Source organism: Rutidosis leptorrhynchoides, chromosome 7, assembly GCF_046630445.1.
Source record: "Rutidosis leptorrhynchoides isolate AG116_Rl617_1_P2 chromosome 7, CSIRO_AGI_Rlap_v1, whole genome shotgun sequence".
Lineage (NCBI taxonomy): Eukaryota > Viridiplantae > Streptophyta > Magnoliopsida > Asterales > Asteraceae > Rutidosis > Rutidosis leptorrhynchoides.
In genome coordinates this window covers 257,880,988-257,953,076 of record NC_092339.1, presented here as the reverse complement: position 1 = coordinate 257,953,076, position 72,089 = coordinate 257,880,988, and the positions used below count along the sequence as shown (strand labels likewise).

The window sequence follows — 72,089 nt, the reverse complement described above, 5'->3', positions numbered from 1 at the left end:
ATCAAGTCTTAACAAGTTTGATTGCTTAACATGTTGGAAACATTTAATCATGTAAATATCAATCTCAATTAATATATATAAACATGGAAAAGTTCGGGTCACTACAGTACCTACCCGTTAAATAAATTTCGTCCCGAAATTTTAAGCTGTTGAAGGTGTTGACAAATCTTCTGGAAATAGATGCGGGTATTTCTTCTTCATCTGATCTTCACGCTCCCAGGTGAACTCGGGTCCTCTACGAGCATTCCATCGAACCTTAACAATTGGTATCTTGTTTTGCTTAAGTCTTTTAACCTCACGATCCATTATTTCGACGGGTTCTTCGATGAATTGAAGTTTTTCGTTGATTTGGATTTCATCTAACGGAATAGTGAGATCTTCTTTAGCAAAACATTTCTTCAAATTCGAGACGTGGAAAGTGTTATGTACAGCCGCGAGTTGTTGAGGTAACTCAAGTCGGTAAGCAACTGGTCCGACACGATCAATAATCTTGAATGGTCCAATATACCTTGGATTTAATTTCCCTCGTTTACCAAATCGAACAAAGCCTTTCCAAGGTGCAAATTTAAGCATGACCATCTCTCCAATTTCAAATTCTATATCTTTTCTTTTAATGTCAGCGTAGCTCTTTTGTCGACTTTGGGCGGTTTTCAACCGTTGTTGAATTTGGATGATCTTCTCGGTAGTTTCTTGTATAATCTCCGGACCCGTAATCTGTCTATCCCCCACTTCACTCCAACAAATCGGAGACCTGCACTTTCTACCATAAAGTGCTTCAAACGGCGCCATCTCAATGCTTGAATGGTAGCTGTTGTTGTAAGAAAATTCTGCTAACGGTAGATGTCGATCCCAACTGTTTCCGAAATCAATAACACATGCTCGTAGCATGTCTTCAAGCGTTTGTATCGTCCTTTCGCTCTGCCCATCAGTTTGTGGATGATAGGTAGTACTCATGTCTAAACGAGTTCCTAATGCTTGCTGTAATGTCTGCCAGAATCTTGAAATAAATCTGCCATCCCTATCAGAGATAATAGAGATTGGTATTCCATGTCTGGAGACGACTTCCTTCAAATACAGTCGTGCTAACTTCTCCATCTTGTCATCTTCTCTTATTGGCAGAAAGTGTGCTGATTTGGTGAGACGATCAACTATTACCCAAATAGTATCAAAACCACTTGCAGTCCTTGGCAATTTAGTGATGAAATCCATGGTAATGTTTTCCCATTTCCATTCCGGGATTTCGGGTTGTTGAAGTAGACCTGATGGTTTCTGATGCTCAGCTTTGACCTTAGAACACGTCAAACATTCTCCTACGTATTTAGCAACATCGGCTTTCATACCCGGCCACCAAAAATGTTTCTTGAGATCCTTGTACATCTTTCCCGTTCCAGGATGTATTGAGTATCTGGTTTTATGAGCTTCTCTAAGTACCATTTCTCTCATATCTCCAAATTTTGGTACCCAAATCCTTTCAGCCCTATACCGGGTTCCGTCTTCCCGAATATTAAGATGCTTCTCCGATCCTATGGGTATTTCATCCTTTAGATTTCCCTCTTTTAAAACTCCTTGTTGCGCCTCCTTTATTTGGGTAGTAAGGTTATTATGAATCATTATATTCATAGATTTTACTCGAATGGGTTCTCTGTCCTTCCTGCTCAAGGCATCGGCTACCACATTTGCCTTCCCCGGGTGGTAACGAATCTCAAAGTCGTAATCATTTAATAATTCAATCCACCTACGCTACCTCATATTCAGTTGTTTCTGATTAAATATGTGTTGAAGACTTTTGTGGTCGGTATATATAATACTTTTGACCCCATATAAGTAGTGCCTCCAAGTCTTTAATGCAAAAACAACCGCGCCTAATTCCAAATCATGCGTCGTATAATTTTGTTCGTGAATCTTCAATTGTCTAGACGCATAAGCAATCACCTTCGTTCGTTGCATTAATACACAGCCGAGACCTTGCTTTGATGCATCACAATAAATCACAAAATCATCATTCCCTTCAGGCAATGACAATATAGGTGCCGTAGTTAGCTTTTTCTTCAATAACTGAAACGCTTTCTCTTGTTCATCATTCCATTCAAATTTCTTCCCTTTATGCGTTAATGCAGTCAAGGGTTTTGCTATTCTGGAAAAGTCTTGGATGAACCTTCTGTAGTAACCAGCTAGTCCTAAAAACTGGCGTATGTGTTTCGGAGTTTTCGGGGTTTCCCACTTTTCAACAGTTTCTATCTTTGCCGGATCCACCTTAATACCTTCTTTGTTCACTATGTGACCGAGGAATTGAACTTTTTCCAACCAAAATGCACACTTTGAAAACTTAGCGTACAATTCTTCCTTCCTCAATACTTCTAACACCTTTCTCAAATGTTCACCGTGTTCTTGGTCATTCTTTGAGTAAATAAGTATGTCATCAATGAAAACAATGACAAACTTGTCAAGGTATGGTCCACACACTCGGTTCATAAGGTCCATGAACACAGCTGGTGCATTAGTTAAACCAAGCGGCATGACCATAAACTCGTAATGACCGTAACGTGTTCTGAAAGCAGTCTTTGGAATATCATCTTCTTTCACCCGCATTTGATGATACCCGGAACGTAAGTCAATCTTTGAATAAACAGACGAGCCTTGTAGTTGATCAAATAAGTCGTTGATTCTCGGTAGTGGGTAGCGGTTCTTGATGGTAAGTTTGTTCAACTCTCGGTAGTCGATACACAACCTGAATGTACCATCTTTCTTCTTGACAAACAAAACAGGAGCTCCCCACGGTGATGTGCTTGGTCGAATGAAACCACGCTCTAAAAGTTCTTGTAATTGGCTTTGTAGTTCTTTCATCTCGCTGGGTGCGAGTCTGTAAGGAGCACGAGCTATTGGTGCAGCTCCTGGTACAAGATCTATTTGAAATTCAACGGATCGATGTGGGGGTAATCCCGGTAATTCTTTCGGAAATACATCAGGAAATTCTTTTGCGACGGGAACATCATTGATGCTCTTTTCTTCAGTTTGTACTTTCTTGACGTGTGCTAGAACAGCATAGCAACCTTTTCTTATTAGTTTTTGTGCTTTCAAATTACTAATAAGATGTAGCTTCGTGTTGCCCTTTTCTCCGTACACCATTAAGGGTTTTCCTTTTTCTCGTATAATGCGAATTGCATTTTTGTAACAAACGATCTCCGCTTTCACTTCTTTCAACCAGTCCATACCGATTATCACATCAAAACTCCCTAACTCTACTGGTATCAAATCAATCTTAAATGTTTCGCTAACCAGTTTAATTTCTCGATTCCGACATATATTATCTGCTGAAATTAATTTACCATTTGCTAATTCGAGTAAAAATTTACTATCCAAAGGCGTCAATGGACAACTTAATTTAGCACAAAAATCTCTACTCATATAGCTTCTATTCGCACCCGAATCAAATAAAACGTAAGCAGATTTATTGTCAATAAGAAACGTACCCGTAACAAGCTCCGGGTCTTCCTGTGCCTCTGCCGCATTAATATTGAAAACTCTTCCGCGGCCTTGTCCATTCGTGTTCTCCTGGTTCGGGCAATTTCTAATAATGTGGCCCGGTTTTCCACATTTATAACAAACTACATTGGCATAACTTGCTCCGACACTACTTGTTCCGCCATTACTCGTTCCGACACCATTTGTTCCTTTCGTTCTGTTAACCCCTGGTCCGTAGACCTCACACTTCGCCGCGCTATGACCATTTCTTTTACACTTGTTGCAAAATTTGGTGCAGAACCCCGAGTGATACTTTTCACACCTTTGGCATAGCTGCTTCTGATTGTTGTTGCTGTTGCGGTTATTATTGTTGCTGGGATGATTGTTGTAGTTGCTGTTGTTGTTGTTGTTGTTGTTGTTGGGCCGTTTGTTGTAGTTGCGATTGTTGGGATAATTGTTGCGATTATTGTTGTAATTTCTGTTGTTGCTGTATTGGCGATTCTTATCACCGTTTTCCTCCCACTTTCTTTTGACTTGCTTCACATTGGCCTCTTCAGCAGTCTGTTCTTTAATTCTTTCTTCAATCTGGTTCACTAGTTTGTGAGCCATTCTACATGCCTGTTGTATGGAGGCGGGCTCGTGTGAACTTATATCTTCTTGGATTCTTTCCGGTAATCCTTTCACAAACACATCGATCTTCTCTTCCTCATCTTCGAACGCTCCCGGACACAATAGGCACAATTCTGTGAATCGTCTTTCGTACGTGGTAATATCAAATCCTTGGGTTCGTAACCCTCTAAGTTCTGTCTTGAGCTTATTGACCTCGGTTCTGGGACGGTACTTCTCGTTCATCAAGTGCTTGAATGCTGACCACGGTAGTGCGTACGCATCATCTTGTCCCACTTGCTCTAGATAGGTATTCCACCATGTTAACGCAGAACATGTGAAGGTATGCGTAGCGTACTTTACTTTGTCCTCTTCAGTACACTTACTTATGGCAAACACCGATTCGACCTTCTCGGTCCACCGTTTCAATCCGATCGGTCCTTCGGTTCCATCAAATTCCAAAGGTTTGCAGGCAGTGAATTCTTTGTAGGTGCATCCTACACGATTTCCTGTACTGCTAGATCCAAGGTTATTGTTGGTATGTAGCACAGCCTGTACTGCGGCTATGTTTGAAGCTAGAAAAGTACGGAATTCCTCTTCATTCATATCCACGGTGTGTCGAGTAGTCGGTGCCATTTCCTTCAAAATAGTCAAATGGAACAAGTTAATGATACAGAATAGTAAGAGTAGTTAATAGTATTTCGTAGCATAATATGAACTCATTTATAAAAGCTTTTTCTTCATATTAGCGTTTTATAAGTTTAAATTCGGGTAGTACCTACCCGTTAAGTTCATACTTAGTAGCTATTATACAATTCAACTACTACAATTCTATATGAAAAACTGATTATAATAATATTTCGCGTTCAAACTTTTACACAATATTTTACAAACTTACAATACCGCTTATTTTACATATAGCATGAAATATAGCACACAATAAATTTGATACAAGATGGTTGTGAAGATAATTCTAGCTAGTACACAAGTCGTTCAGCAAAGGCAATAAAGACACGTAATTCATACGTCCAGAAACAAGTCATGCATTCTGGTTTTACTAGGACTACTTCCCATCCTTGGTCTTGTGGAACATAACCGTTATGGCCGTTGATAAGACAGCGTGTTGTAACGTCGTCAAAGGGACGAGGGTTACGTAATGTCCAACAGTCCCGTAATAATCTAAAAACCTCATTTCTTACCCCAATTACCGACTCCGTCACTTGTGGAAACGTTTTGTTTAATAGTTGTAGCTCGATGTTCTTGTTCTCACTTTGGTGAGAAGCGAACATTACTAATCCGTAAGCATAACATGCTTCTTTATGTTGCATGTTAGCCGCTTTTTCTAAATCACGAAGTCCAATATTCGGATATATTGAGTCAAAATAATTTCTTAACCCGTTGCGTAAAATAGCATTTGGGTTCCCCGCAATATATGCGTCAAAGTAAACACATCGTAACTTATGGGTTTCCCAATGTGATATCCCCCATCTTTCAAACGAAAGTCTCTTATAAACCAAGACATTCTTGGAACGTTCTTCGAATGTCTTACAAACTGATCTCGCCTTAAATAGTTGTGCTGAGGAATTCTGGCCAACTCTAGACAAGATTTCATCAATCATGTCTCCGGGTAGGTCTCTTAAAATATTGGGTTGTCTATCCATTTTGTGTTTTTTTTAAACTGTAAAATAGACAAGAGTTAGATTCATAAAAAATACTTATTAATACAAGCAATTTTTACATATATCATAAAGCATAAGCACACTATATTACATATATTACACCACACGAATACAACTATCTTATTCCGACTAGCTTGTTTCTTCTTCTTCGGTTTTGGTTCGTTTTGCCAAGTTTCTAGGGATATATGATGTTCTCCTAATACGAGCCGTCGTGATCCACATTGGTTTAGAAAAAACTGGTGGTTTAGAGGTTCCCGGGTCATTGTTACAACTTAAGGACTTCGGGGGTTGACGATACATATAAAGTTCATCGGGGTTGGAATTAGATTTCTCTATTTTTATGCCCTTTCCCTTATTATTTTCTTTTGCCTTTTTAAATTCAGTTGGGGTAATTTCTATAACATCATCGGAATTCTCGTCGGAATCCGATTCATCGGAGAATTGGTAATCCTCCCAATATTTTGCTTCCTTGGCGGAAACACCATTGACCATAATTAACCTTGGTCGGTTGGTTGAGGATTTTCTTTTACTTAACCGTTTTATTATTTCCCCCACCGGTTCTATTTCTTCATCCGGTTCCGATTCTTCTTCCGGTTCCGATTCTTCTTCCGGTTCCGACTCTTCTTCCGGTTCCTCTTCGGGAACTTGTGAATCAGTCCACGAATCATTCCAATTTACATTTGACTCTTCATTATTATTAGGTGAGTCGATGGGACTTGTTCTAGAGGTAGACATCTATCACATAATATCAAACGCGTTAAGAGATTAATATATCACATAATATTCACATGTTAAAAATATATAGTTTCCAACAAAATTTGTTAAGCAATCATTTTTCAAGTAAACACGGTCGAAGTCCAGACTCACTAATGCATCCTAACAAACTCGATAAGACACACTAATGCAAAGTTCTGGTTCTCTAAGACCAACGCTCTGATACCAACTGAAATGTCCCGTTTTTATTGACTAAAAACGTTCCATATTAATTGATTTCGTTGCGAGATTTTGACCTCTATATGAGACGTTTTTCAAAGACTGCAATCATTTTTAAAACAAACCATAACCTTTATTTCATAGATAAAGGTTTTAAAAAGCTTTACGTAGATTATCAAATAATGATAATCTAAAATATCCTGTTTACACACGACCATTACATAATGGTTTACAATACAAATATGTTACAACAAAATAAGTTTCTTGAATGCAGTTTTTACACAATATCATACAAGCATGGACTCCAAATCTCGTCCTTATTTAAGTATGCGACAGCGGAAGCTCTTAATAATCACCTGAGAATAAACATGCTTAAAACGTCAACAAAAATGTTGGTGAGTTATAGGTTTAACCTATATATATCAAATCATAATAATAGACCACAAGATTTCATATTTCAATACACATCCCATACATAGAGATAAAAATCATTCATATGGTGAACACCTGGTAACCGACATTAACAAGATGCATATATAAGAATATCCCCATCATTCCGGGACACCCTTCGGATATGATATAAATTTCGAAGTACTAAAGCATCCAGTACTTTGGATGGGGTTTGTTAGGCCCAATAGATCTATCTTTAGGATTCGCGTCAATTAGGGTGTCTGTTCCCTAATTCATAGATTACCAGACTTAATAAAAAGGGGCATATTCGATTTCGATAATTCAACCATAGAATGTAGTTTCACGTACTTGTGTCTATTTTGTAAATCATTTATAAAACCTGCATGTATTCTCATCCCAAAAATATTAGATTTTAAAAGTGGGACTATAACTCACTTTCACAGATTTTTACTTCGTCGGGAAGTAAGACTTGGCCACTGGTTGATTCACGAACCTATAACAATATATACATATATATCAAAGTATGTTCAAAATATATTTACAACACTTTTAATATATTTTGATGTTTTAAGTTTATTAAGTCAGCTGTCCTCGTTAGTAACCTACAACTAGTTGTCCACAGTTAGATGTACAGAAATAAATCGATAAATATTATCTTGAATCAATCCACGACCCAGTGTATACGTATCTCAGTATTGATCACAACTCAAACTATATATATTTTGGAATCAACCTCAACCCTGTATAGCTAACTCCAACATTCACATATAGAGTGTCTATGGTTGTTCCGAAATATATATAGATGTGTCGACATGATAGGTTGAAACATTGTATACGTGTCTATGGTATCTCAAGATTACATAATATACAATACAAGTTGATTAAGTTATGGTTGGAATAGATTTGTTACCAATTTTCACGTAGCTAAAATGAGAAAAATTATCCAATCTTGTTTTACCCATAACTTCTTCATTTTAAATCCGTTTTGAGTGAATCAAATTGCTATGGTTTCATATTGAACTCTATTTTATGAATCTAAACATAAAAAGTATAGGTTTATAGTCGGAAAAATAAGTTACAAGTCATTTTTGTAAAGGTAGTCATTTCAGTCGAAAGAACGACGTCTAGATGACCATTTTAGAAAACATACTTCCACTTTGAGTTTAACCATAATTGTTGGATATAGTTTCATGTTCATAATAAAAATCATTTTCTCAGAATAACAACTTTTAAATCAAAGTTTATCATAGTTTTTAATTAACTAACCCAAAACAGCCCGCGGTGTTACTACGACGGCGTAAATCCGGTTTTACGGTGTTTTTCGTGTTTCCAGGTTTTAAATCATTAAGTTAGCATATCATATAGATATAGAACATGTGTTTAGTTGATTTTAAAAGTCAAGTTAGAAGGATTAACTTTTGTTTGCGAACAAGTTTAGAATTAACTAAACTATGTTCTAGTGATTACAAGTTTAAACCTTCGAATAAGATAGCTTTATATGTATGAATCGAATGATGTTATGAACATCATTACTACCTTAAGTTCCTTGGATAAACCTACTGGAAAAGAGAAAAATGGATCTAGCTTCAATGGATCCTTGGATGGCTCGAAGTTCTTGAAGCAGAATCATGACACGAAAACAAGTTCAAGTAAGATCATCACTTGAAATAAGATTGTTATAGTTATAGAAATTGAACCAAAGTTTGAATATGATTATTACCTTGTATTAGAATGATAACCTACTGTAAGAAAAAAAGATTTCTTGAGGTTGGATGATCACCTTACAAGATTGGAAGTGAGCTAGCAAACTTGAAAGTATTCTTGATTTTATGAAACTAGAACTTTTGGAATTTATGAAGAACACTTAGAACTTGAAGATAGAACTTGAGAGAGATCAATTAGATGAAGAAAATTGAAGAATGAAAGTGTTTGTAGGTGTTTTTGGTCGTTGGTGTATGGATTAGATATAAAGGATATGTAATTTTGTTTTCATGTAAATAAGTCATGAATGATTACTCATATTTTTGTAATTTTATGAGATATTTCATGCTAGTTGCCAAATGATGGTTCCCACATGTGTTAGGTGACTCACATGGGCTGCTAAGAGCTGATCATTGGAGTGTATATACCAATAGTACATACATCTAAAAGCTGTGTATTGTACGAGTACGAATACGGGTGCATACGAGTAGAATTGTTGATGAAACTGAACGAGGATGTAATTGTAAGCATTTTTGTTAAGTAGAAGTATTTTGATAAGTGTATTGAAGTCTTTCAAAAGTGTATAAATACATATTAAAACACTACATGTATATACATTTTAATTGAGTCGTTAAGTCATCGTTAGTCGTTACATGTAAGTGTTGTTTTGAAACCTTTAGGTTAACGATCTTGTTAAATGTTGTTAACCCAATGTTTATAATATCAAATGAGATTTTAAATTATTATATTATCATGATATTATCATGTATGAATATCTCTTAATATGATATATATACATTAAATGTCTTTACAACGATAATCGTTACATATATGTCTCGTTTCAAAATCATTAAGTTAGTAGTCTTATTTTTACATATGTATTTCATTGTTAATACACTTAATAATATATTTACTTATCATTTAACATAATTAACCAAGTGTATCAATATCTTAATATGATTCATATGTACCTAGTAAGACGTTGTTATAACGATAATCGTTATATATATCGTTTTCGAGTTTCTTAAATTAATAGTCTCATTTTTATGTATATAACTCATTGTTAAAATACCTAATGAGATACATACCTATAATAAAAACATGTTAACTATATATATAACCATATATATGTCATCGTATAGTTTTTACAAGTTTTAACGTTCGTGAATCACCGGTCAACTTGGGTGGTCAATTGTCTATATGAAACATATTTCAATTAATCAAGTCTTAACAAGTTTGATTGCTTAACATGTTGGAAACATTTAATCATGTAAATATCAATCTCAATTAATATATATAAACATGGAAAAGTTCGGGTCACTACACTAACGACATTACCTGAACTCGAACATTTTGAAGAAATTTCGGGACATTTAGGCATTGATGCATGACCTACGGAACCTACGCACCCACATCAAGAAAATGTGAGATTAATTATGTAGATTCTGTTTTGAGATGGCATAGATAAAGCACCGTTAGATGAAATTGAGTATAACTGGAAGTGATCACGTTACATTGACCATATGGGGTGATACTGGAATGAACGTACGATTTAGTACAATATAATGACGCCAGGCCAGCGTGATTATATTGAGGTAAATCATGCAGAAGTTCCAATGTTACTACATGAGGAATATGAGGTGATCCGGGGAAACTTTTGGCAGGGATCACTTGAGCATACGCATTATAGTCTGATAAAGGTAGGGAAGGAATAACCACGTAGCCAAGATACTGTACAAGAGGGGCCTTGATTTGCAGAATTGATAACCCAAAAATTTGTTATAGATATCAACACCCTGGACATTTAAGGAAAAAGTTCTCATATAGAAAAAACTTTAAACTTACCTGCGGTAAAGCAATCGTTATGGAGACTTGCATGGATCCTGATTTTAGTTAGGGTACATTTCGTCACAACGTTTCATTGTTTTGGAGTTGTTTAATACTAGAACGATAGAAACCTTATATCTAAGAACCTTAGCATTATGAATAATAAGTCATTAACAACCATGAGAGTTAAGTATTCTATAGGACAAGCAAATGGTAAGCTGGCAGAGATAGGGGAATAATTTAAGGTAGTACCTTAAAATTAACAGGTGGGTCATTTAGAGATGACCTCATATTAACAAAACTTGGAAGTTTTAATGTAGTAGTTGAAAAGGATTAGTTACCTACGCACAAGAAGATGTTATTTGAGAAGATTGATAGAATTTTTCACAGTAGTATAATAAGATTTGATTGGAATGAACCTTAAGAATTACATAACACCCATTAAGTTGGGAAGCTTTGATGTAATAGTTTGGATGGACTGGCTTTCAAGGATGGAAGCGAAAGTTATTTATAGAGAGAAATTTTTTTTTTGTATACCTCGCGAGAATGGTGAGCCATTAATAGCTTACGAAGAGAGAAGTAGCTCGAAGCTGAACCTTATTAATTGCATGACAACAACCCGAAATCCCACAATGGAAATGGAAAGGAATAACAATGGATTTCATCACGAAGCTACCGAAAACGGTAGGCAGTTAGAACATTATCTGGGTTATTATTGACCATCTCACCAAATCTGCTCACTTTCTAGCCATGAAAGAAACCGATGCAATGGACAAACTTGCACAACGATACTTAAAGGAAAATGTATTCCGTCACTTCAGCAATTCAAATTCTATATTAAAGATTACCCAAGAATCCTATTTGATACTCATCCTTACGCAACTCTAAATCCTAACTTATTACGAGAAATTTCTTATTCGATGATAATCACAACATCATCCTTCTTACTTCGATATTAGTCATACCAGTTCGAAATTTTTTCAAAATCAATGGGAGGTTAATTCTCATCCTCATACTCTCCCATTCGTATCTCACTTATAAGCAACAACTTCACACTTAAGCATTTTTGGTCAAAGGACGTATGCCCTACTAATAGTCATCAACCACATTTAAATTCAATAGTTTTTATTACCTCAAATATCACTCGAAATTTTCAAAATCTTTTAATCAATCCTCATCAACCTTTTCCCAACTTGTAACCTCCGAAATATGAAAATTTTGTTTACCAAAACTTTACACACATTATTTTATTGTGCTATCCTCTCAAAGTTTTATAAAAATAAATTTATTTTATTGCCATTCGTACAAATTTTAGAAGCCGTATATGTTATATATAATAAATTAAATGATTACTTATTTTTGACTAGTGCATATGAGATTTTACTTTCACTTTTACAAACCAATTCTTTTATTCAAAGGATATTTTACTTAGAATAGTACACGTTGTACATAACTCTAGTTTACAAAGAATTTCGTTTCTTTCCTTACATCGTCACCTTAAACAATTTCTCTAAAAATTTTCGTTGCTTGTTATATAAAATTTTTCGTGTTATTCATATCCAAGTCATCATGAAGACTTTACAACCGTCGAAATCGAGAGATTCATGTGTGTATGTGTTGAAGACACCTACTGCCACATCATTCAGAGCCTTTGGGCATCCACTAACACTTAAACCATTTAAAGTTATTGCATTACCCCGGGGATCTTATTCGCCACACATGTTGGAACAATGCTCTTTCTTACATAACTCTAAGTCCTGACTTATTCCAAGAGACTCTCATTTAGTGATATTACCACCATCAGTATTCCGAATTTATTATTAGTCATAACCTGTTTTGCATTTTGCAAAGTCAAGAAGCGATTAACTTCTCGTCCTCATGCTCTATCCTTCATACCTCACTTTTTAGCAACGGCTTCGCACGTGAACATTTTTTGCCCAAAGATTTATGTCCTAATAATTATCAAAACTACATTTAATTCATTAGTTTTCATTACCTAGTAACTTGTCACCCGATGATTTAAAGATTCTCCACTCAATCTTTTTCAAATCGCAACCTCTGAAATACGAAAAGCTATGTTTATCAAAATTTTTACACGTTGATTATTCGTGCGGTCCTCACGGGATTTATGGACAAATGAAAGTAACAAAATTTTTCTGTCACTTATGCGATTTATAAAATCATATATGTATGTATAATTAAGTTAATAAATTTACCTTTACTTATTTTGGTTAGTACATACTAAGTTATATCTTCAAATTATTTAAAAATCGCTCCTTTATCGAGTTATTCAACTTAAGTCAAATAATTTTGTGCAAAATGGTACACGTTGTACCTACTTCTAAATTTACTAAGAACTTCGTTCCGTTTATGTTGTCGCATCAAACGTTTAAAGGTTTTTCAAAACTTCCTTGGTTGATTTTATTAAAGGTTTTCATATTAGACTACACCATGTATGGATCACACTTCTTCTCGCCCTTCGTTGGGGATGAAGCTTACCATTAAGATCCTTGTTAAAAAAAAAAAAAAAAAAAAAGCTCTTGAGCCACTTTGGATGGCAGTTTTATAAAATTTGTTAGAAAATCTTCGCACCCATAAAATGTTCCTTTTAAGGTTAGACATGACAAAAGCGCGGGCCAATAAATCAGTTTTCTGAGGTACACTCAGTGGTCACCCTATTGTAGGAAAGGCACGAGGTAGGTTTTTGTTCTCAATACTTCACGGCAAATCGCAACAGCCTCGTAAATCTCATCTCTATAAATCTGTATGTTGAGGTACGAGAAATCAATTTTAGGAAATTCTTTTCACTTGGAGTAAACCGTTCTTTAGGACCAAGGGTTCACGTATCTTCTCATCCACGCATCCCCTTAAGTATAAGGATAAATTCAAAACGAACCCTCGAAGAGTTCACTCTCGTTCAAAGATCACACCTTCCGTGCGATTCTCTTTCGAAAATGTAATGTAAGATACTTTGAGAATCTATGAATCTTGTTATCCTCTTGGAAGGGGACTGCTTAAAACATCTACGACACTGATGTGGTTACTCTACACATTCCTTTCCTCCGTTGGTTGCAACTATATGTTGCTCTAGTTAACGTTAACCCTAACTTCAACATGTAACTGAAAGGATAAAGTTACATTATGGAACTGTGTTTTCATTTCATCCAAGGATAAGTTCACACGCTGTATGTAAAATTGGGTGATATCTTTCATTGTTCGTTCAGACCATTCTGAAGGCACAATAAATAATTATGGCTTGCAAGTCCGATTGGTCACTTTCAGCTAAAATTCCAATTCATTTATTCAAATTAAATGTTCTTAAATATCGAGTTCTTTATGCCTATGGCCTCCTTCCGAAATCAAGGGGTTAGTAAAATTCGTGGCTAACACTATCCAGACATTAAATCGCATGGTTGTGATCACCATGTTTTCCATTCTACCTGTCAGCTTTGTATTGCGACATAAGCGCTCAATGTTTTAGATGAGTTTACAAACATTCATGATGCATTTCACGCATCCAGCTTACTGAAGATGCCCGTAAGGCTAAAAACACCATCTTTCCTTTTGTGGATATATATTCAGATAACATACTCATGTTAAACAGAAACGAAATCAATTTGTCGATCTCTTAGGACAAGAGACTTGATTAATGGCATATACCCATTCTTACTTTCATACGCCGAAGTACCTTACAAGGTAAATAACTCACTTCTAAGCCCATGAGTCTCACGGGACTTTGATACGCTCCTTCTTATTCAAATATGGTACCATTGTTGGTCGCTCCTCAAAATTTCGGGACGAAATTTTCTTTAACAGGTGGGTAATGTAACGTCCTGGCTTTTTCGACTTGCTTTTGTGCTTTCACGAAACTGCGTATTTGTGCGTACTGAGCTAGCTTATGCTCTGGGATCTTTAATTATGGTTAATTACTTTCGTTAATATCTTACAACGTGCTATTAAGTGTGTAATCACTTAACTTGATTGTCGAATGCTTTTACGACCATTGGTGTCACTTATCGTTTTAAACGAAATACGTACTTGGTACACGTTAAACTTTTGTCGTAATTGGAATATTATGACTGCGTAAACTTGATTGTTATTTATTATAACAATTACTTGGCTTAAGGGCTTATTTAATTAAGCTTAGTGTTTACTAATGCTTACTAGTTACCTTAATGGACTTAACATCTTAATTGACTTTCCATGTCCCGACATGTCCTTGTGACACACGTACTTTTCACGAATAATATTTCGAATATTATTTACGTTCATGATTAATTATTATTAATCATTTTTAATTAACTAATGTAAGTAGTTAATTACTTGGGCTTTTACTAATTTGTTGCTTACTTACTTGGGCCCTTATTATTTTTGGACTTGGAATCCCACCCTACTTTTCTTAATGGACTATTAAGAGCCCACTTTTATGCTAGTAATTTATTAAGACTAAACTAGATTAATTAAGCTAAGCTGGAGACAAAAATGTTTCAAGCATGCAAGACCTCTTTCCCATATATTTAACTTTAATCCATTTTAAGCTTACACCATCTCCCAATACTTGAAAGTTGGATTTTGACTTCCCTTATTTGGCCTCCAAAACCGTAGCATTTGAATGGAGGGAGGGAGTTCCTTTTTTTTTTTTTTTCATTTTCTTTGTAACTTATTTGGTAGTTTTAATTCATTTTTACACACACATAATACTTACAACTTCTTTTACTCTCACTTTCCTCTCAAACTTGTAAGTAACAAGACTTTATTTCCTTTCTTTTTCTTCCATTAAAACCGAATCTATCATCATCATCATCTACTTGTTTTGTTACTTGTTGTTGTTAAAGATCAAGTTATCTAGCTTGTATCTTCATACTTCCATCTTTGTTTGATGAAGTCAAGAACAAGGATCTAAACTTGATAGTTTATGGTTCTACACTTGAAGTATTATGTAGATCTAAAACTCATAAGCCTTGAGAGCTTACTTGTGTTCATGTTTTGTAGACTTGAAGTTTATTTCCTTAAGATCCAAACTTTGATTTGAATCTTCTCAAGTATGAAACAAACATGAACATAATACTTGTAACTTTAGTTTATTTCTTCATTTTATTTATTTAAAATTGTGATGTTGTTAATTTGGTCAAGTATTACTAGTTAAACTTGATCTCATATTTCTTGAAACTAAAGTTAAACTTTATAAGTTCAAGAACATGGAAGTATAACTTTCTAGTTATAACTTCATACACTTATGTTAGATCTAAGTTTTTATAGCTTATGGTCTTCCAATTTTGTTGTAAAAAGGAGCTTATAAGCTTATATATATTTTACAAGATTAAAATCTAAGTTTCATAACTTATGATTTTATTAAAGTAAGGATCCAAGTCTTATAACTTAGGATCTAACTTAAGAACACTAGATCTAGACTTTCTAGTCTAGGATCTTTAAGATCTAACTAAGATCTAAGTTCTAACACTTAAGATCTTGTTTATTTAGTTTACTTTCAAGTTTGTAGCTTAATATTACTATTAGAACTCATGTATGTGTCGGATCTAAGATCTTGATGTAACTTTGGTTCATCAAACTACTTACAACCCTTAATTGAGTTGTGCTACATATCTTAGATTTACACTAGTGTTATGATGGTCAAAACTTGGTTAAGATGATGCAAACACATCAATGAGTTGTACACTTGAAGCTATACGCATCAAGGATGAGAACCGTGATGAGCATCAAGCACCAAGAACCCACCTGAGCACCTTCCCTACTGTTTTACGGGTCTGATCAGTAACCTGGGTTACTGGAAAAGTTAATTTCCAGCTAGTTCGGTTCGATTAGATGATTTTCCATTTAGGCCTCGTCTTAATCCGAGTTACGGTTTAGGATTTATGGCCTTCCGAAAGTCACTACACCCTTTTAACGTTGTGCTGAAATTTCTGACCTACTCACACTTAAAACGTCGCCACGGTCAAACGAAGACGAGTTTGGTTCTGGAAATTGGTCAGCCTCTGGGGGACTCATATACGAAGCGATATCCACTGGTCTCACCTCTTTTTAATTTGTATAGAGGTCATGGCGACTGAACGAAGTCAGCCTTTATTTCAAACTCTATTCTTGAATAAAACTTACTTTACACTTTTTGTTTGATGATGATACTTAAGACCTAATTTATATACTTTTAAACCTTTGGGAACGATTTACTGACTTAGTAACTTTTGACTTAGGTTGAGGACCTTTCGGACAAACTACTTGCTTACTTTCCCGAATCAACTTTACTACTTTTCACTGTGAGTTATAGCATCCCTTTTTACTTTAACTATTTTGGGAACTGAGAATACATGCACATTTTACGTTTTACATACTAGACACGAGTACTTAAACTTTATATATGTGTGGGTTATACAACGGCATAAACTTTCCCCTTAGCTCGGTAACGTTTAGTCATTGGTCTTTGAACCGGTGAACGCGAATCTTAGATATGGATCCATAGGGTTTGACATCCCCACTCGGGCTAGTCGTGCTAGCATTTAACGGGTGTTTAATACTTCGTAAACATACGCACTCACCAAGTGTACTTTTAGGGGGTTTTATTTACGTTAAGTTAGTTACCAAGTGCCCACGGTTGAACATATACTTTATCATACTGATTTGAATTACTGATTTAAACTGCTGAAGCACTGAAATCTCATGGCCTACATTACATTAATGATTACGAACAAACTATAGCTCACCAACATTCGTGTTGACTTTTTAAGCATGTATTTCTCAGGTGCTTAAATGTTGTTGCTTCCGCTGTTAGACTTGCTGTCTTGGTGTTACAGACTTGCTGTGTTAGACTTCCGCTGCATTACTTAGAGATGTCTCAATCATGAAACTTTTATTTTGCATTCGTAATTTACATTATTTTCAAACAATGGATGTGTAACGACCTTTGGGTCACATACTTATGTTTATGCTTCTATTCATAGGAAGCACGTTATCTTTTGTAAAACGCTATATTTTCATGAATACAAAACTGGTTTTCAAACAGCATATAGTGTATGACCTTGTAATGATCCTGTTGTTGATGATCTGTACACGATGGTTTTGTACGGGGCATCACATCTGTGTTCATGGTACCAAATCTAATGGAAGCCTAAAATCCACCTCCCGTGTAAATGGAAGCATCACTGCCCAAAATAATTCCAGTGTTTCAATTTTGACCGTAGGTGTGTAAATAAGCAACACTGCCCAAAATAGTTCCAGAGTTTGATTAAATTTTGAGTTTCTTCCAGTCCATTAACCGTAATTTTAAGACGTAAATTATTCAATGTAGAGCCCTTTAGGGTTGATTTCTGTGTTTTTGTTAGAGATTGTGTTTGCGTTTCTGTTTGTTTGATCTGATAATTATAGTTATGATTACTGTTGTTTGTCAGGGAATGTTACTTCTAAGAATCCAAAGAGGTGAAAAAGAATATGAGCATAGGATAACTGAGTTGATACAATTCTGATTGAATAAGCAAAGAAGTTCATACGAACAACAACCAAGTGATTTTCCAAAGCTTCTCTCATGTTCATTTTAGGTACACACTCCTTTGTTTACTATAAACATAGCAAAATGGGTGGGTCACAAAGTTGGGTTATATGTCGAATTTAACGTTAATCTCAACAACCTCCCCAGCCACCTCAGCAGACAAGTTTTAGTGCCTTTGCTGGTGGACAAGGGTTTGGACAGCCTGTTCGGATTGGATCTGGCCAACAGGCTTTAGGGCCGGTTCTCTACTCATATAGACTATCGAGACAGTTTATGGCTGGTTAAACTTCTGGTCGATTTGCCATTGCTTCTTCAAGTGGTGGTGGGCTTGCTATTATGGCTTCGGTGCTGCTACTCCAATTATTACAACATCTGGTGATTGATTTGCAAAAGTGGCTTCAGGTAACTGATTTTCTACTTAATATTAATCTCTTATGAATACGTTAGAGGTGGATGTTTAATCCATTTACTTCCAAATGTGTCAACATGATTTGTTACATCTCAAACTTGATAATAAAGATGTTGGCTTAAAGTTAAGTTGGCCAAACCGTCCAACGGGTTGAAACTAGACTCAAAACTGAATTTACCATCAAAATCATTGAATGCTTCGATAGGTCAAGCATGCCAAATAACGTGATTTAATGATCTAAATTTATTAGCGTAAAAGATTATTTCTGGATTAATATATATCACACGTTGTTCTGTCAAACCAAAATGACTTTTAGCCAGCCCTTAGGGTAGCCAATTACCTGATCCATCCATCTTGCCACCTCTTCATAACAGGTTAAATAGGCGAGTTGTTGATTCACTAGCACATACTTTGTTATATTATTTTAATTGAAATAAGTGAGTTTAATCTATATCTATATCTATATAAACTTAATTCTAAACGGTTTTGAGCATCTGTGCGTTCGGAAAAAAATGAATCTTTTGAATATTCTGTCACAATGACCTGGAAAATTAAAACTTACAAGTATTCATTTAGTCCCACTTGGGTTTTAATCGCACTTGATAGAGCATAGAGAGCGAGATTAGTTGGGAATGCAGTTTAGGAAAAGCTCAAATAGATGAGCATTAACATAAATTATCAAAGTTGGTGCGACTTATTGAACAATAATTATTTAGTTCCCTTTTGCTTTTGTATCCTTCGTTGCCTGTATTTTGCTGAACTCCAACTGCACATATTTCTTTTTTGTGAATTATGCACTAATCTTTGATCTATAAAGACATAAAGACACAAGAAAAGACTTATTTAAGGTTTGCTCAAAAACTTCACTGCTAAACTGCTGATATAAAATGGTAAGGTTGATTATATAGGCTTTTTATCTTTTCTTATGCTATCCTCCATATTTAGCATTGTACAATTAAAGTCATCATGAAGCAGCAAAAGCTTACAAATTTAGTTTTTTATTTCTTTCTAATAATTATGCTTAGAGGCATATGTCGAACTGATGTCTTTTAAACTTATACTTTATCAACAAGTGAAACGCACATGTAAACGTTGTAAGTAGCCAAAAATAGGCTAATATTTCCGAATATATACAATCATCTGATCGGAATTGTAAACTTCCTAGAATGCAGTGCCTGACTTGTCTAAAGCACACGAATCTTATGGTGATTAAACTTATGTAGATGTCTTAAGGTATTAATACCTTTTAATTCTTTTTTTGCTATATTCATTTCTATTTATGCATGTTTGTAACAATTACCTTCATCAATTTGTTTTGTGGTCAACATTTTGACTTATATGTTTCGTGATCAACATTTCGACTCTTTTTACTAGATCATATATTTAATTTTGGCAGATTTTGTCGGCAATTCATTGCCGATCATATAAAAGAAAAGTAACTCAACCATTTCACTATACATGTTGTCAACTAAGAAGTCCTGCAACATTTGTGGATTTATATTTACAATTGTAATACTTATCTTTTTATGTTATTGAAAGTTATGAATATGGTGTCCTTAAAATGTGGTTTATTTTACTATTTCTATTCGCTTCGAATACTACTTGCACATTATAATATAACAACACTAATTACTATAATAAACCACAACTTAACTTCTATAATAAAAGTACTTTTTTAACGGTTGTCGAAAACACTGGCTCTTGTACGTATACTTTATTCTCCTTATGGCAAGGAAGTTGATGTTCTTTTTAACAAGTTGGGGTAAACATCATTTGTGAATTGCTGGGGAGCAAGACCTACCGGAAGAACCTTATGAGATTATTGGTAGGAAACTGATATTTAAAGTCAGTCTATTAGGCTTTAAAGAGAAATACAAACTGGCACATTTATACACTTATACAGTTTATTAATTGTTTCAAGTTGGATATATACTACTACGTAATTGTACACGAACTCTTTAAAATATCATTTGGGGAGGTTGAGGATTCATAACCTGTTGATGTTTACCAAGATTCAACGTTGTCTCATTTGATTTCTTCTATTAAGGTATATATATCAATTTGACAACCAAACACTTTGGGATAGTATATACCATTTCAATTGTATCATATTGTTACAGTTGATAAAAAGATGTAGTACCTAATTTATTTTTTAATGGGCACTCTGGCTTATCTAAAAGATACTCCCTATCTCTTTTACTCACTTTCACAATTGCACATATGACATATAAATTAATAGTGGTCAATTTCACAAATTTTGACGCATAATTTGTTCTATACATATAAATAACCACTCAGCTTATAAGCAAAAATTATTACACAGCTACTTTAAGTTGCTCATTTGGAAGTGCATTGCATCTAGGATATGCGTAGGAATAATCACAAAGTTTTGTACACATGGTTGTGGTACTGGAGACATGTTTCCGCCTCCTTAATGAACAACTTAAATTGGCCGTGTAATAATTGTCATCTTTGTAAGTTTTCTTTGAATATATAAAGGTGCCATTTTGACTCAATTACTTGTGAGAATGAGTTGCTCAAGTTATGTTTGATTTATAAATGGTGGAATGGTTAAAATTTGTTGCTAAAAAAGAACGTGTCAAAGTGCGTCGAACTGTATCATGCAGCTAATCCGTAGCCATAATAACGTATAATAACATTTTCGAATACAATTTTTTAGAATTGTCGTGCAACGCACGGGCTCTTAAATCTAGTTAGTAATACAACTGAAACAAAATCAAGAATTCTGAAGTCATCACATGTGCTGACTTCCGATATTCAGTACTCCCTATTTCACAAAAAGAAAAAGACCAAGTTATGAGGATATATTAGTAATATGACAGGAGCTTGAAAACCCGTTTTCCATGCAGTAAGGGGTATATTGCTGTTGGATAATAGCGTTTTGATCTTGCCATAACGTAATTAATCACTTTTCAATCTTTGATTGCCAAACACTAAAATTAAATAATTTACGTTTTCCAATCGCAATAATTAAATAATCACCTCCAAAACGCAACCCCAAACACCCTCTAAATAGAGCAATTGCAGTTAAATGGAAATAACAATAACAAATATAACAAATACAGATAAAAGCGGCATTTTAAAACGGTCACAAAGAAGACCAAAGAGTTCGGTTTTGACTCATTCTTTGGACTCATGGCATCTCTAAGAAAATATTCGTTCAATTTTTCTATACAAAGCTCTCGGAGCCTGCCAAACCACATTATAATACATACGACCTTCTCCTTAATATATAAGGTAAACTACATGTCTACATCATTATACAGTTTATCTTCGTATACACGTCCTTTTATTTTAAGCCCCAAATTTTGTTTTTATGGTATTCAAGTTAGCCATTACATAGGATTATAGTTGCTTATCAAATTTCTCGTCTACAAATATCATATAAGCTCCAAATCACTGAGTTTTAGTCATCATCAGAAACTACTCCATAATAATCAAACTTCTTCTATGGACTTCCCTCTTAAATACTTAAATACTGTCATAAATTTTCAAAAATAGTAAATACTCACATTTGTATACAACTAGTTTTTTAACCCTCGGTTCGCAAAGGGGTTCGGTTTCCAATGTATTTCACTGCGTTTATTTTGCAAAATTATTTCGTGGCTAACAATGATGTCGTTGACGCGCAACTCGAGTCGAACGAAAAGGTATAACCCGTCAAAGATTTAGATGTTATCTTAAATTAACAATATATGTGTATTTCTGCGTTTCTCTATGGAGTTGTTGACTTTTTAAAATTTAACGCAATTAACTCGTTAGCTTATGTTAACACTCCGTATGATTTAAGAATAGAATATTTACCGAGTAATATCAAAAAAATTACTAGATAATTTTTTTTAAAAAAATAATAAGACCCATATGTACATGTTGTTAATATATAGATGAAAATAGTTACGGAGCCCGTGAGGAAAAAAATCAACGTGTATGAAAGGTGGACTCAAATATTTATTGTTTTTTAAAAAGTGCCCGTTTTGCGTATAGTTAGTGACATTGTGTTCGTAAAGTTTTTTCGAGCTTAACGATGTTGTCGGAAAAATTTAACTCGTTGCGGACGAGAAGATATGCCCCGTTGAATATTTGAGTGGAGTTTATTTAAGATTTTTTATGAAAATGATGATTTGACACCTTACCCCGTTTTTGAGGGGTCGATTTTAATTTTTGAACAAAGTGTGGGGGCTTTTTTTGAGAAAAAAAAGTAAAAGGACGAAAATGCCCTCAGCACAATTCATAATTTTTGTCTAATAAATAATAATGGTAATATGCTAAATTGCTAACTAGTCTTTGTGACCAACTCAAGTTATAAATCCAATTTTATGCAAAAGATATATACATTTAGTTGAGAATGAACTTTTTGTTAACTTAATAAAAACATTAAAAAAAAAATTGTGTAAACATATTCGTTTACAAAATACCAAAGAACAAGAAAGATAACGGGACACAAAGTATAATTTGCAAAAATATTTTGATCTTTCATAATAATCAAAATATGAGGGGTCTACAATGTCACTTATTCTAGTAACTATTAAGAGTTTTCGTAACAGATATTGATAAACATACTCCTACGGCCCACCTACTATTACCCCTGTGCACACATATCACATCCATGCACCCATCTCAAATCACTTACATTTTTTATTTATTTTAAATTTAAAGTAATTTAAGTATTATTTGTGACTATAAAAATGTAATAATGTTCTCAACTCAAGTACATAAATTTAGTGGTAGTACATGTTTAAAAGTTAACATGTTTGATATTTAACAAATTTTTTTTTTAAATCATGTGCTTTTTAGTATCTTACTATTTTAACCTAGAAAGTAGATATTTTTATTTAGAAAAGTAGTGTGATGAGATTATTGGTTATTTATATAGTAATTTCTAATTGTTTGTTTTATTTATGTGAGTATTAATTATGTTAGCACGGAGTAGTAAGGCCACTCCCTATCGTAACTAAACTATTCATCCTTTTAACCTTCCACATCAGCGCCACATCAACACCAATATCCTATAACTAACTCATAACTAAACAATCCATATCATGGCTAAAACAATATTCCTCTTAATATACAATGTACAAGCAATAAAGCATCAAGTCCAACAATAAAAAGCACTGGGACCCGCAATTCCTATAACTCTTCCGTTAAATCTATAGTGAAAGCGGGTAACTAACGCGGGTAACTAAGTGGTGCCTATGGTTAGTTACGGGTAATGGGCGGGTAACTAACCATAGCATGGTCTAAGAGTTTCATTATTATACCTTATATCTAAAAGCCCAAGTGAATAGTACCCCAAAAGTTCCACAAACTACCCCACACTTTTACTTACTTACATTTTAACCTCAAAAAAACATTGGTAACCCACACGTTCCACAAACCAGCCCCACTCTTTTACTTAATTACATTTTAACCCCAAAAAAAACTATAAAAGCTAACTTTATGATTTTTACAAACTTATCACAAAAGTTTCACAATATATGTACATCTCCGCGTTTTATACCTTGTATCTAAAAGGCAAAGCCCAAGTGAATAGTAACCCAAAAGTTTCACAAACCACCCCCACACTTTTACTTACTTACATTTTAACCTCAAAAAAACATTAGTAACCCAAACGTTTCACAAACCACCCCCACTCTTTTACTTAATTACATTTTAACCCCAAAAAAAATTATAAAAGCTAACTTTATGGTTTTTACAAACTTATCACAAACTTTTAACATTTTATACTTTAACCATTAAACTTCTCATTCGTTATAAATCGACTACATACTTTATATACTACCTAATAGACAAAAAAAATTAATAGTCGCCAGTGATGCTTTCGTTCTTTCACCTTTTTCCCCCTTTTCCACCTTTTTTTTTTAAAAGCCCTCATAGTTTGTTCAAATATTAAAATCGATCCTCAAACAGGGAGTAAAGTGTCAAATACTCATTTTCATAAAAAAATTTAAAAAAACTACACCCAAATATTCAACGGGCCATATCTTCTCGCTCGCACCGAGTTAAATTTTTCTGAAACCATCGTTAAACTCGAAACAATTTTAGGAGCACACTGTCACTAACTATACGCAAATCAGACGCTTTTTAAAAAATGCTAAATATTTGAGGTACTTTTCATACACGTCGATTTTGCGTTAAATTTTTAAAAGTCGACAATTCCATAGTGAAACGCGGAGATGTACATATATTGTTAATTTAAAATAACATTTAAATCTTTCACGGATTATACCTTTTAGTTCGACTCGAGTTGCGCTTCAACGATATCATCGTTAGCCACAAAATAATTTTACAAACTAAACGCAATATAATACATTGAAAACCGAACCCCGGCGCGAAGCGAGAGTTCGAACACTAGTTACAATTAAAAAGAAAAGAAAAAAAAAATAAACTGACTGTAGGATTGGTGAGACCCATGTGGGACCCATTCACACACAAATAAAAAAGAACAATTAAGTTTCGTACAGTAATATGTATGTATTCTGCCGATGAATTTAGTTTAGTTGCCAAAACCCTAACCCTAACTCTCCGGTTATCATCGGAACTATGGTGATGAAACTATTCGATGACAGCGGCTCTGATTCAGACGGCGGTTCCGGCGACATATCGAAGATCCAAATTAACGATGGATTTGCTCGCCGTTATGAACACAATAAGAAACGCGAAGATTTACAGCGGTTTGAGGAGCTTAAAAAGAAAGGCCTAATTGATTCAGATGATGATGAATCATCTGAAGATGATGAAGATATTGTTAATTTTTCAAGTAAGCATGATTTGAAGTTTTTTGATGCTTTAATTAAAGTAAGAAATCAGGATCCTTCACTTAAGAATACTGGTGCTAAGTTATTTGATTCTGATAATGATGATGATTATGATAATGAGGCTAGTGATGAGATTAGTGTTGTTAAGGAGAAGAAAAAGAATCCTATGTATTTGAAAGATGTGACTGCAAAACATTTACTTGAAGAAGGACCTGAGTTTGAAGATGAAAATGATAGTAATACGAATAATAATAAGAAAAGCTACATTGAGGAACAGGAGGCATTAAGGAAGGAGTTTTTGGATGCTGTTGGTGATGAAGAAGTTGAAGGGGATATTATAAAAGTGAAGGAGGGTAACAACAAGGGTGATGATGACGACGATGAAGATGACAGTGATTATGTAAAGAAGTTGGATGAGTATTTTAAGGAGGATGACAAGTTGGATGAAAAAGAAAAGTTTTTAAAGGAATATTTTAGGAAAAAGATGTGGTTGGAGAAAGATAAAAGTAATCGTAAAGTATTGGATGTTGATGATGGAATAGATTTTTCAGAGGATGAAGAGGAGTTAGATAAGCAAGAGGATTTTGAGAGAAGTTATAATTTTAGGCATGAGGAAAATGCAGGCGACAACAGAGTAATGGGGTATTCAAGAACAGTTAATGATTCAGTGAGGAAGAAGGATAATGCTAGGAGCATACATAGGAAGAATAAAGAGGAGAGAATGGCACGGGCTGAGATTGAGCGGAAAGAAGAGTTGAAGCGTTTGAAAAACTTGAAGAAGAAAGAGATTAATGAGAAAATTAGGAAGTTTAGGGAAACCGCGGGGATTGGGGAAGATGTGGATTGTGTGTTGGATGAACGTGATATTGAGGAGGACTTTGATCCGGAAGAGTACGATAGAAAGATGAAGAAGGCGTTTGATGATAAGTTTTATGAAGCAGAAGATGTTGACCCTGAGTTTGGTAGTGAAGGTGAAGATTGTGAATTGAAAAAACCTAATTTTGATGAGGAAGATGATATGCTTGGTTTGCCTAAGGGTTGGGAGGATGAATTTGGTTCTGATGATGGGTTTTTAGGTACTAGAAAAAGATTTTTGAAAAGCAAGGTTAATAATAATGGTGGACATGAAGAACAAACACAAGACAAAGAAGAAACAGTAGTATTACAACAAGGCAAAAAGAGGAAACGAAAAAGTTCCGAATTTGAAAAGGAAGTTGTTGAAAAAGAGTTAGAGGAGTACTATAAGTTGGACTATGAAGGTAGTATTGGGGATTTGAAGACTAGATTCAAGTACAGGCCTGTTAACAAAAATAATTATGGATTGAAAGCGAAGGAGATATTGGTAGTGGATGATAAGGAATTGAATCAGTTAGTTCCTTTGAAGAAATTAGCGACTTACAGAGAAGATGAGTTTGTTGTTCCTCGTAAGAAGATAAAAGAACAAAAACAGAGGATTAAGTCTCTTCTTAAAGGAGAGTCTTCAAATGGACCCAACAATGGCAGCAAGAGAGTAAAACATGATGTTGATGAGGCAGAAAATGAAAAGTCACAATTGGATGCACAAAGTGAAGATCCGAAACCCTTATCCAGGAAACAACGAAGAAAGAATCGGTTAAATGAATTGAAGCTGTCAACTTCAAGGCTTATTGCATATCAGAAACTTCAGCCGAAATCCAAAAACAAGAAGAAAAACAAATCTTAGTGGAGATTTTCAGACAAATTCAGAAGAGAAGGTACCTTTGAATGAAATTAACTTTATGGTTCATGTTTTCTTGTTAATTGTTTATTGGGGTGAAGTTAGAGGCATGATGTATTGGTGCAAATAGTATCTGTGCATGTTATATGTTTATAATTAGTAGTTTCAGACTTTCAGTCCTGATTAATATTCTAGCTGATGAAGTTAATTGCAGTATCTGTTTACTTTTATTCATTTGTTTATCGTCTAATTTGATATGCATCTCAAAGGTTCCTTGTATGTCACTTGCCCCTAACTCCTGTGTATTTTTCGGCCTTTCCCTACGAACCCTTAAGAGAATAATACGGAGTACTTTGCTACAAGTAGAGGTTGCAAAATGGGCGGGTCTGGCAGGTTAAGGTATCTAGTCGAGATGGTTTGGGTCAACCGATTAACATTGAACACTTATTTATTTTTTCTAATAAAAACTAATGAATGCCTAATGTGCTAAATATTATGAATTAGATTATAATCTATTCTCTATAATAAATCAATAAATCCGGTCTTGCCTCTCGGTGCATCTAAATCTAAATATCTTGAATTTCAGCGTGCAATCAAATCAGGACTGACTTTTATGCTCAAAATATCTTGAACACTTATTTATTATTTATGTGTGGGGCCGGGTTGAATTGGTTGTACATTGATTCTGTTGTCTAAAGTTTAACTGCACTGTGCCGTACTGCAATTTGAACTTAATAAGTATTTCTGTAACTTGTGTTTCAGCTCATATCTGAGAGGGCCAACTTGAGACTTTTTGGGAGCAATGGGATGGCATTGAAGATTAATTTAAAAGGTTTTTTCGTACTAAGGCATGTTCATCGCTATCAAGTCCAACCAATTCTGGAAATCATTTTTGGGATAATTTATTTACTAGATGAGGTTTCGTTATTATTAGCTCTGACTCATGCTACTTTTTAATTTTCACCTGCTGTGGGCTGCTTTGAATTATTCATGGATATAGTGTCTTATAAAAGATTTATTCGCAAGTCTGTATTTTGTTTGTTTGTTGTTTGTTTTCGTGCTTACATGCTATATTCTATATTTGTCACATAAAACCAGATAACAACAACATTTGGTCTTTGCCACAAGGTTAGTGAAGATTTTCAAATAAATTCATTATAGAAGGTACTTAAATTAAACCCTCTTTATACTAAAAGTGATGCAGGTTTGTGTCGCTTTATGTTACACAGGTTGTCGTTTTGAATAATAAATATATAGCTAATCGATGAGATTAATAACATGTTGACATCTGGGGTGGAAGGTTTGTGAAGTCTTTGTTGTATGTGCTCTCGAGGGGTTGAGTCTGAGGTGCTTCCTAATTTTTTTTTTTTTTTTTTTTTTTTTTTTTCCTCCCCCTGTTTTCCCCTGTGGCTTCCACGTGTTGGCCATCTGCCATATAGGGTTAACTTCTTTCTTTTCTCCGTTCACTCGCATAAACCTCTGCTTAACTACTTTTTCTTTTCTTCTTGCATGATCTTAAGTACCCCTTTGTTTGCCCTAATCGCCTGCTGTTACTGCTCGATTTCTATTTTTCGTTGTTTGTGTTCGTCTGTGTCGCTCGGATTTCAACATCGTCTTTTTAAAAAAAAACTTAATCTTTAGTTATACAATTTTATATCACGAATTGTTCTTGACTGATTACTTTTGTTAGCTTAAGTTCTATTTGAACTAATGTATATTGTTATTTGGATTTTGGTTTACCTGAAGGCTGAAGTGGTTGTTGTTAAATATTGTGTATACCACTTATGATGCCGCGTAAGCGAAAGTCGAATGTTTCTTTTGAGTCAACGTCCGGGCCATTTTCATTCGGTGTTGGTTGCTCTAGAACTTCGATGCCGAAAAGACGCCGTTTGCGTCGTCCACAGCCTCTGTTTTCGCATCAGGATAACCTACCTTCTGTTGGTTCTTCAAATAGTACAGGTATACTATTCTTTTTGTTATGCTATTTTAATCTTCTACCTGTATTGAAATTATGTGTTCATATTTTCAAGTACTATTTTCTTTTGATGACATTGTTAAGTTTAGAATGTCTTCTATATGATTTCTTTACAGGAGTCACCCGGGTATTATAATGATATTGGCGACTGCAATTGTGTATGTTCTTATTGTGGAGCATTGTTTTGGTATGGCGAACGATTAAAATCTTCAAGTAGTTTGCGTTTTAATGGTTGTTGTGAAGGTGGTCGTGTAGATCTACCAAGAGAAAGGAATCCTCCTCCTCAAATCGTTGAACTATTGAAAAGCAGAAGTTACATGGATAATATACGCGCATACAATCAGATGTTTAGTATGGCCTCTTATGGTGCTCAGATAGATGACACTATTAACAATGGTAGAGGTCCTTATGTTTTTGAAATATCGGGTCAGATTTATCATTGGATAGGCGCGCTTTGTCCCGAAGATGGTGATCCTCCACGTTTCTTACAGCTTTACATATATGATACCAATAATGAAGTGCGTAATAGGTTAAGTTTTTTTGGGGAACAAAGCTCAGGTGGTATCTCTAGAGAGACTGTTGAAGAACTGTTAGAACTTTTGAATGATAAAAACGAGGTTGTTAAAACTATTTAGAATTGCTAGGGATAAAATTGTAGAAGCAGACATACCCGAGTTTCAAATAAGGTTGTATAATGTTATAGGTGCTAAGCAATATGAGATGCCAACATCTGATAGTCTGTGTGCGATAGTTTTCGAGGCTGGAGACAGAACCCGTACCGATTATGATCTTATTGTAGAGTATAAAGGCGGTACACCGAAACGTATCAATATGTTGCATCCACTTTACGTCTTTACAGTTCCCATTACTTTTTGTATATGGTCAACCCGGTTATCATTTAGGGTTAAAACTTAGGGATATAAGCGGTAGGAGAAACAGGAAAAAAAAATAACATGACAATGAATATGTTTTATAATTATCAACTATATGATAGGTAGATCAGATCGGATAGATTACGTAAGAAATCATCAGCAGGATATACGCAACGAATATTTGTCAGGTCTTTACGATGCTATAAACAGAGTTTTTCAGTTAAAAGTGAAGGAGTACGTTTCGGTTCTCAAAGAAGAAGAGCCTTTTGGTCGTTTCAGGGCAGGTATGCTAATCATATTAGTGGTAACTACATTTTTATTATAATTTTTATTTTTATATATTTTTTTTACAACTCAACAACAGGTTAGGTGTGAAAATTGGTTTGGGTCAGACTGGTATCAACATGGGTACTATTTTATCGTTGACTTTTGTCAACAATAAAAGCTAGATCAATTCGGGTCAAAACAGTTAAATTTTGTCATTAGGTCAAAACAAGTCAACAGAACCAGTTAATGAGGTCAACACAGTAAAATAGTGTCTTTTGGTAATTTGCAATTGTGTCTATACTTAAACTTTGTCACTATGACAAAACATGTAAAACATTTGCCCATGGTCACATCTTTTTAGACTTTGTAAAAATGCATAGAGTAAAACAGTGCACAGGTCAGTGTTTTTTTTCTTTTTTTTTTCTTTATATGAATATTGGTTTTGGTCAGACTGATATCAACATGAGTACTATGTTATTGTTGATTTTTGTCAATAATAAAAGCTGAAACAATTAAATTCTCATCAGGTCAAACCAAGTCAAAAAGGTCAACACATTAGAATAGTGTCTTTTGGTAGTTTGCAAATGTATCTGCATTTAAATATTGTCACTATGTCAAAACATGTAAAACAATATAAAACTCTACGTCTGTAACCGCAAAATAGCCAGCACGGTTCCGCCGCAACGCGCGGTCCGGTCCGGACTAGTTGAAAGTAACTTTATAGTTCAAGTTTTCCCGTTAACTGTTTATTGGAGTAAACTTGGAGGCATGCTCGTAGTTTATCCATCATTTTAGCTACCTCTGTAAATAAAACTGAAGCACTGTCCTAGCCTGTTGCAGCTCATAATTCATACAGTAGATGTGCATCTTACAATTAGGTTTATATCTGGCAAACGGGTCAGGTTGGGTCGGTTTGGGTAACGGGTCAAAACGGTTTTGGGTTGAAATGGGTCACAGGTCAAACAGGTCAGATTTTTACATGTGTCCAAATGGGTCAGGTTGGGTAACGGGTCATGAGTCAAATGGGTCTAAACGGGTCATCTACTTTTAGATGCGATTTTTACATTTATGATTACGTTTTACGTGTATATTTACGATTTATATGTATTAGAAAATATTAATATACATAATAAACGATATAACCATGATTGCTTTCATAAATGTTTGATGAATGAAGCTTGTTATGCTTGACCCATTTGACTCATTCACAAGAACCATTAGACCTATTTCTTTTTATTGAGCTTTAGGAATTAATAGCCATTTGACATGTTCCTTTAAATTTGGTATAGGACCTAATAGGTTGGATGGAAACCCATTGGAACTTTTTTGAAGTTCTGGTTTACATTGCCGATGCCTAATTTCTCTCAAGACTCAATTGACCTGGAAGCTTGACCCAATTGACCCAAATTTGAGATTATGGGTCTCAATTGCCATGTATAATTAGGTTAAACTCTATATGTGTAAGAGCTTGTGTTTCTTTACAGTAGCTTAAAAAACAAAACCATATTCATTTTTATCATACACACTGATCACAATCTACTAAATTGAGAAGCATTTAGCTGCTTTTTGGACCATGAACAGCTACAAATGGTCAGTATAGTAATCAAGACATCAAATGACATCTCCATTAGATTATAGCTAATGCAGATGTGAATCTTCATTCATTTTTGAATGCATCATACACTATATCCAAATATGCACGACCCCTATATTAAATAGGTGGGAGTGTGTTGAATTGAACATATTGATTCTGTACTCTTCTAATGTTTGCTCTGCTACCTGCAATTTAAATCCAATTTCGGGACCAATTTGTGATAATTGATATATAAGATGCAATATCAAGTTCTAACTAATGATACTTTTTAATTTTGCACCAGTTTTGAGTTGCTTTTAATCAATCCTGGAAGGAAATGCAGGTCTTATACAAGGGTCCTTCGAAATGTTTTCGGCTTTTCGCGCTCAAATGCTTTTTTTACACAAACCTTATTGACAAGTATATGTCCTTGTCACATGCACTTCAGTACTTGAATGTGTAATGCTCCTTTTGAAATAAAAACTTTCTGTGACATAAAAATTAGGTGATAATGACAAAGTGATGAAATCTAGTTTTGGTACTTATTGTGAAAGTTGACAGGTGATGAAGGCTTAAAATTTGTCGATTGCTTGGTCATATTCATGTTGTAGGTCCTTGGGAGCCCATCACCGATGTGTTCATGTTATTTAAAGATTTCTCATCAAGTCTATTACCAATCTACCCTTACCGGTTCACCTATACTCTCGCATGCTTTTAAAAAGAATACATCCTTTCTGGTAATAATCAACTTAAATATAAACTTTCATCATTATATATACTAGTCAGTTTGAGTCAAATTAATCACGAAAGAATCAAATTGGTTTATCATGCTTGAAAATGAAGACCCGATAAAGAAAGTGAACTTCAATCTATTAGATTTAAGTTCGTATCAAGATTTAGCTACATATTATGTACGCGAGTTGATTTGATCAAACCTCTACGCATAGAGGTGCACAAAAAAACTGGATCCAATCCGATCCGGGAAAGAAACCGAATCTCAGAAAAACCGGTTCCGGATCCAGGGTCTAATCCGGTTCTGGTCGGATACAGAAAAGAAAAAAACCGGATTTGTTCTGGATAAAAACCGGATAATATCCGATTCGATCCGACTTAGATAGGGGTTTTTTTTTTTTTTTTTTTTTTTTTTTTTTTTTTTTTTACTTTCTGGGCGTTTTTTTTTGAGTGTCTTGACCATTTTACCCCCACAATGTGTATTATAAATAATTGGTACTCCGTATTGTTTTGGTTGAAAACACAGCAACAAGCACTCTCAAATTTCTTTCTAAATCTTCAAATACTCTCTAATTACACTATTTTTACTCTCTAATATCTACTTAATTATCCTATAATAGATAATTCATAGCTACTGCTTTCGGTTCCGTTTCCGTTCAAACATCTGCACGAGGTTACACCATGGCCGAATTGGATGAATTTGATGAAGGTAAGTATGAAACCGTTGTGTTGGATGATAATGTATCAAATTACCAGCAAGCTTATTGATGACCCCGAATTTGAAGAATACGAACGAACGAATGCTCTTCGACAATAAAACACATTTGACAACTAAAGTATAATGGGTGATGGCAATACCGAAGCTCGGTATACTTTAGTCCAAATACATTATCGGTCGATGGTCATGCCGAAGCTCGAAATGTATTAACTTTTGTATAAATTATAATTGTATCGTTCGAATAAAAGTGTTGTATCTATATTAGTTATAATAGTAATTGGTATAAATAAAAATGTCGTTATTTATATTATTTATTATGTTAACCGTTATAATTTTTGTTTATGTTGATTATATTATTGTTGTTTAAACGTTAAAAAATCGAACCGATTAAATCGAATCCTGGTCCCAAAAAAATTCAAAAAAATACGGTCGGGAATCGAAAAATAACCGATTCCGGAAAAAAAATTCGGAAAAGCGACACCGAGAATCCGAACTGGTTCTAAAAAAAACAAAAACAACCAGTTTTTTTTTACCCCGGATCCGGTAAAATACCCAGTTTGTGCACCTCTATCTACGCATACATAATACATAAACCTTACAAAATTTAACTAACTAATAAACAGTTAAACAAAACATAATTTTTACAATCACATTAAGGAGTAAAAATTGAAACTTTTTCTTAGGAGACATGAGGATAACATGACTTATAAATGTAATTTTAGAGGTGACTAACTTATACTCCGTAGCATATTTTACCCTTATAAATCATAAACATAAACATAAATATTACAATAACATTTTAAATGTTTAGAGATCAAAACTCCTTTATCTCTACAAACTACCGTCACTGATCACATTTACTTTATACAAATTATAACAGGCTAACTATACTATGCCGTTTCGTGTGACTTTTGTGTGAGGTTGTTTAAAAAAATTTGTCGTAATCTACTGTTTATAATCTAATTGTTAGTTGAAAAAACGTGGATCAATAAGTTTTCTTTATACACACCTAGTTGATTATATACTCATCTATCAATAAAAAAAATTAAATTGAACCAAAATTTGTTACAATCAACATGGTTTAACTCTAAGATTCATTATACTATACTCCACCCATCTCAAAATAATTGTTCTATCTGATATTAAAAGTCTTTTTTTTGTAATTTTGAATTTAAATATTTTTATTTGTGTTATATATATAATATTTAATAAAATTTATATAAATGAATTAGATTTTAAATGTTTTTTTAATTGCTATAGTATTTTTTTATATCAAATATCATATAAAATAAATAGAAATATTTAAAGTTAAAATTAAAAAAGATAGGAGTAATAACGAAAGGGTAAAGCTGTCCTTTGGAAGATGTTAAAAATGACACCTACTACAACATATTGGTTTGGTAGTTCCGCACACCCACCTTCACTCTCGATCATTAAGCAACGCACTTTTCATCAAATCTCGATCATTCCTTCCACTACCCCAATTACGTTGCGTTTCATCGAACACACCATTAAACTCCTTACAACTTCTACTTAAATGACGTCATTTCGATGTTAATTGATCATCACCCCTAAACCACCCACGGTTATTGCCATTAAACTTTTCATAAACCGAATCCCAAAAAGTCGAAAGCTTTTGAGAGTTTCCTTTTCTCGAATTTTCGGACGCGTCAATCCAACATGTTGCTAGTCATGCTTCCTCTTCGGCATCCCACATCTTTTTCTTGTATATTTCTTTTTTCGATGCACCTACATAAATACATATACAAAAATTAATTAACATATACATTCTACATATACATATACACGAAAATATACATACTAAAAATTAATTCAAATATACATTCTTACATATACATATACACAAAAATATACATATACTAAAAATTAATTAAAATATACATATGCGAAATACGTAAATAATAAAAATATCATACCACCAATTTTTTTCTTATGGCTTCGTTTCTTTCGAGTAGGCGTGTCGGGTGCTTGGGTTGTCGGTTGCGATTGTGATTGTGGTTGGGAGGTCGGTTGCGTTTGTTGGTGACCCGAAGTGAACATATTTGGTTGACGAGCTTGTTGAAGCAACATTTGTTGTAAGTTAGCTTCTTGAATTTGTAATTGTTGTTGTTGAATAAGTTGTTGTTGTTGCTCAAGAGTCAATCGTTGATTCGGATAGAAACTATTAAAGTTAGGATATGGCGAAGCATTCGGGTTGGATGAAGAGGCACCAAAGGTGTTCGGGTAAGATGAACCATAAGTGTTCGGGATGGAAGAAGATCCCGAGTAGAGTAAATTGGTAAACGAATTCGGTAAACCGGAGTTATCGTTTTCATTTTCGTTAACATTTGAGTTTGAGTTATTGTTGGTATTTGCCATTTGGTTTTAAAAAATGAAGATTGATGAAGAAATGAGTGGTGTTTGGTGTTGTTGTATGTATTTTATTTGAGATAGTTGTGATATATATAGAGTAAAAAATAATAAGTAAAATTATTTTTTTTTTATCCATCCCCGCTCCCCCTCCAACGGCTACCCCAATGGATCAATTATCTCCATCCAATCACAAAGCAACACCTGGCCAGACCGCCCCAATGCTTCAGCGTGAACCGGCGACAAACGCCGAGAGACAAACGCCCACCGCCGCCCATTTCTGGCGTTTGTGGTGGCGTTTGTGGCGGCATAAGTCTGAATGCCGCCACGTTATTTATGGTCTAAATAAACCCCTGCGTTGCCCATCGGACTACCCGAGAAAACAACCTCTTTCATCTCTCTTTATATATTTATAAAGATGGTTTGGATGGGTTGGCTTCTAGATGAGCTGAGTACTACACTCAAGGAGCTCGTTTTGCCAAATGGTAAGATATACATATCATAATTCATAATTAGGATTATTTTAAGATTAAGTTTGAATAATATAAAATGACATTTAGTAAATGTTTTTTCTATGTTATTGTCTAGGCGTACTGTTGTAAGCATTCCTTGCGGTCCTTCTGCTTTGGCCGTGAAAGTAGCTGCATGGGGACTTGCACGTTATGCTGCTATTTCTCAGGTTTGAATTTTTATTTTTATTTTTTTATTTTTTTATTTTTACCAATTGACCTTTTTTTGAATCATTTGTGAACTGGAATTTATTATAATCTTCATCATGTTATGTAGGATAACGGGTTGGTGCCAATAATGGAGCCCGAGATCCTTCTTGATGGGGACCACTCAATTGACACAACACTTGAAGTTGATGAAAGAGTTTGGTCTGAGGTTTTCTATTACTTGGTAGAAAACAACGTTATGTTTGAGGGAATTTTGCTCAAGCCCAGTATGGTTACACCAGGGGCCGACCACAAGGAAAAGGCTGACGCTGAGACCATTGCTAAATACACACTCACCATGCTTAAGAGGAGGAGGGTCCCACCTCCAGTTCCCAGTATCAGCATCATGGTGTGTATGCATAACCATTTATCATACTCTCTTTTTAGTTTTAGTTAATTATTATAATAATCATGTTATTTTGTAACTGATGAAAATTTTGGGTATGTAGTTTTTATCAGGAGGACAATCTGAAATGGAAGCAGCATTAAACTTACATGCAATGAACCAAAGTCTTAACCCATGGCACGTGTCGTTTTCATACGCACGTGCGCTTCAAAACTCGGTGCTCAAGGCATGGCAAGGTAGGCCCGAGAACGTTGAAGCGGGTCAGAGAGCACTTTTGACCCGTGCGAAAGCAAACTCGTTGGCTCAGCTAGGAAAGTATTCAGCTGAAGGTGAAAGTGAGGATGCTAAGAAATGAATGTTTGTTAAGGGATACACATACTGAGAGGATCTATCTGATATTACTACCGAAAAATTCCCAACCGAGTACTCTGTGAATGGCGATTTTTGCAACCTTGAGTTATTGTACAAAGTAACCATAGCTACAATGATGGTGTGGTGGCATTTCCCAATCTTTTTTGCCTATATTTTTTAGTAAATCATCCATTTATATGAATACATATTCTATGTTAACACGTTTTCTCCTGCAACTGATACTTGCTCTTAACATGCACACAAAAAAAAAAAAAAAAAAAAAAAAAACCGATCACACTGGCAAGTTCCCCTCATATTCAATGTACCGACAGATAACACTGCCAAATCCCTTCATATTCAATGTGCTTCAAGTAAATTCTGAAATCAACATGATGGACAAAATGTAGTATTATCAAAATCAATGTATACATATTTATGTGTGAACGTGTATTTTTTAATTTTTAGGCAAAATAACTAAAAGACTTAATTAAAACCACAAAACACCTACAATAAAAACACAATACAAGCCGAAGAAGGCAAGAAAACAAGCAAACTAGGCTAGAAAACCAATACTAGCGAAAGCAGCTCAACCCTAATTATACAATGTTATGAGTTTATCTATGTGTGCATGAGCAGAGCACGTGAGCTAGCTAAGTAACGGTGTCGGTTAGCATTCTTTTCTAGTGTGTGTAAACACTTGTCCATCTAATCTCTGTAAATCATTGGCTTAGTCAATACAAGTCAATTTGTGTTGTGAACATACACGCCTGTGTGATCTTTTGTTTCTTAATTTCATTACATGTGTGAATGTAAATATGAACATGTCATGAAAAAATTTCTAATTCATGTTGTCAAGAACCATCAACAAATATTTACAAAAAATCTCATAAGTTGAAAAAAAAAAAAAATCTCATACATTCCATTGAATACGGATAAGTTGTATAATAGATTAGTTAGCCGTGTACGAACAGAAAAAGGGCATGGCTTTATGGTTGACATATTCATCATACATCAAGACTCGTTTTGGTAAAAAAAAAAAATGAAAGAATACAATTTTTTTTTTTAACTTTTTAGACACTTATCTCATCTACATACCTGTTATAACATCCCCTCCTACTGTTAACAAGATTCTTCTTTCATTGCGAGCTGTTGTAGTATATCAAAATCTTCGTCTTGAAATGTATAGTAGACATCAGAGTCAATATCACTACAAAAAAAAAAAAAAAAAAAAAAAAAAAAAAAAAAAAAAAAACCTTGAAAAGGTAAGGCAAAGTATTACACAAATAACTTTAAGTAGGCGTATAAGCAATAAAGTGAAATCTTCTATTGTCTGGTAACATGTTGAGTTAAACTGGGTCATCTTTAGTACAGGCCAAATTACAATTCCCATTTATCAAAATCGTGTACGAATATTTATTCGCCATTATTCCCCTTTCTTCCATTTCATAAAAACACTTATACGCCTTTACCATTAATCTTGATTTACAATAACCATTAATCAACGCGTTGTATGTTATCACATTCGGATCAATTCCATTTTTTTGCATTTCAATAAAATACATATACGCCGACCCTACTCTTTTTCTAACCGCATGAGCATGAATTAAAGAAGTGTTAGTCACAATTGACGGATTTACCCCTTTGCATTTCATCTCGTGAAACAAATCTTTCGCTTCTTGAATATTTCCCGACTCCAAATACAAACAAATTATACTCGTATATGTCACATGATCCGGAAGAAAACCATTCGAAATCATATCTTTCCACACTTTACCAACTTCTTCAACGTTTGCGGTCTTACAAAGACCGCAAACAATCACGTTATACGTGATTAAATTACGCGCAAAACCTTTTTCCTCCATTTCTTCTAGTAACTTAAACACATTATTATAACCAAGCTTAACTTCACCAACGATTCGCGTTGTGTACGCGTAATGATCGGGCTTTAACCCATGCCACATCATCTCATTAAACATTTCTTTAGCCATGGTCAAATTACCGACCTTATAACAGCCGTTGACCAATATGGTATACGTGTAAACATCGGGCGAAAAACCAATATTTTCCATTTCTCCCTTCAACTCTCTCGCTTTTTCCAAATTACCCTTCATGCATAAACCGTGCATAAGGGTGTTGTACGTAATCATCGTAGGGGAAATATTCATACGTTTTAACTCGTATAACAACGAAAAAGCCTCGGTTAACCGCCCTAACAAACTATACCCGTAAATCAAGATATTATATGAAACTATATCGGGTAATAAATTTCTCCTTAACATTTCGGAATGTTGTTGTCTAGCATAAATAACTCGTGATTGTTTACTTAAACCGCACATGAGAATATTGTATGTATATACACTTGGTGAAACACCTGAAATCGCCATTTCTTCAGCAAGATTAAACGCGTTCACGATTAAACCTTTTTCACAATACGCGCGAATTAACGGGTTGTAACTTGTAAACCTTTAAACCCGTTATCGACATTTTAGAAATGAATTCTTTTGCCTGTTCAAAATCACCTTTTTTTGACCACGCACTAATTATCGCATTATATGAAACATCATTAGGCTCACACCCTCTCGATTTCATTTCTTCTATAAGTTCAATAGCTTGATCAATATCACCCTCTTTGCAATACGAATCCAACAAAGTATTGTACGTTACGATATCGGGTTTGATATTAAACTCATTCATCATATTATGTTTTCTTCTATCAGCGAATTTTAAGCATTTTAAGAATCCTATTGCAGTTCTTCACATCAGGCAAATACTTACTTCTAACCATTTTGGTAAACACACGTAAACATTGCTCAACCATCACATTTTTAACTAAAAAAAAAAAAACACAGCATAAAGTCGAGAATTTTCGCAACCATATGCACATTCGAATTACAATTGATTAAAACATCAACAACCCCATTTAAATTCCCACATACCAACCTTTCCATAACAGAAAAAGCCGCCCGGTTCATCAAATTACCCTCAGCAAGAATCTCAAAAATAGCAACAAATGAATTATTTGAAGGTGTAAAACCTGGTTGTCTTTCAACCCAATGAAAAAACCTAAAAGCAACTTTAGGATGTTTCTTAATTGAAGGTGTGTTTACCTGTGGTGATGATAGCATTTGAATATCTAACATGGAGGGTCATTGAGCGATGATAGTGATTAAAGCTAATAACAGATTCATGTGATTTGATAATGAAATTGATTTGGGATTTTCTTGTTAGTTAGGGTTTACGAGAAATCTTGTTAATGGGATTCGATAGACGTTGCAACTAGCGATGGCAATGGATACTATATGAATCGGGTGATGCCGTATCCATATCCATATCCATATTCATTTAATTTTTGTTCATCCATATCCATATCCATATCCGTTTAGTTTCAGGTCATCCATCCATATTCATATTCAGTGGATTAAGCAGGTTAATGGATATCCAATGGATATTAAAACTTTGTTATAATATTTTCTTATATGTGACTAAGACAAAAACGTAGTATAGCAATAATGAATATAACATGAAATTTGTAAGTTTATTTTGTTAGACATACGTGTTTTATTGTAATATATGATATATGATAGTTATTTTATTGAGGGATTGAAAGCATAATATAAATCTAATGGTATGTAAGCATAAAAATCTATATTTATGTATTTGTAAACGTATTTCGGGTGGTAATGGATATATCCATGGATGAAACTTTTCATCCATGTCCATATCCATATCCATTTAGATTCATCCATATCCGTATCCATATCCATTTAGGTTCATCCATATCCATCACAAAGCGGGTGGATCGGATGGATATCCACCGGATCGGGTGGCCATTGCCATCCCTAGTTGCAAGTCATTTCAACCTTGCAACCCCAAATTACTCCTTTTAATTTTTTGTTTTTCTACTTTCATCACTAAATTTTGATGTTTGCTTTAGGTTGCCTATCAAGTTTGGTTTTATCACAATATAGTCACTAAAGTTTATTTATTTATTTATTTATTGCTCCATCTATTAAGAGTGCATTTAATTAAACTAAATAATTTAATCTAGAATAATTCATAATGTAAACGATTCAAAAATTCTGAATGAAATATTAACCTTTAACATGAATAAAAATTATAAAATAATTATTTAGTAAGTGCTATTGATATAATTTAAATAGAATATTACATTTAATTTAGGTGATTAATGGTTAAGAGAGAATTCTAGTTCAGAATAATTCAACACACTGAATGTTGAACCATTCAATATCCTCTGTCATTATGAGGTCAGAAAAAACGCGTTGAAAGCTGAATTGTTCAACATTCAGCGATGAACCATTCAAATAAATATTGTAGATCCTTGATTTGTGTTTGTTCGTGTAAAAAAAAGGTTGTAAACCTGTAACTTTCTTTTATTGATCTTTGGAATTCGGATAATTAACAACGAGCAACACTCACAAGTCACATGGTTTTGTGATGTGTTACTGGTATCTGAAGTAGAGTACATTTTATATACATTTTTTTATCTGCAAAATAACTAAAACTCATATAGATACGAGGTCGTTTTTTAAAGAAAACGCCCTTAACATGGATTACAAAAAGACGGGGAAATGGAAAAGCTCGCACTTAGAAAATCAACCATCGACACACGAACTATCTATAAATGAGTCTCCATAACAACCCGAAACCTAAAAACTAACTAACTAACTAATCAAATCCGAAAACTACACGAAAATAAAAGGAAGAAATCAAATAAAGTACACAAGACGAATCACAACAATCAACCTCTAGGACCCGCCATTTGCAATCTACCATTGACCGTCTCTTTCAAAGTATTCTTCACGGACCGATTCTCTCTCTTGTACGAAACACATTGGTGGATCCATTGTCCGGCGCTCTCTCCTCGGCCAAACGTGTCATCATATCATCGAATATCGCGAAAGCCTCCACGGATATATCTCCTCTCCCGAAAACCAATAAACCACCATCTCTTCCATCTTGAGGGTTTTTCCAACAAATCACAATAAAGTCTTCCACTACGACCAATCAAGCCTTTCAACTTTCGAATCTACTTTACTTTTTGCCAACAAATCTTCCTTCCTTTTCTTCTTCTCCTTTTTCAATCGATCAAATCTAACCACAAACGTAATGTTATCATCGTTCTTCTCCAAGGTGGTTTTACAATCTTTGTCCGTGATATCATGAGAATTTAGTGTGATGACCCGAGAAATTCTGACCAAATTTAAACTTGAATCTTATTTGATTTCGACACGATAAGCAAAATCTGTAATGTGGAGTCTCAAAAACTTTGAACTATTTATATGGAATCATTTGACCTTTGACTATTCCCGACGATTCACAAACTTTACTTTGTAAATAAATAGGTACATGTAAATATAAATATATGGACATATATAATCCATAATGTATACTTTAAACCTTACTTTACTTTGTAAATAAATAGGTACATGTAAATATAAATATATGGACATATATAATCCATAATGTATACTTTAAACCTTAGGAATTAAAAATGTGAAATAATAAATAGAATAAATAAATTACCATTTTACATATATAATATTATGAGTCTATATGAATTCTAATAATAATTATTTAATATATTGTGATATATAATATTTAATAAATATTATTATATAATATAGTGTAAAGTTAATATATTATTTGTAATTACAAGTTTGAAGCTAAGTGATATATTAATATCATTATCATTAATTTCAGCATTTTTATTATTGTTAATATTCATGTTAATATTTATATTAGTAATAATATTACTTCTAAAATAAAATATATATATAATTTGTGTTATTATTATTAATGTTAGTATTATCATTAATAATATAAATATAACTAATATTATTATTAGTTATTATTAAATGTATTAATATTATCATATCTGTATTATTATTAATATTTATTTGATATTATTATTATTATTATTAATTTAATATTAATTGTATCTCGATAGCAATATTAATAAATTATTAGTTTTATTATTAGTATTAATATTTTATAACATTACCAATAATAAAATTTATGAATTACATATATATACACAAAAATATAAACAGATATATATATATATATATATAATTACATATATATATACACATAATACAGATATTTGTTTATAAATGAATACGTATACAGATTTTATTTATATAAATATATGTATATATATATATATAAATAAAAATTACAATTTAATATATAAATAAATGCAAAGAATCACGCTTTCTGTTCAAATCACTTTCAAGCCCGTGGAAGATTGTTTTCTGTCTCCAATTAGTACCAATCAGTGAAAAAGTATTTGAATGAATCCAAATTCTGTTGCAGGTCGTAATCTTTGTGAATACTTTTTATTATTATTATTTTTTTATATATATATTTTTTTCTGATTAATTGTCCTAGACGAATCAATTGTCTATAAAACAAAGAAATTACACTGTGATATTACTCTTTTTAATCACCATTACATCTTCAATATCAATTACCAATCCATACAGCTTTTATTTAGTGGAATTAAATCAAAAGGAACGAAGAAAACAGGCACTGCCCTGTTCTTGTTTCAATTTTCAAATAGATCGATTTTTTTTTACGAATTTCAAAAATGAGAAATGCAAGATTGTTGTTAATCTATTATGTAAACTATCTGGAAAGTTTAGAGGTCCAAATCATTCTATCAAATTTTAATTTTGGGGTCAAAGTTGATTTTAAAAAAGTCAAACGGCTGTTCCTTCGTGAAATTTATGAATGTGCTTATGTTTTAAGTCAAATTGAGAGGTTAGAAAGTTTCTAAGAATGAATTTGAACTTATTTCATTCAGGAATCGGGGTCTAAAACTTCCTAAATTTACGAGAGTGATTTAGAGTTCTTGAAGAACTTAACGAGCTGTTACAGCTCTTTTATTTTTTATTTATGTTGTTTTAATTAATTCAAACAAACCCCTATTTGATTCTGTGTCGTTTATGGATCCTAAATTGTATATGAAACTCATTACAAAATTGGATTGATCTCTGATTGAATTTACGAAAGTTAAAGAAGATGATAACTGAAAAAGTCGATTTAAATATTAATGAGTTATGCATTAAATCAGAAAAATGGTTACAGCAGGTTGGTTAAGAGAGGTGACGGGTTAGCGAGGGGTCTCGGATTCGATCCTCAATTGGTGCATTCTTTTTACTTAAGGCTTCTAAAGGTAGATTTAAATACCAAGAATTTTTATTATTATTATCATTATCATTTTCATTATTGTTATTAATATTATCATTATTAATGTTGTGATTATTATTATTGTTATTATTATTAGATATTATTAATACTATTAGTATTATAATTATTAAATGTATTATAGCTAAGTATTATTAACATAGTTATATGTATTATTAGTTATCATTATTATTATTATTATTATAGTTATAAATAAGTATATTGTTATTATTATCATGGTTATTATTATATTTGTTTTAACAACTAATATATGTATTAACATGAGTACATAAATACTATGATTAAAATTGTTATCGGTAACCTTATTATTAACATTATTATCATTATAGTTATTAGTAAAAATAGTAGTATTATTATTATTGTTAATAAAATCACTATTTTTATAGTTATTATTATTATTAGTATACATTACTATTAAAAGTATTACTTTGATAAAAATAATCATTTTATAACTATGATTATTATTATATTAGGATGAAACAATTATTATTTTTTATTTATTAATAACAACACTATTTTATCAAAACAACTATTAGTTATATAATCTATATTTACTACGTATAACATAACTATATTATTATTTTTGTAATAAATATTATTAAATGTAATCAATTAGATTATAAATGAAGAACATAGTTAAAATAACAATTAATTCAAGAGTAATAATATATATGTTCGATTATAATTATATATGTATTAATGAATACACAAATGGTATAGGTTCGTGAATCCGAGGCCAACCCTGCATGGTTCAATTTTGTCATATGTATTTTTACTACAAAATACATTAGGTGAGTTTCATTAATCCCTTTTTAAATGCTTTTGCAATATATATTTTTGGGACTGAGAATACATGCGCTGCTTTTATAACTATTTTATGAAATAGACACAAGTAATCGAAACTATATTCTATGGTTGGATTATCTAATCGAATATGCCCTTTTTATTAAGTCTGGTAATCTAAGAATTAGGGAACAGACACCCTAATTGACGCGAACTCTAAAGATAGATCTATCGGGCCCAACAAGCCCCATCCAAAGTACCGGATGCTTTAGTACTTCGAAATTTATATCATGTTCGAAGGAGGATCCCGGAATGATGGGGATATTCTTATATGTATATTGTGAATGTCGGTTACCAGGTGTTCAATCCATATGAATGACATTTTTGTCTCTATGCATGGGACGTATGTTTATGAGAAATGGAAATATGAAATCTTGTGGTCTATTAAAATTGTGAAAAGATTATTTATGTTAAACTAATGAACTCACCAACCTTTTGGTTGAAACTTGAAAGCATGTTTATTCTCAGGTATGAAAGAAATCTTCCGCTGTGCATTTGCTCATTTTAGAGTTATTACTTGGAGTTATTCATGACATATTTCAAAAGACATTGCATTCGGGTCGTTGAGTTCATCAAGATTATTGATTAGTCAATTATAGTTTGATATATTATGAAATAGTATGCATGCCGTCAACTTTCGATGTAAATGAAAGTTTGTCTTTTAAAAACGAATGCAATGTTTGTAAAATGTATCATATAGGGGTCAAGTACCTCACGATGTAATCAACTGTTGTGAATTGTTTATAATCGATATGGACTTCGTCCGGATGGATTAGGACGGGTCCTTTCAGTTGGTATCAGAGCGGTAGTCTTAGTGAACCGGGTCTGCATTAGTGTGTCTAACTGATAAGTCATTAGGATACATTAGTGAGTCTGGACTTCGACCGTGTCTGCATGTCAGAAGTTTTGCTTATCATTTTTGTCGGAAATCATTTGCTTATCATCCTTAGTAAATTACATGCTTATTATTCTTAGTCTAGACACATCTTATTGCATTGACTGCATGAATAGTGTATAGACAAAATTCATATCATAGCGTATCTGTTATAGTTACCTTTGCCTGACAGCTTCCGTAGATTCCTCCGTAACTTATGGGATTTTAGTATTATATATGCATATGTAAATCATGTATTGCAGGATACTAATCTATATCCTATAATCTATTTCTTATCGAAAATCCTTCATCTGATCGTACGAGATGAATCCCTCAACTAATTCGAGTCCCTCGGATTTCGAAAACTATTCCGATAGTTATCCCGACAGTTATTCCGAATGGATAGTCATCTAAGTTCCGGAAGCAACATCATCAGAATGAATCAACCAATCATCCATCCCCAATTCATCTGATGGATTCGTACTCGACTTAATCAATGGAGACGCGCAGAAGGCGATCCCTTCCACTAACTGAAATCACCTTTTGGCGAAGAACCTGAAGCACTTACCGGCGAACTTGTTCGTAACACCATTTTCACCCTTATTTCCCGAATATCTCGCCACGACTATATCATAACTCAGATTCTAAACCTTATTCATCCGCTCGTTTCAACCGACAATCATCCCGGAATAATATAAGAAGTCAACGAACTTCGCGCTCGAGTAATCAATTTGGAGAACATGGTGCAAAACTTACCAGCTCCAGCAACATCACCGACACCAACAGTACCATCAGTAACATCATCTGTATCATCAACAATCTTTGCCTCAATATCACATTCTGTACCACGAGCATAATCATCATTCTACGTATCGTTCTATCTATTTTATCTTCGTTCGACATGGCAATTATGTAATCTCTTATGTTTTATAGATTATGTATCTTAGTTCTAACGGTAAATCAAATGAGATTAATACTATATTAACTCATTAAATCTATAATTACATCTGAAGAAAATATATATTTAAGTATGTTTTCAAAAAGATTGTAATTAAAATTTTTTTGTACAAACTGTTAATGGTGAAAATATTTTAACGGGTAGGTAATACCCGAGGAATATTTAGATTTCACATTAATAAATTACACTGTACATTCTTCGAATATGATTCAACAATCATTTACTATCCTACTTACATTCACCGATATACGTACCCGTTCACCGCAGAATAACCATTTTTATTCAATTTCATATTCGGATTTTGACTTTTCAGAATCCAAAAAGTGGCATAATGAAGAAAACATATGACAAAATAAAATTTGTTAGAAACAGACTAATTAACTATGAGAAATTGTGTTAAGAATCCACGCTAACTGTTCCTAGCTAATTGTTCCTAGCTAACTGATTACATTTTATTTATCGCAATTTACATTCTCGTAATTTTAATTATCGTCATTTAATTTCTGTTATTTACTTTACGCACTTTATTTATCGTTATTTAATTTCTGTTATTTATTTTTACACATTTTAAGTATCGGGACACGTATACAAAGTTTTGACATATCATATTGACCCATCTATATATATTATTTGGAATAACCATGGACACTCTATATGCAGTAATGCGGGAGTTAGCTATACAGGGTTGAGGTTATTCTACAATAATATATATAGCTTGAGTTGTGATCGAGTCTGAGACATGTACACGGGTCACGATACATATTAATTAATTCGAATATTATATATTAAACTATATATGAATTGTTGTACTACAAATTGTGGACTATGAACTGTGGACTAATGACATTGGACAATTGAAATGAATTAAAATATTGATTATAACATATGAAACTAAACATCTCTTCAAGTTTGCCACTTGATTTCAACTTAAACCTCATTTGTATCTTGACGATTCCAATATGCGTTCAAACTTTCATGATTCTTGAAAACACCTCAATCGATAGGATGAATCAACCGCACTTCATCTACGGAAGGAAAAATTTATGCATATAGTTATGCACCTGAGAAACTCTCGACAACTGAGTAAAAGTTTAACACGTAGCCACGTCAGATCCTTTGGCATTTATTAGCAAAAAAAAAAAAAAAAAAAAAAAAAACTTTGCAATCCCTTTGCAAAGTAGCCAATTTTGTCACAGCTCCAACAAGTCAGCTTCGAATTTTCATTCGAAGTAGCCTTACTATAATCCTGATATATACAATTACCCTTTTGATACCGGAAAATTCTTTTATATTCCACCATATTACCAGCAACCTCGTTGCTTTTTGGCTTAAATCTCTCTGACAAATCATTATATTTATTCATTGAAACCGTATCATATACTCGTCCACATCTGGTAACGAGAACTGCCATAACAATTACCGGGAATCAGCAATCAGTACTTTGAAAACTCACAGCATATCTACATCAACAGTTATATGTATGACATTTATCTCTTAGAATTATGATCTCTTATTCTAAAATTCCGAAAAGCACTCAGTCACAAATCAATACTCTGAATGTTGAAAAAGTTGAATGAAGCAGCAGAAACCATAGACAACCGTAAACGACCATAATCATCGAAGGTTTGATGATAAACAATAGTATGTTGAAAAAGCTCAGAAAAATTTGGTACTGAAAAACAGATTGAGCAAACCATGAAGGAGATCAAGGTCAAATACAAGGACCATACCATATATTCAAAGAACCCAGGTAATTCTGGATCCGATGAAACCTCCAATGAATATCTTGCTCCGTACTCATGTTAAAATCTTGCAGAAAATCTTTCTTCATCAATCATCGAACTTAGAAATTCCAAAATATCATCATCAATATCTTCGATATTTCTGAGGATATTTTCATAAATATTCTCGTCCAAAATTATATACCTCTTCGTGCTTCCGATGTATCATTATATTAGAAACATTCAAGAAAAAATTTAGTACCGAAAAGCAGATTATGCGAAACTATGAAGAAAGCCGTGGACAAATCACAAAGAATAAGTTTGACTTCAAAGAATCCAAATGATTCAATGTCTGCTAAAGTCTTTAGTGAATGTCTTGCTCCTTACTCTAAACCCTTGCAGACAATAGTTTCTATCATCCTCTGATCTTAGATATTCCGAGATATTATCGTATCTTTCATTATAAATATCCTCCATATTTCTAGAGATATTTTTATAACTATTCTTATCTGAAATCATTAATCTCTTCGTGCTATTAGTATTACATCATATAGAAACTGTTAGTTTCTATATTCTGTAAACTTTCGAGCTTAAAATATGAATGTTATTGAAGTAATGTTGGGAACTGATGCATGAGTTAGTATAATATAATGACACTTGATCAACATGATTATATTACAGTAAGTCATGCTGAGTTTCTAATGAAACTTGATGATTCACAGACCATAACTTCATCAGGTGCCATGTTACATAACTTCTTCATTCTGCTTAACTTCTGAACATATCAAGAAAATATATTCTTGATAGTTCTATTCTCAGTGATTCAGGTAATTTGACAAATCAAATCGTGCGGTAACGTTCTTTCTTGTTTATAACATTAAGTTCATTCGAAACTCCATATTTACGAATTCTGAACCGTTACTCGCTTTACTAGAGGACGGGAGGATAATAAAAAGGCAAAGGGCTCCAAAATATAAGAGAAAATATAAATCCCAATAACAACACGGAGGTTACAAACCATGGATGTTAATAGGAATAACAAAATAAAGACACGGCATAATTAAGAATAGTATCACCCCAGGGTAAAAGTAAAAGAAACAATTTTTTTCTGGTGGAAGATTGAAAAGAAGAATGACAGATATGAAGGTTAGGAAAGTATCAAGGATTAGAACTGGACTAAGCATTTTCACAATCTTTTAGATGTATGAACTAAGGAAGGAAGCATAGGAATGGTGAGAATAATGGAACTGAAGAGCTTAATTTATAATGGAAATATCAGGCAGAGTAATCGAGGCAGATCACCGTATTTAATTATAGAGATCTTAATTTCCTTATTTGCTGAAGAATCAGATCTTATAGATCTTCAAGATTTTCTTTAAATCCCTTGAATTCTAGAATTCAACCAAGGCAATGTCAAAAGTTAAGACGCGCCTTATTTTCTAAATTCAACCATGACTACGTCAAAAGTCAAGACAAACCTATACTCACTTCATTTCACTCTTTTGTGATAACTTCATTCGTATGCTTTGAATAATCGAATTATTTTATCTAATGATAAAACTCTATTTATCAGCTCATATTCGTCAGGAAAACATATTTATTGTTAGCCATGACGACCTCGCTCAAATTTCGGGACGAAATTTCTTTAACGGGTAGGTACTGTGATGACCCGATAAATTCTGACCAAATTTAAACTTGAATCTTATTTGATTTCGACACGATAAGCAAAATCTGTAATGTGGAGTCTCAAAAACTTTGAACTATTTATATGGAATCATTTGACCTTTGACTATTCCCGATGATTCACCAACTTTACTTTGTAAATAAATAGGTACATGTAAATATAAATATATGGACATATATAATCCATAATGTATACTTTAAACCTTACTTTACTTTGTAAATAAATAGGTACATGTAAATATAAATATATGGACATATATAATCCATAATGTATACTTTAAACCTTAGGAATTAAAAATGTGAAATAATAAATAGAATAAATAAATTACCATTTTACATATATAATATTATGAGTCTATATGAATTATAATAATAATTATTTAATATATTGTGATATATAATATTTAATAAATATTATTATATAATATAGTGTAAAGTTAATATATTATTTGTAATTACAAGTTTGAAGCTAAGTGATATATTAATATCATTATCATTAATTTCAGCATTTTTATTATTGTTAATATTCATATTAATATTTATATTAGTAATAATATTACTTCTAAAATAAAATATATATATAAATTGTGTTATTATTATTAATGTTAGTATTATCATTAATAATATAAATATAACTAATATTATTATTAGTTATTATTAAATGTATTAATATTATCATATCTGTATTATTATTAATATTTATTTGATATTATTATTATTATTATTATTATTATTATTAATTTAATATTAATTGTATCTCGATAGCAATATTAATAAATTATTAGTATTAATATTTTATAACATTACCAATAATAAAATTTATGAATTACATATATATACACAAAAATATAAACAGATATATATATATATATATATATATATAATTACATATATATATACACACATAATACAGATATTTGTTTATAAATGAATACGTATACAGATTTTTTTATATAAATATATGTATATATATATATATATATATAAATTACAATTTAATATATAAATAAATGCAAAGAATCACGCTTTCTGTTCAAATCACTTTCAAGCCCGTGGAAGATTGTTTTCTGTCTCCAATTAGTACCAATCAGTGAAAAAGTATTTGAATGAATCCAAATTCTGTTGCAGGTCGTAATCTTTATGAATACTTTTTATTATTATTATTTTTTTATATATATTTTTTTTCTGATTAATTGTCCTAGACGAATCAATTGTCTATAAAACAAAGAAATTACACTGTGATATTACTCTTTTTAATCACCATTACATCTTCAATATCAATTACCAACCCATACAGCTTTTATTTAGTGGAATTAAATCAAAAGGAACGAAGAAAACAGGCACTGCCCTGTTCTTGTTTCAATTTTCAAATAGATCGATTTTTTTTACGAATTTCAAAAATGAGAAATGCAAGATTGTTGTTAATCTATTATGTAAACTATCTGGAAAGTTTAGAGGTCCAAATCATTCTATCAAATTTTAATTTTGGGGTCAAAGTTGATTTTAAAAAAGTCAAACGGCTGTTCCTTCGTGAAATTTATGAATGTGCTTATGTTTTAAGTCAAATTGAGAGGTTAGAAAGTTTCTAAGAATGAATTTGAACTTATTTCATTCAGGAATCGGGGTCTAAAACTTCCTAAATTTACGAGAGTGATTTAGAGTTCTTGAAGAACTTAACGAGCTGTTACAGCTCTTTTATTTTTTGTTTATGTTGTTTTAATTAATTCAAACAAACCCCTAATTGATTCTGTGTCGTTTATGGATCCTAAATTGTATATGAAACTCATTACAAAATTGGATTGATCTCTGATTGAATTTACGAAAGTTAAAGAAGATGATAACTGAAAAAGTCGATTTAAATATTAATGAGTTATGCATTAAATCAGAAAAATGGTTACAGCAGGTTGGTTAAGAGAGGTGACGGGTTAGCGAGGGGTCTCGGATTCGATCCTCAATTGGTGCATTCTTTTTACTTAAGGCTTCTAAAGGTAGATTTAAATACCAAGAATTTTTATTATTATTATCATTATCATTTTTATTATTGTTATTAATATTATCATTATTAATGTTGTGATTATTATTATTGTTATTATTATTAGATATTATTAATACTATTAGTATTATAATTATTAAATGTATTATAGCTAAGTATTATTAACATAGTTATATGTATTATTAGTTATCATTATTATTATTATTATTATTATGATAGTTATAAATAAGTATATTGTTATTATTATCATGGTTATTATTATATTTGTTTTAACAACTAATATATGTATTAACATGAGTACATAAATACTATGATTAAAATTGTTATCGGTAACCTTATTATTAACATTATTATCATTATAGTTATTAGTAAAAATAGTAGTATTATTATTATTGTTAATAAAATCACTATTTTTATAGTTATTATTATTATTAGTATACATTACTATTAAAAGTATTACTTTGATAAAAATAATCATTTTATAACTATGATTATTATTATATTAGGATGAAACAATTATTATTTTTTATTTATTAATAACAACACTATTTTATCAAAACAACTATTAGTTATATAACTCTATATTTACTACGTATAACATAACTATATTATTATTTTTGTAATAAATATTATTAAATGTAATTAATTAGATTATAAATGAAGAACATAGTTAAAATAACAATTAATTCAAGAGTAATAATATATATGTTCGATTATAATTATATATGTATTAATGAATACACAAATGGTATAGGTTCGTGAATCCGAGGCCAACCCTGCATGGTTCAATTTTGTCATATGTATTTTTACTACAAAATACATTAGGTGAGTTTCATTAATCCCTTTTTAAATGCTTTTGCAATATATATTTTTGGGACTGAGAATACATGCGCTGCTTTTATAACTGTTTTACGAAATAGACACAAGTAATCGAAACTATATTCTATGGTTGGATTATCTAATCGAATATGCCCTTTTTATTAAGTCTGGTAATCTAAGAATTAGGGAACAGACACCCTAATTGACGCGAACTCTAAAGATAGATCTATCGGGCCCAACAAGCCCCATCCAAAGTACCGGATGCTTTAGTACTTCAAAATTTATATCATGTCCGAAGGAGGATCCCGGAATGATGGGGATATTCTTATATGTATATTGTGAATGTCGGTTACCAGGTGTTCAATCCATATGAATGATATTTTTGTCTCTATGCATGGGACGTATGTTTATGAGAAATGGAAATATGAAATCTTGTGGTCTATTAAAATTATGAAAAGATTATTTATGTTAAACTAATGAACTCACCAACCTTTTGGTTGAAACTTGAAAGCATGTTTATTCTCAGGTATGAAAGAAATCTTCCACTGTGCATTTGCTCATTTTAGAGTTATTACTTGGAGTCATTCATGACATATTTCAAAAGACATTGCATTCGGGTCATTGAGTTCATCAAGATTATTGATTAGTCAATTATAGTTTGATATATTATGAAATAGTATGCATGCCGTCAACTTTCGATGTAAATGAAAGTTTGTCTTTTAAAAACGAATGCAATGTTTGTAAAATGTATCATATAGGGGTCAAGTACCTCGCGATGTAATCAACTGTTGTGAATCGTTTATAATCGATATGGACTTCGTCCGGATGGATTAGGACGGGTCCTTTCATTTAGAGTTAGTCCATGAACATCAACTACCTTCTTTATCAAGTCTTTATTGCCCATTTTATTCGTAATAACATCAAACCCCACAGTCAAAACTTCAACAAGAACATCCAACTCAAAAGAGTCACCATTGTGATTATAAACAAAAGGACTCGAGTCAAAACCATGCCTTGAACCAATTTGACCAACATTACCTCTACCACAAATATTATTATCAACCTGCACAGACCCAAAACGTAGACCCGAATAGTTCAAACCCGAAGCATCTGAGTTGACTGTGGCAGTCTTCACTAATTGCTGTTTTTCAAGACGGTTCATAATACCTTCGGTCTTCGATCTGCTTGACACCACGAAACGATTAGTCGACTCCGTTAAGGGCTTATCAGATTCATCGAAAAGAACCCGATTCAAACTATTTATGTTCAATATTTCTGAGACCCAAACACTACACCTCGATCTCTTCTCATCATCTATATCAACCGTAACCACATCGTGAATGTGTTTCATACATGTTGACTTAACAAAATCAAACAGGGAGACAACCAAATCAAAATACGAAGTCGATTTGGAAATGGTAAAGAACTCGCCAAACAATTTGGCCACTTTCGTTACACTATATTCGGACACACAAGTAATCGCAACACCCGTTATATATAACCAAGCATAACCATGGAACGTATCTGCATTCTCCAAAAATGGAGTAATCTTAACGAACTCCGTCGACTGAGAGTTAACGATATTATTGAAACTCTCCTCGTCTCCAGAAAAGCATATGTAACCGAAATGGCCAAATTTGCATATGTTTGAAACTCGAGCTTTACAAGAAATCAAGAAACAAGAAACTTTCATCTCTAACAAGGGAACAATATCTAGCAGTAAAACAAAAAAAAAAATGGATTTGCTGTAACACCAACAGATTAGGTGCTAATTTGCACCTCAGAATCTTTAGTAACCGGAGCAGTCGATCGACCATCTCCATTTCTGCGTTTTGGCCATCCTACATGTATAAGGCGGCCAAAGATGGGCGATCTATTGAACTCCTTTACAGCCTTCAACGCGTCTGAATCATCAACAAAAGAAACAAACGAATATTGCCTCGACGGCCAAAAATTTATTTCCAAAAGTGTACCATTCTTACCAAACGTGGACTATGCCATATTAAGAGTTACCGATCTATCGATTCTACTAATGAAGATGGTATTGTTAGACCTCTTTGACCCGAAGCCACTGGCCCTACTTCCATCTCCGGCAACATGATCACTAGAAGCAGTAATTGCGGGCAGGGTATTACCCGGACGTGAATAACCAAGGGGAGAAGTATCATCCGCATACTAAAGAACGAGGTAAGAAATCTTCGAGAGTGAAAGGGTTAGGAATCGAGGGTAAAAAATTGGATTTGTGTTACCTTCAACGTAAATACTACATCATTATACATTACGTCATTTTATTTATGAGCCCCAAATTGTTTTTATGGTATTAATTATTAAAGTTGGTCATTACATAGAATTATAGTTGCTTATCAAGTTTCTCGTCTACATATATCATATAAGCTCCTAATCAACGAGTTCCGACATCGCATTCGAATCCCCTCAGTAACATTTAATTGCCATTAAAAAATCAAACTATTTCTATATGGACTTTCCTCTTCAAATACATGTCAGAAATATTCAAAGATAGTTTAAATCCAATTTTTATGTAAAAGATCTACACGTTTAGCTAACAATGAACGAACTATTTGTTACCTTAAAAACATTAAAAAAAAAAGTGTGTAAACATCAAGTAATTTGTTCAGAATAATACCAAAGAAAGATAATGAGATACAAAGTATAATTTTCAAAACTATTTTGAACTTTCATAATAATCAAAACAAAAGGGGCCTACAATGTCACTTACACCAACTATCAAGACCTTTCGTAATATTTATTCTATCGCTGGAATAAACCCTAACCCTAACTCTCAGTTATCGAAACTTTGGTGATGAAGCTATTCGATGACAGCGGCTCCGATTCAGACGGCGGTTCCGGCGACATATCGAAGATCCAAATTAACGATGAATTTTCTCGCCGTTATGAACACAATAAGAAACGCGAAGATTTACAGCGGTTCAAGGAGCTAAAAAAGAAAGGCATAATTGATTTAGATGATGATGAAGATGATGAAGATATTATTAATTTTTCAAGTAAGCAGGATTTGAAGTTTTTTGATGCTTTAATTAAAGTAAAAAATCAGGATCCTTCACTTAAGAATACTGATGCTAAGTTATTTGATTCTGATAATGATGATTATGATAATGATGAGTATGATAATGAGGCTAGTGATGAGATTAGTGTTAAGGAGAAGACAAAGAATCCTACGTATTTGAAAGATGTGACTACAAAACATTTACTCGGAGAAGGACCTGAGTTTGAAGATGAAAATGATAGTAAGAATAATAAGAAAAGTTACTTTGAGGAACAAGAGGCATTAAGGAAGGAGTTTTTGGATGCTTTTGGTGATGAAGATATTGATGGGGATATTATAAAAGTGAAGGAGGGTAACAAGGGTGATGATGACGATGAAGATGACAGTGAGTATGTAAAGAAGTTGGATGAGTATTTTAAGGAGGATGAGAAGTTGGATGAAAAAGAAAAGTTTTTAAAGGATTATTTTAGGAAAAAGATGTGGTTGGATAAAGATAAAAGTAATCATGAAGTATTGGATGATGATGATGGAATAGATTTTTCAGAGGATGAAGAGGAGTTAGGTAAGCAAGAGGATTTTCAGAGAAATTATAATTTTAGGTACGAGGAAAATGCAGGCGACAGAGTAATGAGGTATTCAAGAAAAGTTAATGATTCTGTGAGGAAGAAGGATAATGCTAGGAGCTTACAGAGGAATAATAAAGAGGAGAGAATGGCACGGGCTGAGATTGAGAGGAAAGAAGAGTTGAAGCGTTTGAAAAACTTGAAGAAGAAAGAGATTAATGAGAAGATTAAGAAGTTTAGGGAAACTGCTGGGATTGGTGAAGATGCTGATTGTGTATTGGATGAACGTGATCTTGAGGAGGAATTTGATCCGGAAGAATATGATAGAAAGATGAAGAAGGCGTTTGATGATAAGTTTTATGAAGCAGAAGATGTTGACCCTGAGTTTGGTAGTGAAGATGAAGATGGTGAATTGAAAAAACCTAATTTTGATGAGGAAGACGATTTGCTTGGTTTGCCTAAAGGATGGGATGATGAATTTGGTTCTGATGATGGGTTTTTAGGTACTAGAAAAAGATTGTTGAAAAGCAAGGTTAATAATGGTGGTTATGAAGAACAAAAACAAGACAAAGAAGAAACAATGTTACAAGAAGGAAAAAGGAGGAAACGAAAAAGTTCTGAATTAGAAATGGAAGTTGTTGAAAAGAGTTAGAGGAGTACTATAAGTTGGACTATGAAGGTAGTATTGGGGATTTGAAGACTAGGTTTAAGTACATGCCTGTTAACAAAAATAATTATGGATTGAAAGCGAAGGAGATATTGGTAATGGATGATAAGGAGCTAAATCAGTCAGTTCCTTTGAAGAAATTAGCGACTTACAGAGAAGATGAATTTGTTGTTCCTCGTAAGAAGATAAAAGAACAAAAACAGAGGATTAAGTCTCATCTTAAAGGAGAGTCTTTAAATGGAGCCAACAATGGCAGCAAGAGAGTAAATCATGATGTTGTATAGGCAGAAAATGAAAAGTCACATTTGGATGCACAAAATGAAGATCCGAAACCGTTATCCAGGAAACAAAGAAGAAAGAATCGGTTAAATGAATTGAAGCTGTCAACTTCAAGGCTTATTGCATATCATAAACTTAAGCCTAAAGCCAAAATCAAGAAGAAAAATAAATCATAATAAGATTTTTATATAAGGTACTTTTGAATGATATTTAACTTTACTTTATGGTTCATGCTTTCTCGTTAACTGTTTATATGTGCATGTTATATGTTTATCATTAAAGATTCAGTCTTGATTAATATTGTAGTTGATGAAGTTGATTGCAATATCTGTTTACTTTTTATTCATTTGTTTACAGTCTAATTTGATATGCATCTCAACGCTGCCTTGTCATTCACTTGCCCCCAACTTTCTGTACATAGTTCCTCGGCCTATCCCTGCAAACCCTTGAGTGAATAATACTTTGCTGCAAGTAGAGGTTACAATTTAGGCGGGTCTAACTGGTTAAGGTATCTAGTAAAGTGGATTTTGGGTCAAAATGGTTTAGATCAACTGATGAACGTTTAACATTTAGTTATTTTTACTTATGAAATGTTATGAATTAGTTAATATTCTATTCAGTATAATACTGTGACGCCCCGTACTAAATCAACATGTACGGACCATCAACAACAGGATCATTACAAGGTCAAACACTATATGCGTTTTCAAAACAAGTTTGCATTCATGATAAAAGGTGACGTCATAACTAACGTCAAATGTTTTACATCAAAAGTATGCTTCTATGAATAGAAGCAAAGATAATAGTGCGTGACCCTTAGGTCATTACAAATCATTATTTCAAAAGTATTAAAGTTTGAATGCAAGATAAAGTGTTTCATGCGGTGACATCTCTAGTAAAGCACAGCGGAAGTCTACGAGGCATGACTAGTACAACAGCGGAACTGAAACATTATCTACTCAAACAGAGCAAACTGAAAATCATCTTTACAGTAGCCCAGGTATTTTGATCAGTTCTAGAAAACAGTAAACAGTGTGTTCCGGTGGGTTCTTGGTGCTTGATGTTCATCACGGTTCTCATCCTTGATGCATATAGCTTCAAGTGTACAACTCGTTGATGTGTTTACATCATCTTTACCAAGTTTTGACCATCATAACACAAGTGTAAGTCTAAGATAAGTAGAACAACTCAATTAAGTGTTGCAAGTAGTTTGATAAACCAAAGTTACATCAAGATCTTAGATCCGACACTTACATGAACTATAAAAGTAATATTGAACTACAAACTTGAAAGTAAACTAACTAATCAAGATCTTAAGTTGTAGAACATAGTTCTTAGTTAGATCTTGAAGATCCTAGACCCAAAAGTCTAGATCTAGAGTTATTAAGTTAGATCCTAAGTTATAACACTTGAATCTTTACTTTAATGAAACCATAAGTTATGAAACTTAGATTTTCATCTTGTAAAGTGTATGTAAGCTTATGAGCTCTTAATTATGACAAAATTAGAAGACCATAAGCTATAGAAACTTAGATCTTTCATAAATATATGAAGTTATAACTAAAAAGTTATACTTCCATGTTCTTGAACTTATAAAGTTAACTTTTAGTTTCAAGAAATATGAGATCAAGATTAACTAGTAATACTTGACCAAATTAACATCATTTCAACTTTAAAGTGCATAAAATGAAGAAATAAGTTAAATCTACAAGTAATAAGTTCATGGTTGTTCATACTTTAAAGATTCAAGCCAAAGCTTTGATCTTTAAGAATGTAAACTTTAAGTTTATAAACATGTATCACAAGTATGATTTTAACACTCATGAACTTTAAATCTTTAACAAGTTTTATGGAAGAATCAAAACATAAACTTGATTCTCCTAGATTCTTTATGTTCTTGAATAAACAAGATGATATGAAGAAACAAACTAGAGAGTTTGATTCTTAATAACTAGTAAGTAAACAACAAACAACAACTAACAAGTAACTTAAACAACAACAAAGAACAAGTATACAACAAGTAAATGATGATGATATTGTAGGTTTATGCTACAGTTTTTAAGCAAGAAAAGAAGAAGAAGAAGAAGAAAAAGCTTGGTTACTTACAATATTTGAGAGAATAAGAAATGAGAGAAAGTTTGAGAGAAAATGGTGTATGTGTGTGTGAAGAAATGGGATGGAAAGTAAGTAAGTGAACAAAATTTGAAAGCAAAACACTTCCCCATGTACTATGGCCGACGGTTTTCAAAGAGGAGGGGGAAGGGAAATGTTCACTAGTTACTTCATGTATTTGGCTCAAAAAAATGGTAATAAGGTTGCATGGTGTTGGAACAAGGTGTAAGTGTGTAGTAACTAGATTCCATATGCACTAATTAATCTAGTTAAGTTTAAATGTAATACTTGCATAATAAGTTGGGCTAATTAGTCCATTAAGATAAGTAGGGTGGGCTTCTAAGTCCACTAACATTAATAAAAGCCCAAGTTCAAGTAATTAACAATTTAATCCAATAAAGCCCAAGTAATTAACTAGTAACCTTAGTTAATTAAAATGATTAATAAAAATTAATCATGAATGTAAATAATATTCAAAAATATTATTCGTGAAAAGTTCGTGTGTCCCAAAGACGTGTCGGGACATGCAAGGTCATGTACGGTGACAAGTAAGTGTAATAAAATACATTCATTAACACGCAAGCATTAATAATAAACATTATTAATTAAAGATGGAAAAACCAGGGTCGTTACATTACCCACCTGTTAAAGAAAATTTCGTCCCGAAATTTTAAGCTGAGGTAGATGGAGCAGTCGGGAAAAGGTGAGGATACTTCTGCATCATTTGATCCTCTCGTTCCCAGGTAAACTCAGGTCCTCGTTTAGCATTCCATCGTACTCGGACGATCGGAATCTTGTTGTGTTACAAAGTTTTGACCTCACGGTCCATGATTTCAACAGGCTCTTCCACGAAGTGGAGTTTGTCGTCAATTGTAAGTTCCTCCAATGGTATGACATGTTCTGGTTCGGCAAGAGACTTCTTCAAATTCGATACATGAAAGGTAAGATGAACTGAGCTCAATTGAGTTGGAAGATCCAAATGGTAGGCAACGGGTCCAACACGTTCCAAGATTTCAAAAGGACCAATGTATCGTGGGTTTAACTTTCCACGTTTTCCAAAACGGATCACACCTTTCCAAGGCGCGACCTTCAACATTACACGGTCACCCACGTTGAATTCAAAGTCTTTTCGTTTAAGGTCGGCATAACTCTTCTGACGATCATGGGCCGTCTTAAGTCTAGCTTGAATTTGAGCAATCTTCTCCATTGTTTCATGGACTACCTCGGGTCCAGTGATTTACTTTTCGCCTACTTCGGCCCAACAAATAGGAGATCGGCACTTGCGGCCATACAATGCTTCAAAAGGTGCGGCATTAATACTCGAGTGATAACTATTGTTGTAAGAAAATTTGGCGAGTGGCAAATGCCTTTCCCAGGCCATTTCGAAATCAATAACACATGCACGCAACATGTCTTCCAAGGTCTGAATCGTTCGTTCACTTTTCCAGTCGGTCTGTGGGTGATAAGCAGTACTCATGTCGAGGCGAGTTCCCATGGCTTCTTGCAAAGAACGCCAAAATCTAGAAGCGAAACGGGGATCGCGATCTGAGATGATCGACAAAGGTACACCATGACGAGATACAACCTCTTTGATGTATAGTTGAGCAAGTCTCTCCATCGTATCCATTTCCTTCATTGCTAAGAAGTGTGCAGATTTGGTATGACGGTCAACGATAACCCAGCTTGTATCGTATCCGCCCACCGTCTTTGGTAGCTTGGTGATGAAATCCATTGTTATCCTTTCCCACTTCCATTGCGGGATTTCCGGTTGTTGAAGTAATCCAGAATGTCTTTGATGTTCGGCCTTAACTTTTGAACAAGTCAAACACTTACCAACATAAGTTTCAACGTCCTTCTTAAGATTAGGCCACCAATACTGTTCTTTAAGATCGTGGTACATTTTGCCCGCTCCGGGATGAATCGAATATCTCGATTTTTAGGCTTCATCAAGTATAAGGTTTCGTAGATCTCCATAACAAGGTACCCAAATTCTTCCGGCATAACATCGGAGTCCAGTATCCCTAACCTCGAATTTAGAAATGAGAATGTTCAAATGCTCGTGAGATATATTCTCCTCCTTGAGAGCCTTTTCTTGGGCTACTCGGATCTGGCTGTTGAGGTTTGAATGAATGGTGATGTTCAGGGCTCGAACACGAAGAGGTGCCATCCTCTCTTTTCGGCTCAAGGCGTTAGCTACAACATTGGCCTTGCCGGGATGATAGCGAAGTTCACAATCATAGTCGTTTAGCATCTCGATCCATCGACGCTGTCTCATATTCAGTTGCTTCTGATCAAAGATGTGTTGGAGGCTCTTGTGGTCAGTGAAAATAGTGCTCTTAGTTCCATACAAATAGTGTCTCCACAATTTGAGCGCAAAGACAACGGCTCCAAGTTCGAGATCGTGAGTAGTGTAGTTCCGTTCGTGAATCTTCAGTTGACGAGAAGCATAGGCAATAACCTTTGATCTTTGCATCAGTACACAACCAAAACTACTTTTTGAAGCATCGCAATAAACGAAGAAATCGTCACTGCCTTCAGGAAGAGATAAGATAGGTGCGGTGGTCAACTTCTTCTTCAAGGTTTGAAATGCTGATTCGTGTACGGGTTCCCAAATGAACTTCTTCCCTTTGTGGGTCAATGCGGTCAAAGGACGCGCAATTAGAGAGAAACCTTCAATAAATCTTCGGTAGTATCCGGAGAGACCTAGAAATTGGCGAATGTGAGTTGGAGTAGTGGGGGTTTTCCACTTGCTGATAGCTTCAATCTTGGCGGGATCAACCTTGATACCCTGGTCGCTCACAACATGACCCAGAAATTGGACTTCCTTCAACCAAAATTTACACTTGGAGAATTTGGCGTAAAGTTGCTCTTGTCTCAAGAGTTCCAACACTAGACGAAGATGTTGCTCATGCTCTTCTTCGCTCTTGGAGTAGATGAGGATGTAATCTATGAAGACGATAACAAACTTATCTAGGTATGGCTTGCAGACACGATTCATGAGATCCATGAACACAGCGGGTGCATTGGTTAAACCGAATGGTATCACGAGAAACTCATAATAACCATAACGAGTTCTGAACGCAGTCTTCATCACATCACTTTCCTTCACCCTCAACTGGTGATAACTGGATCACAAATCGATCTTAGAGTAAACGCTCGATCCTTGTAGTTGATCAAAAAGATCGTCATTTCAGGGAAGAGGATACCAATTCTTGATCGTCAATTTGTTGAGTTCACGGTAGTTGATACACATGCGGAAGGATCCATCCTTCTTCTTCACAAACAAAACAGGTGCGCCCCAAGGCGAGAAACTTGGTTGGATAAATCCACGATCTAGCAGTTCTTGTAATTGGCTCTGCAACTCCTGCATTTCGGAAAGTGTGAGTCGATAAGGTGCACGAGCTACAGGTGCAGCTCCTGGCACTAAGTCGATCTGAAACTCTACTGCTCTTGGTGGCGGCAATCCAGGAAATTCCTCCGGAAAGACATCGGAAAACTCGTTCACAATTCGAACATCGTTCACACTCTTCACCTCGGTTTCTAATGTTTTCACATGTGCTAGCACAGCAAGACGTACTTTCTTCATGATATTTTGCGCTTTCACGCAACTAATGAGGTTCAGCTTCGAGGTACATCTCTCTCCGTATATGATCAGTGGCTCGCCGTCTCCGTGTGGTATACGAAGAGCTTTATCTCCACAGATAATGTCAGCCCTTATCTTGGTCAACCAGTCCATACCGATAATAACATCAAAGCTTCCCAACTTAATGGGTATCAGGTCAATCTCGAAATCCACACCAGTTATGTTGATAATGGCTCCTCGGCTAATATGGTCAACTTTCTCAAGTTTTCCATTGGCTACCTCTACAAGCATACTCTCCTTTAAAGGAACTAATGACCAATTTATCTTATCGCAAAAGTGTCTACATACATAACTTCTATCGGCACCAGTATCAAATAGGACAGAAGCTAATAGATTGTTGATAGTGAATATACATGTCACTAAGTCGGAGTTCTCATGAGCATTCCTTGCATTTACATTGAAAGCTCGTCCACGCGGTAGTCTGCCGTCCTTTCGCTCGTTGGGACACTCATTTCTGAAGTGGCTCGTTTGTCCGCATTCATAACACTTTCTCGATCCATTGGGGTTCGGCTTCCCAGTCATGGTGGTGATCTTGCAGTCCCTGCCAATATGCCCGATCTTTTTGCACTTTTCACAAACAACGTTACAATACCCGGTATGGTGCTTGTAGCACCTCTTGCACTGTGGTAGAGTGTGACGACCCGGGAATTTCTGACTAAATTTAAACTTAATCTTTATATGAATTCGACACGATAAGCAAAGTCTGCAATGTTGAGTCTCGCAAAACTTTGGAACAGTTTACATGAATGCAATTGCCCTTTTACCATTCCCGACGATTCACGAACCATTGTTGTAAATAAAGATGTATATATAAATTTGAAGATAAGTATATACATAATAATGTGAAATAATAAAATACAAATTTAATCATTAAAATAAAAAGATAAGATAATATATAGAATAGTTAAGTTGCTAGTAGAATGAATATATATATATATATATATATATATATATATATATATATATATATATATATATATATATATATATATATATATATATATATATATATATATATATATATATATATATATATATATATATATATATAGTCGTGTGAATACACAGAATTTCTATGCACAATTTTTGATTATATGTATATATTAAAATTTATATGTATTAAATAAGCAATTACCTAGTATATATTAGATAATCATCAGATATTACATAATTAATAGAATATAATATTAACAAAGTAAATTTGATTACAAATCAAAATCTAGTTATTAAAATAATAGAATTATTATCTTCACTATTATTATTAATACAAATATCAATGTTTGTATCCTTACTGTTAAAATTGTAAATATTAAAAATATAATAAATTTAAGGTTAGGATTCTCAAAATAAAGATTTTGAAGATAAATATATTAGCATAAGAATGATAAGAATTATAATTTAATTGTAATTCAAATACTATTAGTTATTATTATTAATACCATTGTTCTTATTAATAATATTATTTTTATGATTACTATTCACATAAAAAAAATCATTGTTATAATTGTAAGTTATCATTGTTATTAAATTATCATTTACAATACTAGTATCATTTTTTTTTTTATGTAATATTATAATTAGTATTAATATTTATTAAAATCATTATTATAAGTATTGTTAATTATATTAAGATACAACTTATCACTTTTATCATTAGTGTTATTATCAATATCAATTGTCGTTATTTATATTATTATTATTTTTAATTATAATATTAAAGGTAATATTATTAGTAATATATTTTAATTATTAATATTAATTATATAAAAAAAAAGAAAAGAAATCATACAGATTCCAATTCTGTTGTGCATCGCTATCTCCTTTTGTAGAATTGTCTGCTAGATTTAACAGGTTGATTCCATAATCAGTAAAAACCAAAATTTTGTTAGAAATCTCGATCAACTGTTTTATTTATTTATTTTTCTATTTTATTTATTTGGTTCCTGCCAAAAAAATCCTTGTCGATTACAAACTTGATATATATTGATCGAATTCAGTTGATATGGAAAACATTCAACTTACCACTACTTTTATCAATCATACAAAATCATTTACAGCTTTTAAATTTATCAAAATTATTAAATAAAATAAAGGAACACAGGTTCCTGCCCTGCTCGAACAGCTTTTCAACTAAAATTCGATTTCGAAATAATTTTTAGAAAGTAAAAATACAGTTATGTTAGGAATTAATTAGTCAATCTTTCTGCAAAGCCTCATCCTCCAATTCTTGCTAACGAATTACAATTTTCGAGTCAAAGTTAAACATTAAAAAGTCAAACGATCATTCCTCATCAAAATTTGGTTTTGATATTGTGTTTCATATTAAATTGAAGGTTCAGAAAGTTTTTAGGAGAGTATTGAAACCTAAATCATGTAGATAGTTAGAGCTAAAACGATCTTAAATTTGAAAACCAAGTTTGAGTTCTTATTTTTTTTTAAAACCTAACAACGACTGTGTTGTTCATTTTTTTTTATTTTTTCGTGACTATTATTGAATACTACAATTATTATTAGTTGTTGTTTCATAATAAATCCTAATACTAAATAAAGTACATGATGATAACTTGGTTTGAATCCTCTGGTCGATTGAAGTTATGGAGAAGAAGAAAGGTAAAACAGAAAACGGTTTAAAGGAATTTAAATGGGTTGTAGGTCATGAAAACGAATTGGATCAGTTGGTCTGTTGGAGGAGTAGAGTAACGAGAGGTCGGGGTTTCAATCCTGGGCAAGGGCATTCTTTTTGTTTTAAAGCTATTTTGAGGTAGCTGATTATTTAATTATTTATATATTATCATTGCCATTATTATGATTATTATTGTTAATGTTAGGATTATTATTGTTATAAGTAATTGAATTATAAGTATTATTAGTGTTATTATTATTAGTATAAGAATCACTTATCAATTATTATTATTATTGTTAATACTAATGTCATTATCATTTTAAAATAAAATTGTATCATTTTATTACTAAGTATAAATATTATTATCATTGTTACGATTATGATTATTATTATCATTATTAGTATGAAAATAATTTAATCTATTATTATTTTCATTAATAATAGCATTAGTATTAATCTATGATTATTAATAATAGTATTAATATCAATGTAAGTATTACTATTTTTGACATAAGTAGTAATACTATCATTAGTATTATAAATGTTAATAACAGTATTGTTATTGAAGATCATTATAACTAATATTAAAAACATTATTACTTATTTATCATTTTTATTAAAATTATTATTATTAATATCATTATTAATATTGTTATAAGTATTATTATCATTATTAACCTCATTAATGGAATCATACACATTATTATCATTAATATTAAGTATTAACATTATTATTATTTTATCATTTCAAATATTATTTTAGTATTACTATAAATACTATTTTTAACAAACAAATGATATATATATATTTATATAAAAATATATTTAAAACATATAACATAATAAAATTACCAGTTTTATATACAAAATAAATATATGAGACGTATATATGTTATTAAAAAAGAAAAAATGATATAAATAGTAAATCATATATACATAAACTTATTCGGTTACGATTATATGTTTTAATATACATATATGAATGATATAGGTTCGTGAATCCGAGGCCAACCCTACACTTGTTCAATATTGTCATATGTATTTTTACTACAAAATACATTAGGTGAGTTTCATTTGCTCCCTTTTTAAATGCTTTTGCAATATATATATTTTTGGGACTGAGAATACATGCGCTGCTTTTATAAATGCTTTACGAAATAGACACAAGTGATCGAAACTACATTCTATGGTTGAATTATCAAAGTCGAATATGCCCCTTTTATTTAAGTCTAGTAATCTAAGAATTAGGGAACAGACACCCTAATTGACGCGAATCCTAAAGATAGATCTATTGGGCCTAACAAGCCCCATCCAAAGTACCGGATGCTTTAGTACTTCGAAATTTATATCATGTTCGAAGGAGGATCCCGGAATGATGGGGATATTCTTATATGCATCTTGTTAATGTCGGTTACCAGGTGTTCATCCATATGAATGATATTTTGTCTCTATGCATGGGATGTTATTTATGAGAAAAATGAAAATCTTGTGGTCTATTAAAATGATGGAAATGATTATTTATGTTAAACTAATGAACTCATCAACCTTTTGGTTGACACTTTAAAGCATGTTTATTCTCAGGTATGAAAGAAATCTTCCGCTGTACATTTTCTCATCTTAGAGATATTACTTGGAGTCATTCATGACATATTTCAAAAGACGTTGTATTCGAGTCATTGAGTTCGTCAAGAATAATATCAAGTCATTTATAGTTTAGATATATTATGAAATGGTTTGCATGCCGTCAACTTTTGATGTAAAGAAAGACTGTCTTTTAAAACGAATGAAATGTTTATAAAATGTATCATATAGAGGTCAAGTACCTCGTGATGTAATCAACTGTTGTGAATCGTTTATAATCGATATGGACGCTGTCCGGATGGATTAGGACGGGTCTCTACAGTTGGTATCAGAGCGGTGGTCTTAGTGTACCAGGTCTGCATTAGTGTGTCTAACTGATAAGTCGTTAGGATGCTTTAGTGAGTCTGGACTTCGACCGTGTCTGTATGTCAAAAGGTTTGCTTATCATTTCGTGTCGAAAATTACCTACTTATCATCCTTAGGAAATTACCTGCTTATCATTCCTAGTCTAGACACATCTTGCTGCATTGATTGCATAAATAGTGTATAGACAAATTCACATCTTAGCGTATCTGCTAATTCATATCTTAGCATATCTGTTACTGTAAACTTTGCCTAACATATTCCGTAGATTCCTCCGTAACTTATGGGATTTTAGATTATATATGCATATGTAAATTATGTATTACAGGGTACTAATCTACATCCTATAATCTATTTCTTATCGAAAATCCTTCATCTGATCGTACGAGATGAATCCCTCAACCAGTTCGAGTCCCTCAGATTCCGACAGCTATTCCGATATGGAGTTTCACCTAAGCTCCAAAAGCAGTGTCACCAGAATGAATCAACCAATTCATCTGATGGGTTCGTAGCCTACTTAATCATTGGAGACAAAAAGAAGGTGATCCTTTCCATCAACCAAATTCACCACTTGGCGGTGAACCTGAAGCACTTACCGGCGAACCTGTTCGAGATACTATTTTCACCCTCATTTCTCGAATATCTTGCCACGACTATATCATAACTCAGATTCTAAACCTTATTCATCCGCTCGTCCGACCGACAATCATCCCGGAATAATAGAAGAATTCAACGAACTTCGCGCTCGAATAATCAATTTGGAAAACGTGGTGCAAAACCTACCAGCTTCAACAACAGCACCGGCAACACCAGTACCACCAACAACCCAAGTTTCAACATCACACGCCTCAACATCTCAATCTGTACCTCGAGTATAATCATCATTCTACGTATCGTTCTACATCATTTATTTTCGTTCGACATGGCGATCATGTAATTTCTAATGTTTTAGAGATTATATATTCGTGTTCTAACGGTAAATCAAATGAGTTTAATATCGTATTAACTCATTAAATCCATGATTACATCTGAATAAAATATATATGTATATATGTTTTCATAAAGATTGTAATTAAAAATTCTTTTGTACAAACTGCTAATGGTGAAAACATTTTAACGGGTAGGTAATACCCCAGGAATATTCAGATTTCACATTAATAAGTTACAATGTACATTCTTCGAAGCTGATTCAACAGTCGTTTACTATCCTACTTACATTCACCAATATACAAATCCGTTCACTACAGAATAACCATATTAATCCAATTTCATATTTGGATTTTTATTTATCAGAATCCAATAAGTGACATAATGAAGAAAACATTTGACAAAATAAAATTTGTTAGAAACAAACAAATTAACTATGAGAAATTTTGTTAAGAATCCACGCTAACTGTTCCTAGCTAACTGTTCCTAGCTAACTGATTACATTTTATTTATCGCAGTTTAATTATCGCAACTTAATTATAGTAATTTTATTTATCGTCATTTAATTTCTGTTATTTACTTTACGCATTTAATTTATTGTCATTTAATTTCTGTTATTTATTTTACGCACTTAAATATCGGGACACGTATACAAGGTTTTGACATATCATATCGACGCATCTATATATATTATTTGGAATCACCATAGACACTCTATATGCAGTAATGATCGAGTTCTCTATACAAGGTTGAGGTTGATTCTACAATAATATATATAGTTTGAGTTGTGATCGAGTCTGAGATGTATACGGGTCACGACACGTATTAATTAATTCGAATATTACATATTAAACTATACATAAATTATTGAATTTCTAATTGTGGACTATCAACTGTGGACTACCAATATTGGACAATTAAAATGAATTAAAATATTGACTATAACATATGAAACTAAACAATTCTTCAAGTTTGCCACTTGATTTCATCTTAAACCTCATTTATATCTTGGCGATTACAATCTGCGTTCAAACCTTTCATGATTCTTGAAAATACCTCAATCGAGAGGATGAACCAACCATACTTCATCTACGGAAGAAAAGATATATGCATATAGATATGCACCTGAAAAACACTCAAAACTTGAGTAAACGTTTAACACGTAGCTGTGCTAGCTTCTTTGGCATTGTTATTACCCAAAATAACTTGGTAATCCCTTTCAAAGTAGTAAATTTTGTCACAGCTCCAGCAAGTCAACTTCGACTTTTCATTCGAAGTAGCCTTACTATAATCCTAATATATACAATTACCCTTTTGATACCGGAGGATTCTTTTATATTCCACCATATTACCAGCAAATGTACCAGCAACCTTGTCGCTCCTTAGTTTAAATCCATCCGACAAATCACTATATTTATCTATTGAAGTCTCGTCATGCACTCATCCGCATCTTGTAACAAGAACTGCCATAACAATTACCAGGAATCAGCAATCAGTACTTTGAAAACTCACAGCATATCTACATCAACAGTTATATGTATGACATTTATCTCTTAGAATTATGATCTCTCATTCTGAAATTCTGAAAAGCACTCAGTCACAAATCAATACTCTGAATGTAGAAAAAGCTAAATGAAGCAGCAGAAACCATAGACAACGTAAACGACCTTAATCATCGAAAGTTTGATGATAAAGAATAGTATGTTGGAAAAGCTCAGAAAAGTTGGAACTGGAAAACGGATTGAGCTAACCACGAAGGAGACCAAGGACAAATACAAGGACCATACCATATATTCAAAGAATCCAGGTAATTCTGGATCCGATGAAACCTTCAACGAATATCTTGCTTCGTACTCATGTTAAAAATCTTGCGAAAAATCTTTCTTCATCAACCATCGAACTTAGAAATTCCAAAATATCATCATAAATATCTTCGATATTTCTGAAGATATTTTCATAAATATTCTCATCCGAAATTATATACCTCTTCGTGTTTCCTGTGTTTCATTATATTAGAAACTTCTGTAAAATCTAAATTTAATTTATGAATGAATCCTGGAGAAATGTAAAGAAATTGATGCATGAATTAGTATAATATAATGACACTTGATCAACGTCATTATATTACAGTAAGTCATGCCGAGTTTCTAATGAAACTTGATGATTCACAGACCATAACTTCATCAGGTGCCATGTTACATAACTTCTTCATTCTGCTTAATTTCTGAACATATCAAGAAAATATATTCTTGATAGTTCTATTTTCAGTGATTCAAGTAATTTGACAAATCAAATCGTGCGGTAATGTTCTTTATTGTTTATAACATTAAGTTCATTCAAAACTCCATGCTTACTAATTCTGAACCGTTACTCGCTTTACTAGAGGTCGGGAGGATAGTAAATAGGCAAAGGGCTCCAAAATATAAGAGAAAATATAAAGTCCAATAACAACACAGAGGTTACAAACCATGGATGTTAATAGGAATATCAAAATAAAGATACGGCATAATTAAGAATAGTATCACCCCAGGGTAAAAGTAAAAGTAAACAAATTTTTCTGGTGGAAGATTGAAAAGAAGAATGACAGATATGAAGGTTAGGAAACTATCAAGGATTAGAACTGGACTAAGCATTTTCACAATCTTTTGGATGTATGAACTAAGAAAGGAAGTATTGGAATGGTGAGAATAATGGAACAGAAGAGCTTAATTTATAATGAAAATAGCTGACAGAGTAATCGAGGCAGATCACCGTATTAAATAATAGAGATCTTAATTTCCTTACTCACCGAAGAATCAAATCTTTTAGATTTCGAAGATTTTCTTTAAATCCCTTGAATTCCGGAATTTAACCAAGACAACGTCAAAAGCTAAGATGCACCTTATTTTCTAAATTCAACCCTGACTCTGTCAAGAGTTAAGACAAATCTTTACTTTTCCTATTTCAATCTTTTGTGATAGCTTCATTCGTACTCTTTGTTTAATCGAATTGTTTTATCCATATTACCCAATGATGATAAAACTATATTTATCAACTCATATTTGTCATGAAAACATTTTTATTGTTAGCCATAACCACCTCACTCAAATTTCGGGACGAAATTTCTTTAACGGGTAGGTACTGTGACGACCCGGGAATTTCTGACTAAATTTAAACTTAATCTTTATATGAATTCGACACGATAAGCAAAGTCTGTAATGTTGAGTCTCGCAAAACTTTGGAACAGTTTACATGAATGTAATTGCCCTTTTACCATTCCCGACGATT

General features: G+C 33.0%; 1 protein-coding gene and 3 pseudogenes across 1 annotated transcript; 3 read left to right on the top strand and 1 right to left on the bottom strand.

Annotated features, from left to right (window-relative positions):
* The first annotated feature begins 25,055 nt into the window (after nt 1-25,055).
* LOC139857871 (uncharacterized) lies at nt 25,056-28,026 on the top strand. The gene is made up of 2 exons (XM_071846717.1): nt 25,056-27,035; nt 27,761-28,026. Exon 1 carries the CDS (start codon nt 25,088-25,090, stop codon nt 27,002-27,004), a length of 1,917 nt encoding a protein of 638 aa, XP_071702818.1. The 5' UTR covers nt 25,056-25,087; the 3' UTR covers nt 27,005-27,035; nt 27,761-28,026.
* A 7,646-nt stretch (nt 28,027-35,672) lies between these two features.
* Nucleotides 35,673-36,949, top strand: LOC139859971 (fructose-bisphosphate aldolase 3, chloroplastic-like; annotated as a pseudogene).
* A 1,105-nt stretch (nt 36,950-38,054) lies between these two features.
* LOC139859970 (uncharacterized) lies at nt 38,055-55,126 on the bottom strand (annotated as a pseudogene).
* Nucleotides 55,127-55,136: 10 nt separating this feature from the next.
* Nucleotides 55,137-57,749, top strand: LOC139859969 (uncharacterized; annotated as a pseudogene).
* Nucleotides 57,750-72,089: the final 14,340 nt, after the last annotated feature.

Bases quoted from the DNA above. Each gene is read 5' to 3' on its own strand.
- LOC139857871 (XM_071846717.1), top strand. From the start codon at position 25,088: ATGGTGATGAAACTATTCGATGACAGCGGCTCTGATTCAGACGGCGGT.